The sequence below is a fragment of the Trachurus japonicus genome, chromosome 3 (assembly GCF_045865225.1).
Source record: "Trachurus japonicus isolate A0001 chromosome 3, Traja_1.0".
NCBI classification, from domain to species: Eukaryota; Metazoa; Chordata; class Actinopteri; order Carangiformes; family Carangidae; genus Trachurus; species Trachurus japonicus.
In genome coordinates, this window is record NC_140909.1 from 11599996 (window position 1) to 11655678 (window position 55683).

General features: G+C 40.6%; 3 protein-coding genes across 5 annotated transcripts in view; 1 reads left to right on the top strand and 2 right to left on the bottom strand.

The window, feature by feature from the left end:
* Positions 1-772: 772 nt before the first annotated feature.
* Positions 773-3246, top strand: marveld3 (MARVEL domain containing 3). 2 transcript variants are annotated; one of them, XM_085761554.1, is made up of 4 exons: positions 773-789; positions 1330-1593; positions 1815-1912; positions 2494-3246. In XM_085761554.1, the coding sequence occupies exons 2-4, from the start codon at positions 1337-1339 to the stop codon at positions 3102-3104; spliced, it is 966 nt and encodes a 321-aa protein (XP_085617680.1). In that variant the 5' UTR covers positions 773-789; positions 1330-1336; the 3' UTR covers positions 3105-3246. The 2 variants fall into 2 exon arrangements, with proteins under 2 accessions (XP_085617680.1, XP_085617673.1); XM_085761547.1 differs by lacking the exon at positions 773-789 and adding an exon at positions 849-866.
* A 2977-nt stretch (positions 3247-6223) lies between these two features.
* Positions 6224-41812, bottom strand: phlpp2 (PH domain and leucine rich repeat protein phosphatase 2). Its single transcript, XM_085761567.1, has 19 exons — positions 41446-41812; positions 38844-39127; positions 34754-34887; positions 27041-27231; positions 25798-25923; positions 22782-22936; positions 20772-20918; positions 18619-18849; positions 16596-16798; positions 16359-16419; positions 15665-15760; positions 14807-14962; positions 13338-13538; positions 12924-13086; positions 12700-12830; positions 11288-11401; positions 10526-10720; positions 10184-10415; positions 6224-10067 (listed from the first exon to the last, which is right to left on the bottom strand). The coding sequence occupies exons 1-19, from the start codon at positions 41659-41661 to the stop codon at positions 8778-8780; spliced, it is 4326 nt and encodes a 1441-aa protein (XP_085617693.1). The 5' UTR covers positions 41662-41812; the 3' UTR covers positions 6224-8777.
* Positions 41813-44683: 2871 nt separating this feature from the next.
* The window catches only part of ap1g1 (adaptor related protein complex 1 subunit gamma 1), a 20073-nt gene continuing 9073 nt past the window's right edge, over positions 44684-55683 (bottom strand). Inside the window, exons 7-23 of one of the 2 annotated variants that reach the window (XM_085761460.1) lie at positions 55034-55129; positions 54527-54607; positions 54339-54437; positions 54200-54255; positions 53991-54104; positions 53731-53871; positions 53182-53236; positions 52858-52980; positions 52637-52726; positions 52386-52510; positions 52176-52280; positions 51945-52086; positions 51475-51601; positions 50859-50963; positions 50500-50660; positions 49413-49511; positions 44684-49256 (exon numbers count right to left, since the gene is read on the bottom strand). In XM_085761460.1, the coding sequence (XP_085617586.1) occupies positions 49155-49256; positions 49413-49511; positions 50500-50660; positions 50859-50963; positions 51475-51601; positions 51945-52086; positions 52176-52280; positions 52386-52510; positions 52637-52726; positions 52858-52980; positions 53182-53236; positions 53731-53871; positions 53991-54104; positions 54200-54255; positions 54339-54437; positions 54527-54607; positions 55034-55129 (1821 nt within the window). In that variant the 3' untranslated portion in view covers positions 44684-49154. The remainder of the gene's footprint in view (positions 49257-49412; positions 49512-50499; positions 50661-50858; positions 50964-51474; positions 51602-51944; positions 52087-52175; positions 52281-52385; positions 52511-52636; positions 52727-52857; positions 52981-53181; positions 53237-53730; positions 53872-53990; positions 54105-54199; positions 54256-54338; positions 54438-54526; positions 54608-55033; positions 55130-55683) is intronic. The other variant, XM_085761468.1, reaches the window with a different exon arrangement.

Here is a 55683-nt window from a genome sequence, read left to right on the forward strand (position 1 = left end):
CACAATGGTTGCAGAACCAGTGAGTAGCCTACTCAAATGTCAGGGGAAAAATCTGCCATATCCAGTCTTATTCTATGTTTATCCCTGGGTTTGTGCTATAGGTTATTGTAAAGAAAGTGGAGGGATCTACTTTCTCAAAGGGATCGAAGCCTAAGTCATTTAATGACTCTTGCTTGTTTCAGATAACCTGATGAATAAACATTAACAGGCATCTGTTTTATTTTTACAGCACGTGGGACTAAGCTTTCCATAACTGATATAGAGTAGTCGCACGACGTTTATTTTGAAATGACGTACGGCACCGGAAATGCAAAGTCTACTTTTGCTGGGAGTTTCTCGATTTTAAACGTGACCGCGTGCGCTCTCTGCGTTCACGTCCGGGTTGAGGCATGAATCGCAATTTTTTGTTTTTGGAACTTGATTACAACTGAAATCAACGATTTCTAGACAATTTTCTGTTTTTATTGAACTTGATTGAAGCTACCGGAATCTTGTAATATCCACCTTTAAACTGATCAGTGACTTAGACGTTGTTTTATGGTCTAAAATGTTATTAAACAACATGAAATAGGCTACAGGGCTTATAATGATGCAATAAATAATATACCATATCGTTGTGTACTATGTGTTACTATAATTTGAAGGGAAAAAAAGGAGTTGGATTAATTTTACATCTTTTGCTCATTTTACTGTAGGCTATTTTCCCAGAAACTGCCTCCAAACTAGTGGGCGTGGCACAGCACAGGTGTGGGACAGCAGAGGGGAACCTTAAACAGCAAGTTGGGGAAGGTAAGTTGTTGTTTCTCAGCACAAACGAAAAAAACAAACAAAAACGCGACAACAAGGACAGAATAAAAGTAGGAAAGGTTGGTATTGTCTTGTGTTAATCCAGAGCCTAGAAAACTATTTCACCTTTGCGTAAAGACGTCGAAACAAACGAATTAATTTCGTATCAGGTGAAGCAAAGGCGTTGTCGTGAGCTTAAGAAATGTAGCCTAATCCTTTTGACTTTCAGCTTGAAATGAAATAACATTCAAGCACGTAAAAGTCAATTTTTATTTCGCTGACGTTTAATTCTTGTTAATTGTAATCAAGTTACGTTATTAAACCGCCCCTCTTCTGCCATCACCATTTTTTATATGGTGTCACCTCATGAATGAAGAAACCTCTGTCTTTGGTCCTTTACCTCACCCAGGCATTAATCTCTGTTAAATAGTTCATGCAGCTTTACTGTGCATAGCTAGTTGCCCTAACAGAAACACCAGCCAACTATCCACTTAGTTTATTAGAGTCTCTAATAGGATTCATGCCCATAATCTTCTTTTGCAGGCAGAAGATGCCTGAGAGGGGACGACACCACCAGAGGAGTGATGTGTATGCAGACTACAGCAGCAGGGACTCAGACGTCTCATACAGTGGAGACCACTCTTCCTATGATGGCAGAGGCCGCAACCAGAAGCCAAGGGACGTGGGCGAGAGAGGCTCTGCTGGTGACAGGAGAGCCAAACAAGACAGACAGAGGGACGTGACAAGTGCCTCTCACCAGGAGCCACCTGCTTATAGAGACCACCACCATGAAGGACCCTCCGGACTGTAAGGCAGCTAATACTTTATACAGGCCTAAACAAGGTCCTGTATTCACTGTGATGTCTGTCCATACAACCTAAAGGCCACACTTGTCAGGGTTATGTTACATACAGTAATTTGTCTTATTTGTATGTTTATGTAAAAGTATATGTTTTTTTTTTATTTTTTTAGAAGAAACATATTATATCCTACCTCCATTAAAAAAAAAACGTTATTATGTCTTGTAGGTCCAGAGAGACATCACTGTATCACTCTGAAGGAGAGTATTATGAGCAACAACACAGACAGGCTCTGTACAATCTCAGATACATCGTAACCGCCAGAGGCAAGTACAGTTATTTCTGGGCCCTTCTGGGAAAACACATGCTTGTCGGTATTTTTAATAAATATATTGAACCACATAAAATTGAATATAGTTACTTATTGTTTTGTTTTTTTTAAATTGCGGTGGTGCAGTTTTTAGTTCACTTATGTTCTGTTTGCTTTACATCCTCAATCTGTTTTAAATACTGCTGGTTCCTTTGATTGGTAACTCCACAGAGTGCATGCTAAACATTTGCATTGTAAATGATAAGAAGCCACAACATTATACAGTGTACTAGGTTTAGTCAAAACAGGCACAGGGATTTGTTTTTAACTGGTAATTTACATTTAGTGCTATTGATACATTTTTGATCAAACAGTTAATCATTATATAACATGTCAGATTAACAGTGAAAATCAAATATTCATCAGATATATCCATATTTATTATAATAAGTAATAAATATAAGTAGCAAATGTAGGCTACTCATCAGAGAAACCAGTGTACTTGCTATAAATTAACTCATCATTCCAGCTTTAGTCTCACTGCTTCATGTTGTTGTACTTTCATGTCAGAGTTGTGTTTTATCACGTATCTCTCAGGTCTGTGCCAGTTTATGGAGCTGTGTGTGAATCTGCTCATCGTCATCTGTGCCGGAGTGCCATACAGCAACAACGGGGGTTACCGTGACCTGGCCAGCCTCGGCGGTATCTACTATTATCACTTTGGCGGAGCGCAGGCCTTCTCCGGAGCCGACGCAGACAGGGTGAAGGAGCTCGACCAGTTATTCCATCAGCTCAAGCGGCCTCCGTACGTCTTCACCATGGTCTGCGGTGGACTTTTAATGGTCTACGCTTGTGCCTTGCTCGCTCTGGGGATTTTCAGAGTCCCTTACCGCTGGCCGCCCGTGCTGCTGGGGGAGGCTGTGCTGAACTTCCTGATCAGCCTGGGTTACATCCCTGCCTTGGCCTTCTACTTCATTAAGCTGCAAGAAACCTACAATAATCCCATCTGTAAGGAGAGAGAGCAGATGTACCAGAGCAAAGGGCACAAGGGTTTTGACTGCCAGTTCCACGGCACAGACATTGCAGGGGGTCTCTTCGGGGTGGTGGGGGTGTTTGTTTTCATCTTTGGAGGAGTGTTAGCTATCAGAGCTTTCAGGTCAGTGCAGGAGCTAAAGAAGCAAAGAGCCAATGAGGACAATAATTTTTAAGCTGTCTTTTTTTACTCCTCAACATTGGGTAGAAATCCCTCTGAGGAGAAAACATGGAAAGTATTTAGCCTTTTTTTTTAATCACGTCTAACTGTCTATTAATCACTTTTAATGTGATTACATTTTTATACACTTTTTATGCTTTGAGAAAGTTTACATTTCATTTTAGAGAACACTTTTTTTAACTATTACCTCTTTTCTACTTATACCTGAGTATGGTGTCTGTTACATTTTGTATAAATGTGAAGTTTTAATAAACTAATCAAATGGCAAACTTTTACTTGACATTTGTGCACGAAAATAAAAAATAAAAATACTGACACTGATACTAATTGATTGTATTCATTCTAAATGAGTTGGTTGTGTAGTAATGTCAGCCTTTGCCCTTTTCTTTATGAATGACATTTCTCTGATATACTTCCATAGGTCTTGATCTCTTACTGTAGGTAAAAAAAATTTTTTAAAAAGCCACTCAACACATTAATTATTGGCTACCCCATAGATTTCAGTTGAGTCTTTTGATCATTAATCTTGGCAGTTTAATCTTAAATCATCCTCTGCTTTGAACGTTTGAATTTGGAAGTTTGTAGTTTGTCTTGTTTGCACTGAATTCCCGTAGAATAAATTACATGTCCATTGAATGTCAATATCTTATCATTTTTTACTTCAGTACTGCTTTACGATCTCCCATCTCACAAGAAAAAAAATATGGATACCCAGAGTCTTGTTACATTTAACAATTTAACCAACTATGATTGAGATGTTGTTCTAAACTCTACCAACAGATGGCAGATCTACAGTGTAGGGGGATTTACTCATGACTTCAACATGTGGATGAATGTACATTAGTATAGCATCAAGTGTTTCTTCTCATTTATCGTCTCAACATTAATGACAGCCGGTCAGTATTATATTTCATACTGACCCAAAAGAAGTAATTTTGATTATATTTATTGGCATGAAATCAAAATGAAAAGTATGAGCAAAATGGACACTTGACAAAAAATAATCACAGTAAAAAGTTTTATTGCTACTTGGCTTAAAGTTAATTTAAAAACAGCATGTCTGCTCAAAACTAATGATAGCAGCATTTCAAATAAAATAACAACTACCTTCCACTCTCAAAGTTCAGGGGAGTACAGTTCTGTCTGACAAACAGCAAAAGTGCTCATTGTTAGTCCTGTTCCTAAATCATAAATCGTCTTCTAATAATTAAACAGAAAACTTAATTTAAGCAGTAATCTGCATGCTAGAATACAAACCCAAAAATATTAGATATGCTCCTGTTTGTACAAATAAATCACATTTTGTATGCACTCTTATGTTTTTAAGTTGACTTATATTTAGGGCATGCTTTCAACATTAAATACAGTTATAATTAGTACCTTCAAATAAAGTACCATAATGAGAGACAGTATTCTGTAGAATCCCAATCACTTTAAATTCTGTAGTGGAGAGGGAAATATAGATTTGCATGAAACAATGAAGTACAAAAATAAACATCAGCTTCTTGGCATTGAGAAAAAAATATCCAAAGCATTTCTAGAAAACAATGTACAGAAAGGAACAAGTGGGATTAAACAATGGCTACTTTGGTCACATGTTAAACAACTGGAGCATCTTCGATCAGTTTCATTCACCATATTCACACAGAATTACAGTCAATCCATTGTTCACACGAGCATGCATACACTTGTGGTACATGTGCACTTAAGCTTCGTTTTAAACACACACACACACACACACACACAAACAGACATTTTGCAACATATTGTAGTTGAACAAGGAGCTTGTTACGTTGTGCAGAGAGGAAATAATCTTTTACAATTAATAAATGATCAGCTGTTAAAACAAAAACTCTGGCACTGTAGCCTACTCAAATGCACATACCCTCTATTTTGGTGCAGGAAAGGGGTTATGAGCATTCTTCTTCTGGACCCCCTCCACTAAAGAATTAAAGGGAATATTTTTAATTCAATGCACTGTACCCTGTGCTCCCTCTTCCTGTATCTACCCACACAGTTGGCATATGTACACGCACACTGATTAGTCTAATGGATCATTATTCAAATACGCTTAGTATTGGAAGAACAGGACAGTAGGTGATTATATGGCATCATGGAGACAGACAGAATTAATGTACAATGAGTGCATAAAACTACATGAAAAAAACTGATCCAGGTGGCTCTGGTGGCACTAGACATAGCACTGTAATGTAGTCGGAGCTGACTTGGCGAAACTTGGAACAGAATAATGTATTACACTGGAAATGAGAAAGGAAAAGACATACACAATAAAAGAGCAATGAAACTTACACACGCAGTTCCAGTACATACACCACACACACATACATCGAGAACATTAAGAAAAAGGATCATTGTAGTTAAGGTGATGGAAAAAGAAGCTCTGATATAAATGTATATATGTATATATAAACATATACATATATATATATATACACACACACACACATAGAACTGACACTTTGCATATTTGTATGAGGGAATTCCCGCCATCTGTTGCAAACACCACAACCACCTCAGAGTTAACTTAATGAAACTTTTCCTGAAGGAAAGTTCCTTTTCTCCTCTCCACACTCTCTGAAGAGATCGGATTCCCAACTTGTTTCAGATGTGTACTAATACTATTCACAATCATTTGTCTTACAGCTTTTCTAGCTCCTCCTGTGGCAGGTACGCCCTCAGTGGCCATCAGTGTTTCACCGTCATCGGGTCGGATGCCGGACACCATGTGCGGGTTACAGGCTACAGTCAGAACCACATGAGCCCCCAGTGTTTGGCATCTCAGACCCTGTACCATCTGATCAATAAAGTGACTGGAAATAAAATACAGTATTAGCCTCAGCAGTTTCCCATTGGTTATTTTAGAAATTCTTAAATTCAAAACTTATGTTGAAATCAGTAATTGAATTTTGAATGAGCATAATAAGGACAGTAGCAGTGGTTTGATGTAAACCTATTGTCTTAAGACTACAGTTTGTTGTGACATAAAACATTTTCTGGTAGGCCAGATGATTTTGTATCAGTTTGCAGAATGCTTCAACCAAATACCAAACTAGATATACATACAGTAATGTAAGTGTATATCCTACATTAAAGAGTGAGAGTAATATTGGCAAATAGTGTTAGAGTTACTAAGTACTAAGTGTGTTATGCTGTTTGTGGTGCTGACATAGGTAAATACATTCTGAAAAACTCAGATGTAGCTGAGAGCAAACAAACACATATCAGAAAGTGAATGTTGTAAATTAATTATAATGTCACTTTACATCATTGTCGCTTCCGTTGGCTATTCATTCTGAAACAGGAGGTGATATTCTGGTCTCAGGAAAGCCTCAATAATCCCAGCAAACTATTGTTGATCAACATCTCATATTAAACTCTAATATACATAACTTTGAAAATGTCTATCTTCTATATACAAAGTGCTTTTAACAGTGTTTCAAGAGACAAAACTTTTAAATAACAACAAAAGATTCAGACTCACACATGAATTAAGGCTTCATCAGCAACTGATCACTCATTTCCATGGAGCAAAGTAAGTTCAGAAGGGCTGTTTTCATGAACAACACCCCCAAGCTAAAGACCTCAGTCAAAAACAGAAAAGTAGTGGGACAAAACAATGGGCTCCACCTTTCAAAAATACTCAATAGTGTGACTTTAAGGCTAAAAGGGAACACTCAAAGGTCCAGCAAAACTATGGGATGCCAGAACTCCACCACTACCAACCTGGAGCATGAACTAAAAATATAAAATCTTATGTAGTAATCACTGACATGAGCAATTACCCAACTTTGGCCTTGTTGTAACCACGGCAGCCCCCGGCAGAGCTGCCTGTTCTTTTGGCACAAGGTGGGGAGGTTCAGGAACAGGCAAACTGAGGTTTTCCAGCGCTGCATGATATTTAACTGATCATTTGAATGATGATGTAGTTTTTGACAGCCTGGGTTCAGGTGAGATAGACCTATATATGACTGATGCAATGCCTTAAAAACACTCATTGTACTATGCAATTAAATTAGGTGAAAAAAAAAAATCATTATTAGCGTTACACCACCTCGTAGTGCTGCTGCACAGGTAATACTAAACCTGTGAGATGAATCCTGATGAACCACTGCCCCCCGATCTGGAATAAGGATAAATGCAATATGTGAGCTATATGAAATTATAGCAAGGCATGATCTGTTTCAATGTCACAACTTGTGCGCTTACTTGTAAAACAGTGGGTTCGGACCCAAACTTTGTGACACCTTCTGTACAAAGACCAGATCTTACAGAATACAAGATAAACAGGTTTCAGTTCTGTGTGTCACGGGACATAAAAGTATACTCTGCTTGTCTGGGTAGAGCTTTCGAGATCTACAGTAAGATGAAAAAATATTTGATATGAAAATTAAAAATGTCAATATCCTGCAGTACAAATTCTATATGTACCCTTCATCTCCTGACAGTGAACAGTGAAATAATTCACTTTTGTGCCTTCACTAGTTTGTTCAAATGACTGAAATTAAATTAAATGATGTTTAAAAACCCTGGGGTCTCCACTCCGCTATCCAGTGACAATAAAATAGATTAAATCCAAATTATCTTTATTTTCCGTAGATGTAGATTCAAAGGAGATCATTTGATCATGCACTGCGACAGATTATACTGGTAGAAGGATTTTTGAATTCTTAAACACATCAGCTCTGTACAGTTGAATGACTTTGATATTATAATTTTAGTCAGCTATTCAAAGTACATTGCTCTAAACAGCAATTCTTTTTGATCTTAATGTCAGCAGCTCAAACACACCACATCAGCTGGCTGCTAGTTGTGAGTGTGCAGTATACTTTATAGAATGAATTTACCCTATATAGAAGATTCTATACATTTGAGTGGGAATGGTGTAAATAAAACATAACCATAATATTTCTGGCCATGTAAATGCAGTTATTTTGTTTCCACATCTTCTCTAGTCCAATGTGCCGTACAAGCTTTAATTCTGTCTGATTTCTTTTGTAAGCCACAGGAGGAGGAGGAGAGCAAAAGCTGTGTCCGTGATGTTCTCGTGGACACACGGTCCCTCCTCCTAATTTAACTAACAAACTCACTTCCCCGAACACAGCCTGGGCTGGGGGAGCTCTAGGCTGAATCGTTCCACAGTAGGCACTTTTTCAAGTTGCAGTTAGAGGGTCTCTCTCCAGGACCTGAGAGACCACAAAGCCCCTCCGGAGAGGAGATTTGCCCTCACTGAACATCCTCCCATACACACCCTCCAGACTGCTCGACTTTCCAAGTAAAGGGAAAAGTTGCTGACATGTTTAAACACATGAGGTAACCCATTTCAGGTCAGGTTTGTTTTGCTTCATGATAGCCAGCCATCCTTCTCACAACATCATTGTTATGAACTGGGACCTTTGTCCCCCACCTATTTTCTCCAATACTCAAACTATGCACATAAACCTTTTTTCTTTTTCTTTTTTTTACCTTGAATTAATGGAGCAGGATCACTGCTGATGACTATCAAGGTCACACAGGTTTGTCTTATCCTCACAAAAGATCTCAATGGCAACTTGAGTTGGAAAATCCCACATGTATGAGAAAAACCTCTTCTCTGGAATGGCACAATCACATAATTGCAGCCACATGCCGCTCTGCTGTGTCCCCCCCTCTAGAGGGCGGTATCATAGACTTCTTGCTGTAGGATGGGAATTGGGCCTGGTCCTGGAACCAGGTTGGAGGCAAATGCAGGAGGGTGTGGATGATCCCACACAGGGTCTTTGAAGGAGGGGATTGCGGACGGTGCAGAGGAGCCTGAGATTAGAGGGCTCTGGCCTCTTAGCTGCTCCCTGACTTCCTGCTCCAGGCTCGGAGGCACGATCAGCTGATCCTCAGGGTCCGGCTGCGCTGGGGCAGTGAAGTAACCAGACTTCTTCTTAGGAGCCTCCAGGGCCACCTCAATAAGATTATGACTGTCCTCAGGGGCCACCACTGAGCCATTAGACAGCTTCTTCCCATTGGACAGGCTGGATGTGGAAGGAGACTTCTTAAGGTCAGCAATCTCTCTCCCGCATACAGCCAACAGGCAGCCGTTCGTCGCTGACACCACCACGCTGTTCTGTCTGCGCATTTTGCCATTTGGATAGTCAGAGCTTCGCTTTTCCAGTTCTAAGTCCTTGGGGCTGTCTGGGGCCCCCGAGCGCAGCTGGAAAGCACAGCAGTGAATGTCCACCTCTACTTCTAACTTGCTGCCGTTGGAGATAACACCCTCAAGTGGAGCTTCGTCGTCACTATCCAAGCCGTTGTCGGACTGGTTACTCGAGAAGGTAGCAGAGGAAGGTTGGCGCTGGAAGAGCCCCGGGTGTGGTACCGCACCAGCTGAGCCAGGCACCATGATCCCACACAGCGTGGTAGCGGGGTGCAAGCTGCAGCGTCTCTCTGGGCGAGAAGCAAGACCAGAGGACTGGTGCTCATCTGAGGCGGTGGAGCCTGCCTCACTGCCCACCTCCGAGGCTGACGTCTCACTGTTGAACTCAGACACAATACCACTGCTGGACGAAAGGGTGGCTGGGTCATTGGGTCCCGGGGTCACGGACACGGGTGCAGGGGCAGGAGGGGGACCTCGGGGTTCAGCGGTGGAGACGGGCGGCTCACAGGTGCAGCTGTCTTCACCGATATGCAGGGACACAACCACAGCCCCGATGTTGTCCTTGCAACCGTAACTCTGGGCCAGCGAACACAGCTTCTTGGCAGCGGCGCGAGGATCTCGCACGGCCTGCACGGTGCACACTGCCTCCTGGTAGGAGACCCGTTCAAACAGCGCTCGATTCCCCAGGATCAAGAACTCGTCCTGGGAGCAGAGAGGCTCAGTGTGCACCCAGGGCTTTGGAAGCACCCAAGGAGACAGGTAGGAGCAGCCCAGCAGGCGAGAGCAGCATGTTACTCCACTCACTTTGTTATCCTAAAAGACAGACATGCTATTAGAATTGCAATTGTAACATATAATACCCACCTCTGGGTACGAACCTGCACATTGACATTAGATCAAAGGTTCTACATGCAAGCTGTGTGCATCACCTCGGTAATAATGGCTTTGCTGAGTTTAACTCTCTCCATCTCCTCGGTGGAGTTCTCCAGGCTGTAAACCTTAGAGAGAGGCACAGGTCGGCCATCCCGGCACAGCACTGCCTGGCAGGTGCCCACGTTAGCCACAGTGAGGCTGAGGGAGCCTCCTGGATCTGAAGCTTCATGGTGGATATAACACAGCAAAGCAGAAGCACCAAGTTTCTGGCCGGCCATACCCAGTTTCCTGTAGAATTGGGGAAAAAAAACACAGCAATTAACAAACACTTTGTGGAGCAGGTTGCTACTGCTGAATAGGTTTTTAATAAAGACTAACAATTTATAAATTTGTCCTACCTGTGTGAGGTGAGGAAAGTGTTGCACATATAAACACTGTCGATACCGGAGTGCTGCAGCTCCTCGCACAGCACATCTCCCATGGTGCACTGCAGCAGCCGAGGCACTTCCTCATTGCGGTCTCCATCAAAGATACCGTAACACGCTTCTACGCTGTCTCCAAACTGGTCTACAGTCAGCACAGACACACATAACCTGTCCCCAACAATAGATCCGCATTAATAAAGTGATGACTCAGCGACTCGCATACAGAGGTCAACTTCATACACACATCAACAAGCAACACCAGCAGCTCCAGGTCAGGGAGCGATAAAAAACTGTGGTGTCTGGGGCTCCTGAAGAAGCAGCCAGTCTTATCATGCTCTCAACAGTGATGCACTTAACATTGTTACAAGCATTAAATCCAACAGAATTATTAGGCTCCACTGCACCAGCTAAAAAGATTCACGGACTGCCCTCATGTCAGTACTAGGCGCCTACCAGTGACTCAGATATTGACTCAGTGGTACTGTAGACACCTGCTCTGTGCTTTCTGTTTGAGTGTTGCTGTATAAGCACAGAACACAGCATGTGCATTGCATATACTGCATTGGAGACAGTATATCCAATGCACCACGTAGCGATGGCATAAATACTAAAGTGTCTTAACTTGGGTGATGCAGATTTGTTTACACACTGAGCACTCATGTAATCATTTCACGACAGTTTGGATAGATGTACGAAGATGTTCACAAACAAACAGGAACCCCAGGCAATACTCACTTGTTTCTTTGACCGCTCATTTCAGAGTAACCATGGTTCCATGGGGTGGAGACACTCTGTGAGTCTCCTGCTGTCGTAGTGGATTTCTGGTCTAATTTTAGGGTGGTGATGTGACTGAAAAAGGAGAAGAAAAAATACAGAAACAGGTATATAGTGGCATGCAAAAGTTTGGGCACCACTGGTCAAAATTTATGTGAATGTGAACAATTAAGCAAGTGGAAGATGAAATGATCTCCAAAAGGCATAAAGTTAAACATGAAACACTCTTTTGCAATATTTTAAGCAATATCAGTGTATCATTTTTGTTTTCTACAATTTTAGAGTGAGGAAGGGAAACAAAGCAGCAGCCTGCAAAAGAATGAGGAAAACCCAGGAGACTTGAGCTCTCAGATAACTTTGACCAATGTATCAGACAAGCTATGTACCATTTAGACGCTGTGAAAGTTTCCAAAGAGGGGGCTACTTGGTACTAGCTATGCAGGGTGCCACACCTTTGCTACGGGCCCTTTTCCTTTTCTGTCGTTTTTAAAATGTAAAATATGAAACAAAAAAAAAGGTATTGTTTAAAATGTAAAGGGAATGTGTCATCTGTAACTTCATACGTTTTGGAGATAATTTCATCATCCACTTGCTTAACTGTTCACATTAAAGCAGATATCATCGGCACGGCCGTTTCGGCTAATGCTGTGTTCAAGGCAGGCTTTTGAAACCGTAAGTTACAGCTTCAAGTCACAACTACGACTTGGTAGCGTTCCAGGTAACCCGTAGCTCGTGTTTTTACCGTCCTGTTGTCTGTGAAAGTTCCCTATAACGGCCACTCGTAACTTCCGACCCGTGAACTCGTACCAGATCGAACTGGTATGACTTCACAGGAAGGAAAAACACAAAGTACGAGTTTCCTTGAACGCACCATGAGTTAGCAGCCCCCGCCCTTGTCAGGCATCAATTGGTCCTCGTGCTACGTCACCACATTCACGCGCATCCCTTGGCTGCACACACAGCCCTTCATGCTCATTGGATAACACTTGTATCCCACAAGGAAAATTTTCTCCTCGGGTTACAGCAGAGCAGAGTGACGGAGAGACTCGTGTTTAGGCTGAAATACTTCATGTAAGTGATTGCTGACGGAAAATAGGACTATTTAGGACTTATATTAACAAAAACATTCCACTGATATCTGCTTTAACAGAAATTTTGACCAGGGGTGCCCAAACGTTTGCATGCCACTGTATTGTATGCACATGCACAATATATACACGCAATGCACAGTGTATATTAAGACTGAAGCTTTATCTCTTGAATATGTGTCCAGACACCTATAGAATCCGATATGCTGGTGCTTATGTTTGCTTGATACATTTTCCGTGAGATGCCTGCAGTCTTTTTAAATGTGACGGGGCTCTGTCACTCACCTGAAGAGGTTAAGGGTTTTGTGTTCCAGCATCAGGCTGCTGTTGCCTGTCAGGTCCAGTTCTTGCAGAGAAGCAGGCAACGAGTCGGGCAGCTGGATCTCCGTCAGCTCATTACAGCTTAGATCTACGAGCTACACACGTACAAAACACACACACGGGCTGATGCAGGTGCAGTACAATCACATATACAATGTTTGGGCAGATAAAATAAGAACATGTCTGACCTTGATCTCAGGCAGGTTGAGGATCTCTGGGAAGACAGTAATGTGGTTGGAGTGTGCTATGAGTGTGTGTAGTCTCTTACAGCTGGACACAGTGGACGGGATAGTCTTTAACTTGTTGCCACTTAGATTTAGCTCCTCCAGCAGCTCCAGCTTACTCAGCTTACTAAAGAAGAGCAAAAATATCAGTGAAAAACCCCAGGGCACAGAGAAAAGCCAAATAATCTGAAACCAATGATTCAATTTTTAAATCAAATTACTAATAATTCAAAATGAACTCTTGAAACAGGCCATGGATTTACACCAATCAGCCACAACATTAAAACCAGTCATCTGTGAGGAAGGAAAATGGTTGGTAATGATAAACAAAACAAATAAAACCTCTGTGTTCATAATAAAGAAAGCACAGGTAACAACCTGGCAGGGAAGGAAAGTAATTGGTTGTAGGCGAGGTGAAGGACGCGCAGGTTCTGGTGTCCAACCAGCAGAGCACCACAGTTGTCATTGAGGTTGTTCCTGGTCAGGTAGAGCTCCTGAAGTGTACTGAGGCTCTCCTCTGATTGGCTGCTGGGAGGAATACTTTCCAGGGCATTGGCTGACACATTTAAGTATTTTAGGCTGTAGGAGACAAATAATAACAAGAGACACATTAGTATGATTGCTCAGGATTGAACCAAAATAGTATACTGTATGCACCCATCCCTGTTTCTTTTACTTGGAGAAGCTGAAACTGTAGGTTCTCATTTCTCTTTGTGTATGGTGGATGAACAAAGACATTATTATATTTTATTATATAAGAGTGATCCAAATGTTGAGGAAATTATTTGCGACACGTTGTAGGTTCCATCATGTGAACAGACATTTTTGCCATTTTTATGATGCAGATCTGAACAGAATTTCCCCTTGTATGCATTATTTCTCTCTGCTTTTATCCACCCAAAAACAGTGTGTGTAAGCCGCAAATGTGTTTCATTAGACTTTTAATGTAAGTGAACCTGGCCTCACCTCTACAGTGAACAGGATAGAGGACGTAAATAATGTTTGTGCAGTAATACATAGGGTTATTTTAGGGTTATAGAGGTTTTGGGGATTTTTCTAGTTTCCATTCTGATTTCTGACACAGTTCATTTGTCTTTGCAAGTGGAGACTTCATTTACATGTTTTACAGCTTGCATATAGAGCAGCAGCAGCATTTGAGTGGTTCTTATGTACTTGGTTTTGTTAAGTTACTGTCTGTTCATATCAGATAATGAACAGTAATAAAAACCTGCCCCTCCCGTCCACAGAGCGTGTCATGCTGTTATTTAAAACAGTCGGACACTGAATTGTCTGTGCAATCTTAAGGCCATAAACATTACAAGACCACTGACATCTCACTGTGTCGACCTATGAACACATGAAAAAGTGCTGGTTATTGCCCTAGATTCTATAGTCAGAGAGCTATATTGTTTCCATCTGCCTTGAGTGTCACTGCCTTTCCTTTCCTACACAGCTCTTGAAAGCATATTAGGAAAACCATCATGCATAAAGCAGTTACTGCCATTATGCCTCAGCATTAGAGACAGTAAAGTACATTAGAGCATTTGAACTGCTAATGGGTGTTAAGTGATTTACCACACAGGAAATAGGAGGGCAAATGAAGCTCCAGTTACTATCTAGAATGCTCCAATGGTCTTGACCACAGTCCTTACACACAATCTATCCCTCGCCCAAAACAATCAGCTGCAGTGCGACAACTGTCGGCTGCAAAATAGCAGTGAACAGACTACAAGTAGAAGTTTAAAAACAGAGGAACCATTTGATGATAGACTCAGTTAAGAGTATAAATAGTCTTGAGGGCAAAACGACAAAGCAAACACGAAGAGGAAACGGATTGAAAGACTCACTTTAAGGCTTTGTAAAAGAGACTCTCCGGGAGCTCAGCTAGTTTGTTGTGCTGGAGGTCTAGGGCTTCCAGAGGGACATGGTCAAGTAGGTCAGGCACTCTCTGCAAACGATTGTTCCCCGCCAGCAGCTTTCTCAAACTCAAGCTGTTGAGCAGTCTGTCAGAGGCCAGAAGAGACATTAGAGAACAAGATTAGGCCAAGAAAAAAATGAACAGATGAACAAAAAACCAAGGAACCAAAGAACATCTTCTCCCCATGCAGACTTGACTATTGTGGAGCTCGGGGGAAAGTTGTTGGACATGGCAACCCATGCTAACTAATCCATCAATAACATTCCCAGCTTGGCTGCCCAAGAAAATCAGCAGAGCAGCTTTTTATTCTCTCCTGAAACTGTCACAAAAGTCATGAGTGGGTACAGTGGATAGAGGAATATTATCTCATTTACTTTTTGGATATCTAATTCAAATGCAAATGCAAGTATTGAGGGCTGGCAGTGAATGGTGGTAGCTACTGTATGAGCCAAGCACTATAGGATGGGCATGTTTTACTGTGGCAACCAAAAGACACAGATATTGCTTCTATAAAGAGCCTGATACCAGCTGTTTTTTGTGCCTTGTGTTTTTTTTTCCATGGTTCCACTACCATAACAAAATCTTCCAATCTAATGAAAAGCCATTTGGCATGAGTGAGCTGTTAAAAAGCACAACCATGTGTAATGACACACCTGATCTTCTACATCGGCATTGGACAGCCAGCTGTTTATATTACACAAGGCTGAATAAATTCATATTATGCAACAGAAAAAAAATAAGTCCCAGCAGAAACCGTTCAGGATTAGTGAATCAAAAAGCCAATAACCTGGAAGGAAGCTCAGACAGGAGGTTATGTGTGACGTCCAGCATCTCAATTTTTCTGCAGTCACACACCCAGTCCGGAAGGTACTCCAAAAGGTTCCTGTCTCAACACACACACACACAGTCACACACATAGAGAGACACACAGAAACACTCAAACTGAGCAGAGTTGTCATTTTGATTTTTAATTGAACAGATGAGCAAACTGTAAATTGGAAGCCAAATTAATATCTTCCAGGATCAGATAAGCATGCAAATTGTGTCTATCTGTATTTCAACAAAAAATAATACATTAACATCAGAGACTTGAAAGGAGACATTTTACAGATCTTTCCTACACCAGACATTTGGTCTGGAAACAGAACAACTGCTTAGGGCAAGCTTATACTGTCTATAATCTTGACAAGCAGCATTTTCTACCACAATCCAGTTATGAACACAAAAAAGACAAAACCTTAAATGCTATGGGTGAATACCAAGTGGTTAGGGTGAGTAGGGACAAGTCTAAATAGTTGGTTACAATGGACGACAGTATGAATACTGAGAATACTTTGAAACTTCACTATATCTGTTCATCTAAACATCTTTTATCCTACGTGCCTGATTTGATTAATTAAAATGCAATATAATTTATTTTCTTAAACTGAAAACATCTGTCAAAAATGAGAAACTATGACTGCTTCCCAGCCAGAACTCACTGTGATAGATCCATGTGTGTCAGTTGGTTAGGGACGGGATAGATGTTGACTGTTGTAAGGCCTGTGGGCAGATAAAAGCAGTAATCAGCAGCTGAACATCTGGACCATTCATATGTGTGTTTATAAGATGAACGTATCATGAGGGAGAAGGGCCTGAACACACACACACACACACACACACAGACAAACAGAGAGTCAGGCAACAATAGCAGCGACTTGACACTCGTTTTGACTCACGGTTGCTGCTGGCATGAAGCATGCGCAGTGTGAAACCGCTGAGTGTGAGTGTCCCCAGCTGGTTGCGCTGGCAGTGCAGAGTCTCCAGGTTGCAGATGGAGCTCAGGTCTAGAGAGTCCAAGCAGTTGTCCCGTAAGTCCAGCTGGGTCACTTGGCTCACAGCCTCCAGACTCTCACTCTTCACCGAGCGCAGCCCATTCAGTCTACATTTTACAGAGAGAGGACAAAGGACGTAATAAAACAGTTTTATGATATTTGTGATTGTAATATTAGGAGGTAGGGCAGTTTAGTTTAACAAAAGAAAGGCCAGCAGCACTCGTGTCCTTCTCATTGTCTTTTATTTCATACTGCGTCGGCGCTTAGCACAGACCGGTTTCGACAACGTCTTCCTCAGTGTGCTGGCCTTTCTTTTGTTTCTCTAAGTTGATCTTTTGGCCGTGCACCTCTTTAGTTTGTTCCTGAGAGTTTTGTTGGAGAGTGCGTGTTTTTCTTTGTCTTTGAGGGCAGTTTAGTTTACAATGATAGATCATCTGCATACACAACTGTGAAGCAATTGCATGTATGTATGCATGTACCTATTCAAAACTTGATTTAAAGCTATTTACAATCTGCATTCTTGGAGCTGCAATAGTAGCTAGAAGCAATGACATGCATCCCTTCCCTTAAATTCTTTCTTTCTTTCTTTCTTTCTTTCTTTCTTTCTTTCTTTCTTTCTTTCTTTCTTTCTTTCTTTCTTTCTTTCTTTCTTTCTTTCTTTCTTTCTTTTTATTTATTCCAGCCAAGGCAATTTCACAATTTGACAATATCAAAGCAAATCACAACATTTTCTTATTCCTTGGTTGGAAGGGAGCAGGGAGAAGATACTATATTGCCTGCCCCTCACTCAATATCGAATGAATTATTCTAGTAATCTGTCACTGAGCAAATTATTTGAAAATAAGATGATGTGTGTGTAGAGAAACCAAGCTCTCTACTTGTAGCCAATTAGTGTGAAGTGTGAAAATGCTGAAATTAAACAATTCTACATTCAACACAAGATACACAAGTTGCACACATCAGTCCCTCAGGCTTGAAAATCTATCAGTAGCATCCAAGATGTTGGATGACTCCATTGAATCTCCCTCCATCCCACAGGGAGAAGCTTCTGTTTACTTTATTCAAATTTATATAATTGGCAATCTCCTGTTTGTTTTAACAGTTTTCACATAGTAAACAAAAAATAGAGAAATTCTAAGTTCATGACTGTCAGGAAAGGCGCCGTGCTGAGGCCCCAGCCCTGCCTGGCTGCGTCTATCAGGTTAATAAACAACAACTTCTCTTTTATGAGAGCTGCCAGCCCAACTAATCCACCACAGATGCACCTTGCCCTCATAAACATAGTTTGCCACTGCCAAAACCACAACTTCACTCCCAAGGTTTGAATTATTAGCTTGGCTGTGGGTGGAGCAGCGGTCTCCGTTTTGATCGTCAGACTGGCGGGGAAATCAATGAGTAGACGTTTCTCCTCCCTCTATTACCTGCCAGAGAGGTTCCCCTGAGCAGGACACTTAGCCCCCAGCTGTTCCTGTGGAGCTGCTAAGAAGCTAACAACTACATACGACTGTAGTTTTGGGCAGCTCCCAACTGTGAGTGTAGGAGTGAAGGAGGGCAATGCAGGAAAAAAAATGTGGGCTCAGCAAACCTGGCATCTATAAATACATGTTGAATAAAAAGTTGAGGCTTAGAGAAGTGGTGGGGAATGGAGGCATGGCTGAAGTTCAGACCAGTTTTTTGTGTCAGGACATTTATCTTCCTGTCAATGCAGGAAAAATAGGAACATCATTGGAAGATGTAGGAAATTCCCATGTGTACTATTTATTTACTGAATGACACACACCCTCCACAAAATGATGGTGGATATATTGAGAGAGGAGGAAGAGAAAGATGAGAGGAACATAAAGGAAAGAGGCTACACAGAGACGCTGCTGGACTGTGCACTGTGCAGAGGCTGAGAGCTGTTTGTTCCCTGGCTGGCCTCTCTTACCGGAGGTCGATGTTTTTCAGGTGGCTCATTCTGGCCAGAGTACACAGCTCCAGACTCTCCACTCTGTTCCCGGCCATGGCCAGTTTGTCCACTGCGCTCAATCTCTCCAGCACAGCAGGGATGTGAGAGAAGTTGTTGAACGAGAACCCCAAGCTGTTTAGCTGGGACAGGCCACCCAGATCTTCAGGCAGGGAGCTGAGGTGGTTTCCGTCCAGAGACAGCGTCTGCAGGCTATAAGATGAAAGGTCGATTACAGTCATGTTTTGATTTCTTTTACTTCAAAGAGTGATCAAAACCTGCTTGTAGTTGGAATCATTATTGTCTGCTGAGAAACATCCCACATTAAACAGCAAACACAAGGTGAGTGATTAAGCTTCCTGACTTAATCTGATTGCGTAACAAAATTTCAACCTTTCAATTTCGTTGACTCCCTCAAAAAGCCTAAATCCAGAAGTTATGAGTACCTGCATTATATATAATTAACATAACATGAGATTAGTAACAAAAGTAAATCAATATATAACACAAAACACATACAAACTTTAAAAGCCAATCGAAATAGGTGGCAAAGGTCCAATATAATACAATTCTGTCAATCTTTAATAAATTGACATGAAACTTCTAAGTGCTTACAACAATGCACTTGACATAATGACACTGTGTTTCCATGGCAACTCCGACCTGCAGGGTGGCTTGTTGCTACTTGCAGCTATATTATTAGTTGTTTCATGCTTATATAAAACTCACACACAGGTGCCATTGTCTCCTTTGAAGGTGTTAGGAATTGCATTTCATGCGGGATTTCATGGATTTATGTCTTGTGCACTTTTTCCTTGTGTTGCTGTAATTGTCTAATTCTGATAGGGTGAATTCAGGTATATTGGGACATAGGTAATTTGGGACAGATAAGGAAAAACAGTGCTTCCACTTGCCTTGAATGGGATATGGCAAAGTTAAAGGTGCCGATACATTCCTTTGGATGTCTACATTAAAAGTCACATTAAATATTTTGGGTGACATCACACAGGGGGGTGGGGTCAGCATCAAACAGGACGCTGACCCCAAATATCAGGAGGTAAGCAAAACGGCATGTGCTTTTGTTGGAATTTAATATAAGGCTATTACATTTGTATGACTAATTTACTGTAGGTATGAAAGTTATATTAAGATGTGTGATGCATTGGTGTACTAAAATAAACAAACATTGGTTTGTGAGGATGTTTACATTTTCTTAATTTGGACATTTTCTTGCTGTCCCAAATTACCAATGGTGGTATGGTAATTTGGGACAGCACGTTCAGGTTATTTGGGACAGTGTTTCTGGGTTTATATTGAAATATTTCAATAGTGTAGTCATATCTTACATGCTTAAAAGTGAGAAATTCTTACACATATAGGGAAAACAAGTACCTTTGTACATTTCAGAATATCAAATCAGCGGTTAATGTTGAATATGTGAAGTGACGTTCAAAAATAGGTCAGATTGTTTTATCTCTTATTATGTCATGAGTTATCTTTATTTTATATATTTATATTTAACAAAATATAAAAATAAATGTATTTTTAAAAACATGCTTGCTTCTCCTGAGGTCAATAGTCTGCTCACAATATGTTTTAGGCTATTAAATCTGCTGTATGTTGAAATAATTCGTATATTTGGTTGATTTGGTTACAAATCACGAGATTATAAACAATACACAACATAAAAATAATAGGCTATAGGCCTAATATACATAAATAAGCAATCTATTCATGTCTTTTTTAATGTAATTGCAGCTCCATGCAAAATCCCATTGCACAAGCCTGTGTCCCAAATTACCAAACCTACTGTCCCAATTTACCAAACAAGTTGCGAAAAAATAGTTTTGTGTCAAAACCTTTAAAATAGAGTGCTGTGCTCTCACAAAAGAATTTTAGCACATAATTGTTTCACATAAAGAACGCAGACACCTAGAGGAATCCAGACATATCTCATTTGTTGGGTTATTTATTAATCTTGATGACAAAAAATGGCTCAGAAAATGAATTTACAAAAATTGTCCCAATATACCTGAATTCACCCTATAAAAAAGAGTGAAAACCTATATCCCTAATGTATGTATTCATATTCATAATATATGTATTCTATGTTTGTGTGTGCTACTGTGTCAAACCTTTGAAGGTTGCCTATCTGTGCAGGGACAGTGTGGAGATTATTACAGGAAAGGTTGAGCTCGGTCAGCGTGAGGATCTCACACACACATTCAGGGAAAACTCCCAGACGGTTGTGAGACAAGTTCAGGCTCTTCAGCTGGGAAAACCTAAACAAAGAGAGGACAGCTTAATGGACCTTCAGCACCTGTAGGGTGACAGCAAAACATCTGCATAAACAAACATCTTCCATCAATTAGTTTTGTTTATTGTGATTTTTTTCAGATGTATTTTAGTGGAACTAAATTGATCATAATATCTAATGTTCCTGGATCTTCCAATATCAATATCAGCGACCCAGATGATGATGTAGCACTGTCACTGTGCCAAAGAAAAGGTACATTGATTTCTTTAAATTTCTCTGTGGAATATTTAAGATAGATGAGCAGCAAGTATTTGCTTGGCTCTTCTAAAAAGCTATTTACCCAGGAGAGCAGAGTAAATAAGGGATGGGGGTTGGAAAAGAAGACATATAGTAAACTAACAGATGAGGCTGTTGTTGAAATCCAGGGTGAACACTGCAGAAATTAGATATTGAAGATTGATTCCCCACAGGTCCACTGTGGGAGTTTTGTGCTGTGAGTTATGCTTCAGACTAGTACCATGTTATTAAGCTAATTTAAAAAGCAGCTGAAGAAAACAGCCAGAAGCAGGCAAGGCAGTGTTCTCACTGAAAAAATATTCAGATCACCCTTGGTTTGGTTCCTGCATATTACGAGCCGCTGCCATAACCAGGTTTACATCAGCAAGTCATACACTGTTTCCCAACATTTGATGAAGATGATCTGAAACACACAACTGATGTGTGCTTTTTTTGTTCATAAATTGTGTTGTCACCTCCTACGGTCTCAGCTGGCTGTTTCAAATAGAAATACATCACAGGCATCAGTTCTGATGTGTGTGTGTGTGTACACATTTGTAAAACGTGTCCAAACGACTGGGCTGTGATAAATGAGGTGGTGCCATGCAGCCGCACAGTCAGATCTTCCATATTAACTCTTGTTCACTTGTTCCCTGAGGTGCTGTGAGCGGTGGAAGTGGCTGCCATGAATCACAGCACTGGTCAGAGTACAGCCCATTTGCTCTAATCCATGTGTCTTCTTACCAGCTATACCCATAAAATGGGGTGAGCACCAAAAACAGAGGGGTGCAAGACACTAAAGTGTAACTCCTCTTAGCTGGAAGCAGAATGGGCCTTTATATAGTGTTATATATTCAGTAATGCAATCACACACACACACAAAGAGGAAACCCATAATGCTGGATACAATGGCAACTAGAGGGTTCGGAGATGATTAACACTTAATAGCACTGCATCTCCCGATAAATCCATCTTGTTTAAATAAGCTCAATTTCTAAGGCAGAAGTGGACACAAAGCTAAATTCTCACATGGATCCCACTCTGTTTCCCTGCATTTGGCATAAATGAGAGGGGATCATAAGATAATAAGCTGTTTGATGAGCGAGAAATGTCATGGTTACATAAAGAGTTTCACAAAAATCATGTCACAATATAACACTGAAACAGCTGAGTCGCTGGAAAGTTGGCAGTCGTAATTGTGGACTTGTGGGGAGTGACATACTTAAATTTTACTGTAGCACACAGAGCTCAAGACCATATGTTTTTATTTTTTATTATTGCTGAAATTATATGACTCTCAAAAAACATGTGTGATATTGAATTTTCTTAATATACATATCCCATAATAATAACATAAAGTTTTAAATATTATATTTTATTTCTGTTTCTGTTTCTGCCCACTCTTGTACTTGTAAATAAGACCACGGCTGATCTTTCCCAAGACAAAGTGTAACGGCACCTTTCTATAACTTCAGTAAGGATTGTGCTGAGATATATTTCAGCAAGACAGACGCTTTCCATCATAAGGATGTGATCCTGTTCTCTCAGACTGAAGGACAATCTCCTTTGTTCCGTCTCTTTATAGCCGGGTATGAGGAGGATGTGTGATTACCTGGGTAGGTTGAGCAGGCCCCCAGGTCCCTGCAGGCTCATGAAGTTGTGTCGTAGGTTGAGGTGGGTGATGTCCTGACTATAAAACAGATATTCAGGCACTGTTTCCAGACTGTAGCAAGAGAGATCCACCATGCTGACTGTCTGAGACACCACCTATTCACACATAAAGACAAAACCCACAGAAATTAAAGGCCAGAAAACAAAAGGACAAAAGACATCAAAACATTTTAAACCCTAACCATGTGAAGTAACACTTTCTAAAGTATTAAGAGCTATGCCAGCTTTAGCAGCTTTAGCTTTAGCTACCACCTGCTGCTTTATTCAATACATTGTTATTATCACACTATATTTTCTTATTGAGGTAAACTGGTTTGATTTATAATTTATCCTTACACTGATATAGCTTTATAGTCTAGGACTAATAGATCTAATGATTTCCTTGTAAGGCTATAATAAGACAATAAAACAAGAATAGTAAGATTTTTTTTCTTTGATAACCACAATCAGGGAGCAACCTGCACATGCATTGTGGTGAACTTCTCTTAATACATCAGTAGGGTACACTCTTTGACTATTTGAGTCTTTACTTTACATAAATTCCAACAATGGTCAATGGAGGCAACTATATTGGACCCAGATTATGCAAGCATCCAAATGCCTTGCCAAGAAATCTCTCAGACAGAAAATGCCCCAGTTTCCAGAGCAATAAAGTTTTATCTTTAAGGGGAGACACACTGGTTTTAAATTAAATGGCTAACAGACTAACTCCGACATGAGCCAACTGCATTCAGACAGAGCTGCCAGTTTATCAGGTGCACCTACCTAGAATTAATGTAGTCTCATACAACAGTCCTGCAATAATTAAGTCTATAATGTTCAGTTTTTCTTGAAATTATTGATCCAAGACAGTCAGTCCCACTGTTGAATTGCATTGTGTTGGGCTAAGATACAACACTAGCCCCCAAGGAAATAATACTGGATTGTCAATGTTTTCACAAGCAGCAAAACTAACCTGCGTGAGTGTTAAGAAGTGTGTGACTGCATCTGTATGTGTGATACTGTGCTTGTTTTAGCATTGTTCAAATTTCCGTCTGCTCTCCCTCCATCATCTCAGAGATGATGTCTGAGGACAGGCTCCTCCATTAACTACAGGGCTGCACACTGTGCAGCAACCCAGAAAATGGGACGGCTGCTCAGCGGAGCGTGACATCGCGTCACTGCTTTTAGAGATGTCAAAGACAAAACAGTTCATCTCCCACGAAACAACTCATCGACCAACCACTTTCACAAGCATCTCCTCCTTAAAAAGAGTAATTAAGTGATAGGAGAGTGGGTGATGGACACAGATTGAAAGGCAAGAATTTAAGAGTGAGAAAGAAAGAAAACAGGTCAGATTTGTTGTTTTAGATGATTTGCATAGAAATGAAACCTTTGTGAAGAGACTACACTGAAAGGAGAGAAACTCACTGAAAATGACAGCTTTGTTAGAAAGGGAATAAAACCTCATAGCATAAATGGAGGTTCAGTGATTTTTACCAGGGACTGTGGTGAACAAATACACAACTATTCAGTGATTCATACATGGAACGGGATCATTTCCTGTAGAGCTGAGAAACCAGGACAGTCTCCTTTTGTGTGGGCTACAAACTTGCACAACTAGCACTTCTGACCACAGCTAAACTTATCACGTTTCTGAGTGTTCCTGTTTCTCTACTGGTGTGTATTTGTGATGAATATACTGTATGATGTCACAGTTTCACGTTTCATTGACAATCCTTAAAAAAAATTGTGAACAGCACATCTGAAAATCTGGTCAGATGCCTGCTTATGCCACTTCCTAGGGAATATTTAGTCCAGTTAGATGTTAGCTGTCACACTTCACATAATGGCACTGACAGTGGTTCCTCTGTCTTTTTATATACTGAGTGTTTAGTGATGGTAACTGAGTACTGAGTTACTGTATTATTTAACATAATTAGTATTCAGATGCTCTGTCTTACTATAAAATACAGATTCTGATATTCATTTCTAAAATATATCTCTACACTAGAGCACTCAGTCTTATCCTGCATGCTCATTTTGCAAGCACCAATGCACTTGCTGATTCACTGACTCTCTCTCTCTCTCTCTCTCACTCACTCTCTCCCTCACACACACACACACACACAATTTATGCAATCTAGCATAAACACTGGCCCAAATCCACCAAAAACCTTCATCAGTCATCATCCACAGTCTCCATAGAAACCTCTCATCTCATTCTCAGCCTAAACACAGTGCGCTAACAGGCAACTCTAACCCAGTAATCCCTACCACCATGGTAGAGAGAGATCCTGGACTTAGCATGAATCTGCAACTAATTGGATTTTCCTTTTTTTTTTCCTGTTGGCTTTCTCCTTCCATAGCTAATTGTATGTTGGCTCTGCCTCGGTGGAGACTCTCATAGAGGCCGTTCAGTTCCAGGAAGGAGCCGCAGCACAATAGCCATTAATTAGGATATTAGAGACAAAGCAAGCTGAGCAGAACAGAAACAATGAACTTTTTTGGAGAGCAGCCGAGAAAACCTAGCGTGATTCTCTGATAGACACACACAGTATATAACACAAACTCAAAAAAAATGTGTTCTGGTCATTTAGCATCCTCTAATAGACTGTGACTCATTTAACAAAAGCTCTACTGCTGATGACCTTTGTAAAACTCTGTTGTGCACCCAAAGAGAAGTCAACAAGATAAACCATGTGAGCAGAGATGTGTTGTTCAATCAACGCCAGACACTGCTGAGAGTCGGCCTCTGTGGAGCCAATCAGACACACTCAGACAGGCGGTTTCTGATTGGACAACTCAAAGGGGGGAAAGACAACTGTAGTCCCAACATCTAATCTCTGGTTTTAGTACAAGCCCAGAGGGACTAACTGGAAACAAACAAAGAGTTACTGAGAGAAAACACAGGAGACGGGTAGTGTGTCCTACTACACACACAATAACACACTTTTTTTTTTCTGTCTCTTGCTTACTTTTGATGCCTGCCGATACCATCGCTGGTAGTCCGCGAGTGTGTCGAAGTTGACAAAGTATGTCTGCGCCTGTGATCCGGCTGAGCTGAACATCAGACAGTGTTGCCTCCGCTTCACCTCCTCCACCTCAACACAAAGACAATGCACAGATATGATAAGGAGGAGCAGTGACAAAGACAAACACATTCAAACAAAAGAGGAAACTGATGATTATCATAAATCAGTATTACCATGACAAATTTAAATTTTGCCACATCATTTTTTATTCTTTTACCACAGATATAAATCAGACTGTGCTGTTTCTGTGTTCGTTTTGTGATGACGTGTGAGCTTTTTGATGGAGTACCTACATTTGCTAAAAGACTCCTGAGAGAACGTATCCACAACTGTACATTTCAGCGAGCGGTGTGAGCAAATGTTGAGTGGAGAGTGTGAGGTCAACAGTGAAATAACAGCAATTACTTTCTAGTTTTTTTGTCTCTTTTCCAGGAAAGTCGTTACCTCTTAATCAAACACAACCTGTGTCTTGTGGCTGAGGTGACTGAGTGGAGTGATTAAGCATAATGTATAAGTGAAAAATTATACCACCCCCTAAGTGTAGGCCATATCTCCTTTCATTATCATGACTTTGTCCAATTCATGAGGGATAGTTGAAGAAATAATGCAGAGGACCAACTATCCCTTTTTTTTTAATGCTGGAGCCACAAAAGACTTTATCCAGCTATTTCACACAAGCAGTATTGTTCACCAAAACCTATAAACGGGCTTTGATGTGTATAATTGGAGCCTTTAAGTGAAAGTTTTCACAATACAAAGCAAAGGGAAACAAACATAACCTTAGGGAGTTGTACTACCTACTAGACTATTAAGTTTTAGGGTGGACATTTTTCCCTTACGAGTAGGCTACAGCTTTGCTGGGTTTTGAGATCTAAGTTTTTCAGCTCTCTGAGACTGGACATTAGAGATTTTCATTATAATAAAAACTAACTTTATTAGTTTGTGGTTCAAGATAAATCAGCTGCTATATGTTCTGAGGTTGGAAAGACAACCTGTATTATGCTCTGCTGTCTCTGCATTACTTTGGATGACACAATTCTACATGTGCATCATCTCTTTGACTCAGTCCAGCTGTTCAACACAGCTGTGTTTTTGTAGAGTATCTATACTCGACCTGGAGCACAGCCTCTGCCCAGGGGAAAGTGTAACTCTGAGTTTGTCTGATCACCCAACACTGAACTCTCACCTTTCCCCCCACCAGGGGTAAGATGTGCATCTTCCCGGTCAGGCTGTCTTTCACAGAGGCCACGATTAGACAGGTGCCACAGAGGATGACCTGCCGTTCTGCCCACTTATGCAGCTGCGTCTTGCCCTTCCTGACGCTGAATACGCCTTTTAGCAAAGTACGCTCTTGCTGGTCTGCATTCACAGGGTGTTCTGGAAGAAGAAGAAAAACCCACACACATACACACAGAGGTTAGTGCAGATCCACAGACAACGATCTAATGCACAAGAAACCCCACCCCTCCGGTGATAAACAAATTCAGCTAATGAATAGCAAATGTTCTGCAGTTAAACATAACATGGAGGTTTCCAGAAAGTGAAGTCATATAGATACTTTCAGGTCACTATGATATCACCCAATGAAAAGTCAACTGCTCAGCATAGTAATTCCAGGAACTGGTCTGACATCAGCCCTTAGGATGAACACTGCCCCATTGTCACATATACCGTAGTCTACATCAGAATAGATCTCACTGCAAGACAATAAGCTTAACTTTACTGTAAGAGAAAGGAAAGGTATATCCATATAACCCCATTATTAAAAATCTATTAGATTAAACCTCAGAGTGCTGCTGTTCAACACATTTGGGCCATTTTGTTGCATAAAGCTTCAGGCTCAGGTTGGAGCCAGATTTGATTATTTCATATCTCATTTATTGAGAATCTTTCCTCTTTCTCTCTATTACTGTGCCAACCATTTGCCTCCAATGCCACACTATGCAAGAAGGTGCAAAAAGCGAGAAAAGAGAGTCTTATTTGGAAGTACCAGTCAGGTTCAGTGAGGCTAAGTCTTTAACACATGGCTCTGGGCCACATGACGGTGTCAAATGTCTGAGCCAGAACGCCTCAGTGGATTACTGCAATTAAAGATCCAAATGCTTTTTCTTCATTATAATCTCAAAAAAATTCCCTCTACTTCACAGGTCTTAACAGATGATACTGGGATTTGGAAAATCAACATGTCAGTCAACACCGCAGCCAATCTGTCCTCTGAATGCTGCGTGAAAAATATGTCTGTCTCTTCTCTGCTGCTGTAACCTAGAAGACGTATCAGCCATATTGATGCATGAGTCAGGGTTTTGTCACATTAAGCATCACTCTTTTCAATTAGATTATGCCAACTTGCACAGCAGGGAGTCTTGGCTGGTCCCTGCTAAAGAACACACCAGACAGGCTTCAAGTACACTCAGGTTAATGGCAGGTCAAATAAGCACAGAGGAGACACTGTCTCAGCCTCTTGTCCTCTGTTGTTAAATTTTCCTCAAACCGACTTATGCTGCCTCCCACACACTGGCAATCTGCTCTCTCTGTCTCTCTCTCTCTCTCCCTCTCTGTCTGTCTGACTCGCTCTTTCTCTCCACCTTCCCTTTCACTTCACAAGGGCATCCAAATGAAATGAAAGCCTCCTCATGTTTTTTCTTCGCCAGGGAAACTGATAATGAACAAGCCAAGTGCTTCTGACAACAAACTGGCTGGCTGGCGGGCAGATCAATAACAGTGGCTGATCCTTGGGTGTCCCCTCACTCTGAGAAAAAGCAGGAGATACAAACCTAAGGGATCAGTGCTGGGTAGTACTGTATAGAGTGATACGAGAAGAGGGAAACTTGGGATTGACCGATACAGTTCTTTCAGGTCCGATACCAATACCTATTATTCGTAAACAAGGAAACTGATAACTTATATTTAGAACTGATATTAATTTGCAGTAAAAATGGTGTCAACATTTAGAATAACACACCTGGGATTCGTCTGAATACAGTATGATTGTTTGTTTTTTGTGCAATGGGAAAATCTGTGATAAAAAAGACCTTATAATTTTGCAGCAAAGAGTGGTGACTTCGAGCAGAGAGACGGCTGCATCAGAGCCAAAGAAGTGCGTTTTAGAATAAATTGGTTAGGAAACATCTGGACTGTACGATGATTGCTTTTCTGGTACCAATGAAAGCATCTGAAAATTGTGAAGCACCAATGGCTGGCATCAAATGCTTGCTCATACTCTTGTGCTCATATGCTTGTATGGTTGCTCCTGTTATTCATCATTTGAGAGGATTTTGGAAAATAACATTTTTTATTTTCCTCCAAATGAGCTATCAAAATGATTTTTAGTTCTGATACCAAAACCCGAGGTATTTTATTGGCACTAGTACAAACAAATTTCAAACCATTTCAATGTCATGGCCTTTCCTGTGCTTTATTGTGGAGAATCACTATCATAATTACAATCATCCGTTCAAGGAATCCACATGAAAATCCTTTTTTTTCCATTATACAGCTGACAGCTGAAAGAGTAAGTAAGAATAAACTAAAGATAATATATTCATTAAAACAAGTAATTAAGCAAAACATTCGCCCACTGCAGTGTGCACATCAATAAACTCATCATCGTGCACCCACTCACTGCAAACTCACACAGGTTGTCAAGATGCTCTCACTGGTTATAGAGTGCATCACCAGCAACAAGCACACTTCACACTGTGCTTTGTTATGCTGTCACGGGGCCACATTCTTGAGGATACGACCTGAAGAAAGACAACACACAGTCTGGTTTGGTCTGGTTTGGTCTGGTTTGGTCTACTTTATCAATGTTCTGAACATCTGTACTGCAAGCATGAGAGCTTAGACAACACTAAAACCAGTGAGGGGTGGTTTGGTTGAAGAATTCATTAACCTTCTATTTTATCACAGGTAATATCTCATTCTACAAGCATCATTTGTCTTTCTAGAGCCTGTCTGGATTTGGATGATGTTGTTCATCAAAAAAAGACGGAAGAACATCAATTATTTGGTGAGACTGACAACTAGAGTGAAGCACACCGGGCTCACAAAGGAGTACTAAATAAAAACAGATACTAAAATCATCTCCAGTTTTCTGTTATTCAGATGGAACTGAAGCTTGTCAAGAAAATGCAGTTCATCTGCGCTGGCTCAACAGAGCAATGGACAACACATACAAACAGAAAATTAAGCAGAATAGTCGTACGTTCAATAGAACAGGTATGTGCTGACAATCAAAGCCTTCAATAAATTGTGGAAAACGTGAAATAGCACATTATGTCAAATTGTAAAATTGGATAATTTTTCTGTTTTTGTAACTCATCTAAAGTAGTTTTCTTCCAACTCAAATCACCACTGCACAGCGTATTTCCTCTTGCACTTCCATATCAATGCAATCATCCATCTGAAAGTCTTTGGCCTATTTATGCAAACAAATCCCAGCCATAAAGAGTCAGTCTCTAAAACAAACATGCACGCTATCCCTCAAGGTCTGTGGGGCTGTTAGTTGCTAAGGAAACAAGTTGCTCACAAAATCAAAGTCCAGTGTGAGTTGGTAAACTCCTATACGATCTCCACCAACCTCTGGCTGCTCTGCCGCAAAACAGATAAATCAGTCCCATCCCACATGATGACGAACAATGTTGACCATCCCCGGTGACTCCAGAGGGGTTTAGTGACATGGCCACAGATGTTGTGTAACTCTGATGGTTTTGTCTGAGCAATGGCCGGCCCAATGTGCAGGTCAAGAGGCTGAGCAGCCTCCAATGAACTTATCATCAACCAATCAGAGTGTTGAGTGCACGACTTGTTGTCTCTAGTCCGCTCATGTCAAGTGTGATTGCAGCTTTCACTCGCCTGCAAACACAGTGACATCTCACTTTATGCGACACGCTAGATGAGCAACGAGGGTGCAACAGATCGAATTCTGTTCCTTAACCACTGGGGGACAAAAACTGACAAATGAATAGATGAAAACATTGATAGGAGACCTCTGACATCATTACTTTGAGCTCTAGGAGATTGTTTCTGGTGCTTTATTGACCAATAACAATAAATCCAGAAAATAATCTGTACATAATCAACAATGAGAATGATATAATGATGGTGATATAGAGTAATTGTTAATTGCAGTCTTAATTTGAGGATTTAAATAAGAGAAGCTGTTGATTAACTGTATGACGTCATAAATATTGCATGCTTGCAAATTCACCATCATTCCCAAAGATTGTGTGTGCACTCACCCAATATCTGACTTCAAAGTAACTGAACAAAATAACGTAGAATGCTTCATTTAGAATAATTCGTCAATGTAGGAAGCTTAAGAAAAACTGCATTTTTCCAAAACAGATGAAATGGCCGTTCTTTTTTACATTTTAGTCCAAAGACTGGAGGGTGTTTACACATTATTTGATCTGTTTTTAATCACATATGGAATGATTTCAAGGCAACACTCAGCACTCATTTGGACACAGTATTCCCTGTATCCCAGAGCTTTTTTGTCTTGCTCAAGATTGCATAGATTGCGTTATCATGCAGTAGGGGGTCAGTGGAGGCGGAAACACAGTCTGATTTGACTCAGAACAGCAAGCTCTTTTTGGCAACAAATTCAAATTCAACCCACCACCCAGATGCCTCCTCTTGGTGATATGTGTTTACCTCTATTTCAACTTTCAACTTTGTGCATTTAAAAAAAAAATCTGATATCAAATACAGCAACTGTGCACTGTGCAGAACACAGATGGAAAACATATAAGTGAGCACTGCTTCTGAATACAGATGACATTTCAAGAGACCATTAAAATGGTGGATATTTTTCAGCAGCAGTAAGCTGTCTGACTTGAAAAGTGACCGTGAGTCTAGAGTGTCTGAAGGTTTTAAATGGCAAAGAGGAAATCCTCAGGAAAAACAGGAGTCCATCACAGAAACAGCATTTTACAAGGAGCTGGCAGGAAACCAGGGAGAGCCCACTCTCTGCAGAGCTCAGTTGCTCGGGGCAATTCTGTGGGAACCCAGAGATCTGAATAGAATTTCATTTTTCTCTTAAATCTCAGTCTGACTGCTTCTCTACTTTTTGTCCCTGTGAACGAATTCTCTCTCCCTTTCAAATGAAAAATGAAGAGGCTATTCACCGGGATGTTAGTCTTTCTCTTACTTCAGGACATGATTATTATGATAAATGACTGGGCCTCAGAGTTTCAGACATTAGTTCACAGTCCATGTCATAACAGCATAGGACATCCTTCATTTGGATTTCATTTCACTGGCAAATCAGCTCTAGCCAGATCAATAACTTATTAGGTGGGTTCACACTGACAGTAGATGACTTATTTCCTTCTGCTATGACCATGACTGTGCACGGCGGCTTCAGGTCACTGAGCTCTTAGACAGAGATGTAAGACAGAGATCATACAGGCAGAGATGGAGCAGGGCCCAGTGGACAAGTGCCAGAGCCTACGGCAGGCGTTGTCTGTGCTGCAGCTGAATGAGCCAACAGAGAAGCACTGCCCATCGGGTCTCTGCAGTTGTTTTCACTGGGAGCATTTTTCTATTAAGTCAGCATTTAGGACTGTTTACTCCCTTGTCTCTGTTTGTTTTCATCTCATCTGTGCACCACAGCAGGAGGGTGTGTGTGTGGGACGCAGGGTGGAGAAGTTTCAAGATGAGTTTCCTGAACAAACAAGGGGATGTGAAGTTTAATACATGAACACTTGGAAACACTTAATTGGCCTGAAAGAGAATACGGCTGAAACTGTGTTGTGGTTCAAAACTTACACTGGAATAAATGGGTACACACAGACAGATGGGTTAAATAAGCAAATGAGCACATTCAGATATACAGTACATTTAAAGCAAGTCCTTCTATTTGAATATGGACTTACTATAATAAAACTATTTTAAAAAACAATGTAACATTGCCTCTCAGTGTACTGTAAGCTGAATGAAACTTCAACTTTCCTCTTCAGATAGATACATTTCGAGAGCCCTAAGAGGTCAATCTTAAGGTCATTTCACAAGAAAAAGATGAGGGAAAGACTGAAAAAATAGTTCCAGCTCTAGAAGTTTAATTCATACTGTTTGCAAAAATATATAGTTTGGCAGAAAGAAACCCCCCCAAAAAATCTTCAGAATAACCAAAACACTGCATTGCGACTTTTTAAAATAAAAAAAGCCATTCACCTCCAGGTGTACCTCCAGGCACACCTAGACATCTTAATTAATATGTAATCCCATAGGTTATCTAATAATTACTACTATAGTCCTTACTCATGTACCAACGTTTTCCTCATCTGCTTACTCAGATCATTAGCCATAATAACATCTGTTAGACAACAAGCAAGCACCTGGAAGAAGGATCTCAGTGTAAGGCTGCTGTTGTGTGTTTTAACAAAACAGCCCACCTACAACACCACTGTGGGTGGGAATGAAAAAAACAGGGTCATCTTGGTGCCAACCAAAACATGAGATAGACTGGTGGATCTGTATGACGGCACCGGCACGGCAGGGACAGTGGGTGCACACAACCACAACAGCCTGTAAGTTATTCTACCAGGTACCTCTTTCCCAGTTCTATGGGAATAAAGTGGCTAAATCAAGTTGTCTTCTTGGCCTTAGTTGGGTATTACGAGTTCCTGAGTACCAGTCATGCCTGGTCCCTGGTCCTCTTTTCCCATGAGTGAACAAAAGAAGGCAGGAAGTCTCCAAGGGGCCTGGCTAGACTCCGGCCAGTGTGGCCTGACTACTGATAGTAGCCAAGATCCGATCGGTTCTTATGCTGGCAGGAGGCAAACAGACTAGAAGTAAGACTGAGGCCACAGCAAACTTGAGATCTCACAACTAAACAAACAAGCATCTGTTGTATTACCAAACAGATATAAAGACAGAGTTGTATTTATCCTTAAGAGGCTGGCTAAAATAATAATAATTAAAAAAAAAAAACACACACAACAGAAAAGGTATAAGCTATAATATAATAATGATCAGGACTGTATGGTGTAAGCATCAAAAATGTCAGGGCCCTCCTCCAGCAAGTTAAATTTTTACTACTGGGAAATCTGAGTGTGAACTTGTTGAGCCACATGCTTAATATTCATGAATGTCATGTTAACTAGAGAAGTTGAGATTTGTGTTGAGCATGTACTTTTATTCAGTGTGGCAGCATGTGATGGTAGGGAGGCGTGTGTATTTTTTGTGTGAGGAATAACATTTGAGCCCTTTAGACGCTGTGGTTTGCTCAGCCTTCCTCTTTCTCTGGCACCAAAGCATGTGAGCAGTTTTAACCCAGAACACAAGAAGTTCCACTGACTCAGCAGGAACATCAGTCGCTTAATTAAATGGAAACGCATTACAGAACATCGCTCACCATTTACCCGTAATGGTGAAATCCCTTAATTGCTGCTACTGTAAGAGTATCGTTAGACCAACAAACACACTCAAACAAGGACAGCTCGAGATGTCGAGGTTTCTCTGTTGTGCCACGTCCATTCTACTACCGGATTAATACATCACACTGACACAGGGACATTTAATCACTCCAGACTGGGGGTCATGGGAGCATGTTGGCAGCAGCAGGAGAAAGGCAGGCGACAAGGGAATACAGAAACACCACAGGATGAAGGATGGTAGGTCACTCATCATGGGGCCATGATGGGAGTGTGTTTGTGGCACCTCGGGAAGCACTCTCAGAGAGCCTCAAACAGAAACTGCCTCCACTTTCACATTACCCAGAGGAAAAACACACACAATGGTGTGACTGAACAGTTTGGTCTGCTGCACCATGTTTTTTTTGTTTTAGGGCCATCATGTCCAAAAACAGGGTGCAGCAGAGGAGGAAACTGCAGCTTCCACTGAGCAGCAGATTAGTGAAGATTGGTTAATATGGACCCTATGGATTTGCACTCACCACTGTAGAAACGGATCAAACAGCTGAGGTCCGAGTTGGCTGCTTCTTGCTGCACTCGTACAGGGTCTGCATAGCCCATAGCTGCCAGGTACTCATACAGAATCTGGAGTGGACGCTCAGAGGGGTCCAGCCTCCTGAAGGACAGAAGACAATGAGAAGTGGTGTGACAATGCCCACTACAAAATAGTAACACCAGTTTCTTACACAGTTAAAGCATACAATTAGGCATTAAAGGGGACATATTATGGAAATGTCACTTTTTGAAGGGTCTTTAACATATATTTGGGTGTTTGTCTTGCCTTTAGGCCCCCAAAATGTGAGAATTGACATTAGAAATCTGTAATGTTCAGGCTCTCTATAGGTTGAAATCCACGTGGTTTTAAGAGCTGTTCCCTCAGTTGTCTTCTAGTGATGTAACTAGGATTCGAATTTGCATAATACCACCCCTACCTGGTACCAGTAGAAGGGGCAGGGCGGGGCAGGGCAGGGCTAGCAGTGGCTCATTTGCATTTAAAGGGACAGGCTCTGAAACCAGCCGTTCTGAACAGGGCTGGTTTGAGAGTATGAAAAGAGAGCTGTGATGTTTGATCCTTGGGGTATTTGGACCAAAGCATGTCACAGACATGTCTTTAAGACACCTGGGAACTATTTTAATTTGTGGAAATGGGGCATAATATGTCTCCTTTAACATTAAACTTAAGATGGACACTGTCTTTATCTCCATTAAAAGCATCAAACAGTTTTTGAATGCAATAGTCCTACTGCCCAGAGAAAAACTCTTCTTGCTCAGTAGGTGCAATGCTATAGGATACAGCCCACAGCATGTCAAAGATGAATAAACTAAGCTTATCTATAGAAAAGGGTGAGAAGATTATTCTTTTAAAGTAATATATGCAAAGCAGATTATTCTTTTAAAGTAATAGGCTTCTAATATAATGTAACTTGTAAAATAAATCAAAGCAAATCGGACCAAATACTAGACAGTCAGTGACAAGCAAAAGAATTCCTCACTGGTTTCCCACCGTTGGACACTTCAGTCCCTGGCCAAGCACCACTAACAAGGACTGTACCCAAGTTACAGAGAGCTATTTTTTTTTGTTTGTGTTTAGAGTCTTGTTATGATTGACAGAGCTCAGGATGATCATTTGGAACCGCAAACTGACCAAACCAAAACATGGAAAAAATGCAGTTGTGCAAAATCCAAAACATGCTATTGGTTTTTCTCTGACTGTGGATTTGACTTAATCTGGGGAAAAATCATCTTGGTCCAATAATAATCACTTTAAGGACTCTTACTGCAGATACCTAACAGGATGAACGTCAACTCTGGAATCCTGTACCACTAGCCTGGTACAATCGGCCTGTCACATAAATCCTTACTGTATGGCTTCATGAAAGAAGGGTTAGAGCAACCAAAAGAGCATATGAAAATGGGTGTGCAGGGTATAAAGGAACTGACTTGCAAGTACAAAAGAAATTTGATTAGTGTGTTCAGTATTGTATGTATCATCAGGGTATATTTTACATTTTATTACTTGGCTGGATGTAATACCTCAGCGATCAAAGATCATTTAGCAAGGTTTCAGCTTCTTACTAAAGGGATCAAGTGCTGAGAGAAGGAAGCTGGTGTTAGCAAATCCAGCAGAAGAAAAGGAAGACTCTCAACTGTATAAAACTAATTAGTTGTTTTCCCTTTGCTGAACTGAAGTACCTTAACATAAATGTTAGAAGCACAAAAATGTCAATGTGGTATTTAAGTCAAAGTTTATAACTCAAAGCCAATATCTCTTTTTTGCCTTGTTAGTGGTGAGCACACAAGATAAGATGTCCATGCATCACTGATCTGAGCTGTACTTGACCAGGCCTTAAGGGGTCAACAGTCAAATAATCACCCGTAAATGCAAGCGATCTGTCCGTTGGTCTGGATCATCACCATGCAGAATGTACAGCAGAGGTGAGAGGATTAGATGGGATTTGGCTGCTAGTCTCACTTTACATTTCAGAGTGAGGAGCTCAGTGATTTGGGAGGCCTGTGGTAACAAGCCGCTAACTCCTCTGAGAGGAGGCCGTTGAGATGTCTGTGACCCTCCCTTTGGAAGTGCTCTGGGCAGGGCAAGCTGAAAGGAAACCCGAGGCATACCCAGAACATGGCGGAGGGATTTCACATTCCATCTATTCTGGAGGCAAATTTGGGGTCGTCATGGGAAGAGCATGTTGCAACCCCTACTACTCATCCTGTTGGCACTGTCACACTGACCAGGGTAAGTGGCTCAAGAATGGATGAATGGAAGGATGTACAGTATGTCCTCCATCAACCCCACTGCCACAGTGAATTTATCTTAAAAGGGAGTTTGAGTGACTGAAAATACAATGTTCCCTAAGCAGGAAAGAACCCAGACCAAGTCTCCCTGCAAGCAGCACATTACTACAAGCTATAAAAAGAAAAGCACTAAAAAAAGCTTCCATCCCTTCCATCATGCCTTTACTTACAAATCCTTCTTCAGTGCTTCTTTCACTTCTGTCAACAGCTTTGTATGCTTCAGATCCTCGTTTATACAGCACATGCATCTATTATCAATGAGCCTAATAAAACATTTCCCTAAAAAGAGTTTATATACAACTACAAGTTCCTTTAAGGTCAAAAATAAATCGGGTCCTCCGAACTCATGTATTTACCATGAACATTTAATGCAACTTTGGCTTATCTTTTACTATATTTGCTGTCTGAAGGAATTAGATCCCCCTTTGAATAAACAGAAATGATAGTTTTCTTAAGTCCCCAATACTCTGTTTTTGGATGGTGAAGTCTTTAATATTGAATTTAAATCCACCTGGTTATACCTGCTGGCAGACTGCAATTTAAGAGCTGCACTGCTGGAATAGAAACCGGACCAACACGGCCCAACCACAGGCTTACCGAAAGCCTTTCATTTATTACCATTCTACATTACTCTGCAATGCCTAGGGGCTTTTAATGAGCAAAGATATGATGATGTCTTATATGTTGTTGGTTGGTCATAGCACTGTCTACCATCCTGAGAAGTCATTAGTAATTCATTCCCTGTATGTGTCTAGTACAATATCTGCAGCACGTTCATGGCATAATCTTCCAACCTGTAACATTTACTAAGAGAACGATTTATAAGTCTCCAGTATAAGTGCACCTATTGGCATTTTTTGCCGGTACCTGACATCTTAAGAGATTTTAAGACTTTGCTCTGTGTCAACATCATTTAAAAACTAAGCAGACAGTAAGATTAGCATGGAATACACTATGAGCCACAGTGTTTTCAGCTATAACTGATTTCTTATTTCGGCTCTGCCTTCTGACAGGCTTTCCCATGAAAGCAACAGAGCAGCAGCGCAGATTCCTTCCTGGTCACAGATCAGTGAACCAGCTTTTCATCCTTTCACAGATAATCAAAGGGTCATTTGCTATTTCTGTCTACATGTGTCTTCTGGGGCTGAGAGAGGCATATAGTCATGTCCCTGAGGGTATCCTGGTGAAATCCTGTGGGAGTATAGACTGTTAAGAAAACCGCAGGAGGTCTTCAGCACCATGTCTGACCTTTGTGCATTAACCCAAGCTCAAGGTGATATTCTGCTTTTGGTTTTCATGGACAGGATATCAAGGATACTAAGTAAATGCCAGGGCCTGATATGGTTTTTTAATATTATACAAATAAGAGAGATCATTAATAGATGCTTCTAGATGGCTTATGTTAGATGTTACTGTTCTGTATTATCCCCATTTCAGTCTTGTTTATTTAAGTGTGTCGGATGGAAGAGATGTGCTTCCATTTCAACCGGTTCAGCAGCTGTCTAAACCTGCTGTGTAACATCTCATGCTTCGCTTGTACTATGCTGACATAACCAGAAACCAAAGCATATTCTTACGCTTCAAATCTTGTTTCTTTCACTTTTTTTTTTCATTTCCGTGTCAGTACATGATTGTACATAAACATGTGAAATGTCAGAAGTCTCACAGTGCACAGCAGTACTATTGGATGTAGGATGATCTCTGGACAGCAAGCCTTACTTCATAACATGTTCTACACCAAGTTGTTAGCTTAACTTTGTGTGTTTTTACCTGACTAGGTCTCCATGCAGCTGAACGTAGAGTCCCTGTCCATTCCTCTGAGCACACAGCTCCTCCACTGTGGTGCTGGTAGAACAGAGCACCAGCTGCAGGTCTGTCTGAGGGGTGGAGGAGGTCTGCGGGCCAGAGGCGGGTGGCTGAGGGTCAACCGTCCCCCCATACAGACACACACAGCCCCTCTGGGTGTCCCCCTTTAGCCAGTCCCGCTCTCGCGATCCAAATCTGGTCTTTCTCGTCACACAACCACGACTCCCATTCCGCTTTATGTTGCGCTGCTGACACAAAAAAGAATAATTTTAATACACAAATCAGATATCAGATATATACTTAGCATGTCTAACAGGCATTGGCTGCCAAAAGGGGCTTGGCTGTAGTTTCAAAATGTATTGTTGACCCTCCCAAAGATGCTGTGGCCTTACCACAACACAACATCTGCACTGGGAGTAGCTGCTCACCTTTTGAACTGAATGAATATATCCATGCTGGAAATTGGTGCAGTCATATTTGTTGAGAAGGAGCAACCCTTCCTACATGCTTTTGCACTTTGATAGAGAGCAGCAATTAAATGTTTTATAATCAATATTCAGTTATTAGTAACTCTGTAGCTAGACACTCCTGTCATTACACTGAACACAATTGCAATTGATTTCCTTTGTAGAATCAACCCTATTGAACTCTACATTTCCTGAGCAGCATGTGTCTATAGCAGGGGAGCAGACTGTAAGTCAAGAACAGTCTTTGATGTTTTCTTCATTCTGTTACCTTTCTCACTGAGGATGGACTACGGTGTGATGAGATTACTAATGGCGAGAACATCATGTTGTTTCTGTTCGATTCACTTGTGGTGATGTTTGCTGGATGTGTAAGTAGCTTGATGTATTTCCTTAAAATTATACAATGCTAGGTTATCTGACTTTGACGTAAATAGAGACAAATGCTACCAAAATGATAAAATGTCACTAACATTAGCCACTCATATCATTCACAGGCCCAGAAAAGGCATTACAGTATGTTACTTGGTTCTGCATTTAGGCTCTTCAACCCCCCACCCCCTTCTCTCTCTCCACTGCTGTTGGAGATTGTCAAGGATGCACCTTGAACCTACATCTATTCAGAATATTCATAAACAGGATATTAGGACACAAGTCTGGACAGAATTCAATGTAGTGGCTTAAAGAAACCAGCCATACCTTTTGTTAATGTTGCCTCATTCAGTTGTTACTGTAATAAGACCATGGACAATTTGCTACCAAAGTGCAACATATCAACATAAGGAAAATGAGTGTCAAAGTTGCAACTAATTACATTTTTTGTTGTCATTGTGTTTGGTTCTGCTTCACTTTAGTTAATGCATATTAAAAATCAGTAACATCCCTGATATAACCTTACATAATCCAAACTGGCAAAAATATTTATTGATTCAATTGCTTTTTAGAATGCCTATCAATTATTTTTATTTTGATTATTTTGATTAATTCTGTCAGACAGAAAGTTTATCTTTCATTTGAATTATTTCAAGTGAATTCAAATTACTAGTTTATATTCTTCTATTTCTATGTTTATTCCTAATGTTAGAAATAAGCTTTTTCTCAAATAAGTCAAAACTGGAGCAGCAATATTCCAGAGGTTTAAGTCTAACACTTGTTGAAAAATATGTGGCCACGTTTAAACACTGCCAGTCCTTTTCTTTTGTTAAACACTGAGCCATTGCTTGTGCAGTTGTCACTCCTGGTCAATTGCAGATGTAAAGCAGCTGTGTCCCAGACTGAGTGTATAGCAGGGTCGCACAGTGAATGACAGCATGTATGTTGAGTCAATAAGGAGTAGATGCTGTAATATGCTGTATATTTTCCGACCTCCTGGTGAAAGAAGGATCTATTTGTCAATGAATGACGGCTGACCTGGATCAGTTTTACATGTGGTTACTGAGGTAACTTGTAGACTCAATGATGATGCAGTATGTACAGTAATCGTGACACAATCCTTTCTGAAATAACATATGATCCTTCACCACGCGCCATGACTTAACTGTGGTTTCATAGACAATATGAGCAAGCATATAATACAGTAAAAAGGTGGGGGGAAATCACCACAACACTTGTGCTATTATTCACTAATCAACAGGGTGACCTATTTCACTTTATGATTTTGGTGTGCCCCCTTCCCTCAGATACAGTAACTCAAAAATGCATTAGATTATGTGTTTGGAGTTCCTATATCATTATGTCTTACCTTAATGTGTCATAAAAAAATGTTGAGTAGGGCCCTCCTATAAAAGCTCTAAAGAGTGTGTGTGTGGCTTGTGGCTGTTAATTGGCTCTGGTACATTCCTCACTGAATGGCAATCATCCACAGATCAATCATCAGCCATCAACAATATCAATCAACTGACATTAGAGCCATTACATAATATTGCATGGAAGCGTTTTAATATCTCATGCCTCATTTTCAATCACTCACTGCAACGGCAAGAAACCCCCATTGACATGTAACACAATATAAAGATATGTGTCCGGTTCACTTCTATGCCCCTGTCTGAATCACCTATACTGCATCACATGAACGCATACATCCTCCTCTCGTTATGACTTGCCTTGAGCACTCGGATCCCCGTTGCAGCGTGAGCTCCGGTACCAATGCGGCTGCCACGACCTGCAGTCTGATTCAGCCCCGTTTGGTGGACCACCGTGTCCGGCTGCCTGTCTATGCAAGACCCGTTATCTCCGACATCACCACCTCCTTTCTTGGTGTCCGTTTGGGTGTTAGTCGCAACGACCGCTGCGCTGTTGTCTTCGTCCTCCATCGCCATGGATGATCCCGGTTAATAACAGCGACAAAACCCAAGAAATGCCGCCCCGGTACGTGACTGGCAAATTCCCACGGAGAGTTGAAAATGCATCCTGTGTCGGTGCAGCGACGCCATATCCAGACTGAATTTGACTGCTGTCAGATAGGCCTGCCGGAGAGCTGATCAATAAACATTAAATGGGCGGGCTTAGAGTATTTATTATTCAACAGCCACTGCCCCTTTCTGAGGGGAGAGCCTTATTACATTAATCATAAGGAGAGTCTATGACAAGCATAATTCAGTGTGTTTAAGCTCCACAAAAGAGGTTTGGATGTGTGCTGTTTGGTTTTCTGCCCATGTGGGAATAGAGGGGAATGAGCATGTTGATATTAGCTAAGCAAGCACTAAAATCACATCAAATCCAGGTGAGCAGCAAAAGTGAAGGAAAGTCACTCATAAAGAGACATTTACACAAGTTGTGGCAAGAATATTGGGATTTTCAGGATACAGACAGACACCTAGAAACGTGTTGGGGAGGGAAGGAGGCTGGGAACTGGGTGGGTACTGACACAGTTTAGGACAGGCTGGTTCAAATGAAACATTGCATAAAATTGGTAAGCATTCAGATGGAAAGTGTGAGCATTGTGGTATGACTGAATCTGCCCAGCATGTGCTTTTGGAGTCTAGAAAATATGAGGAGGAAAGGAGGATACTGAAGGCAGCAGTGGAAAGGGCAAAAATAGGATTTAATCTGGGAAATTCAAAGGGTCAAGGGGAGAACTAAAGTAGGCTACCTATTTACATACCTTAATAAAGGGTTGATAGAAAGGATTTAATTTTCTTTCCTTCTTTATTATTATATACTATATTAATTTCATTTTCATTTTCGATCCATACTCCAGTTTAGTAGGTGGTGGTCTGTGACAACCATGGATGTATTATTATATTAATTCTTATAATAGATATAACGTGAACCAGTGAAAAATCAAGACATCTCCTTGTAGGGCTTTGATAAACCTCCTCCATGGTTGACCATTTATATTCAACGACTGGGCTGTAGGACCAGGACTGGGCTGCTGATAACCTCTGACACATTATTTATGACACTGTAAACATTTCTAACATCAGGGTTGTTTGGCATGGGCAAGGCATGGGCAAACTATTCCACAAAGGGCCGTGAGGCTGCAGATTTGTGTTCCAACCAATCAAGAACACACAGTTTGACCAATCAATTGTCTGAAGACTGAGATCAGTTGATTAAATGAGTCAAGTCTGATGTGCTGCTGCTTGGTTGGAAAGGAAACCAGCAGCCCACATGGCCCTTTGTGGAATAGTTTGCCCTTGCCTGGTTTAAGATATGAAAGCTATAATTCGTGACCTTCCAGACAACCTAAAGGTTACTATTAGCTACTAAAATGGGACTCATGAGTTTGCCTTGCCTAGAGGCAGAGAGCAGTTTCATAAACCCAGCTAAAATGCTACCCAGTCTTCAATATCCTGTTTAATCCAACAGGTCAGTCATTTGGGAGATGGACAACTGTTAAAACGTCCAGGCAGGTCATGTGGGACACCAGACACCTGTAAGGCTGGAAATGTGCACAGGAGGTCCCAAGGGATCATCACACACTTTTTTGTTTTGATAAAATGGTGCAAATTTCCTGAATAAATCAAGCACCAACATATGGAGATTTTGTGACTGTAAGATTTATGCAAAAATATTCAGTTTTCAAGCTGTCAGTGTAGGTTTCCTGCTTTTCTCGCTTTCTTATATTAAATATTTAAATGAATGTTGTTGGTCGGACAAAACGAGGCATTTGAAAACTGAAAATTAATAAGCAATACTATAAATAAGCATTACTCGTAGCCCTACTTGACATGTTTTACTTTTTTCTCAGAGTTGTGTCAGGTGCACATGAATGGTGGTTCAGGTGACAGTCAGATGGCCCCAAACACACACACACACCTGCTCATACTGCTTCAACTAGGAATTTCCAGCACAGTAAGGAACTTGTCACAGAGGAAAAATTGCAGTTCTTATAAATCACATTAAGGAAGTATTTAGTCATGACAGTGAACAAGCGCACCAGGACCCTGAAACTGAAGCAGCTAAAAGGAATTCCTCCTCCATCATTCATTTCAATTATTTTAATTTGTCTTAACCCTCAGGTCTTCACAGTGCCCCACTGCTCCTCTGTATTTCACATTATAAAGGTAAGAGAGGAGTTTGGAGCCATTGAAGTTACCTGAGGTTTTTGTCTATACTTTTGTGATGCTATACTAGCCATTTATTAAATTGAGCTATATGGCTGACCCTTTTGATTTAAAAAACAAAAACAAAACACAGGATGAGATGTAAACCACCCTTTAAGTGTGAGCACATTCATTTCACATTTTCAAATGTACGTACTAACCCCTTTTAATAAATTAGCGGCAATCATTAAGAAAATTACAGTACAAACTGATAGTTGTGCATATTTACACTGGAGAAATCAAGCTATAGTCGTAATTGAAAGAAAAAAACTACCAAGTCCATCGCAGACATTTGAGCATTCCTATTGAATAATATTGTTTTCTGTTGACAATGGTCTGTTGAACCAAAAAATGGTAGAGGGGATAACCACTTTGGTGTGAATGGTGTTGCAAAATCTCAGTCTACAAATTTATATTGTCTCAAGATATGTGTTCATATTACTCATCACTAAGAAAAACCCAAATAATCCCAACACTCATTTTGAATAGATCAGATTATTACACCATACCCTCAAAACAAGAAAACAAAGTACCATTGTTCAACTAGATTTTTATTTGACTTTTTATTCGCTTGATCATTTTCTCCAACCCAAAGACAAGAATACACAGCATAAATTGAAAATATCCCATTTAATAGTTTACAACTTCTCATCTTTAATCATCATTTCATACTTTCAGTCTGACATTCACACTCACCTTGAAGCCATGGAACTGGGGTTCAACATGTCAAATGTGACTGGAAAAAGTGAACCTCACGCCCCATCCTCCTCCCCCCAACAAATCAGATACCATATTGTTTGTTTTTTACAGTCAGGGCAGGCCTGGGGGTTATAAACAGATTTTGTTTTCAAAATACCATGGATGTGTTTTTTTGATTAAACAGGATAAATTAACATGGTGGTCATTCAGATACTCTTCCAAGTCTGAATTCACACCAACTAATAATAAAAATAATAAAAAAATCAACTATCCAATTAATCCAAATGATGGATGTGCACTTTCAACACCCTCTTAAAAACATTAACAGTATTGTGAGCACTATCTGAACAATGTCCTATTGTACATGTTAGTCCTGACTCATGAAGGTGGTGTGACAGATTTTATAATTTGAACTTTTCTTGCATTTCAAAAAGAATCTCAGGTCAAGAGTAGAAATGACATTATTTACACTGGTTTTCACATGCAGCTCAGAAGCTGAAAGTTGAAATTGCAGCCAAAAAACCATGTCCTATCTAGATAAAAGACATGTCACACACCATCTTTCAAGCATGATTATTTCTCTCTCTCTCGCTCTCGCTCTCTCTCACACACACACTCACACACACTAATATATCTTCAAACGCTGATCACACCGCCGATGGGTACTTGTTTCCGTTTCTTTTTGTCCTTTTAAGTTACACTGTCCAAAGCACTTATGTTGGGTTCATTTCCATTTGTACATTTAAAACTGCATGTATAGCGGTATCATTGAAAGAACTGATCGGATGTGATTAACAAGGGTACACACTGGTTGAATAGGACAATACAAACAACACCAACAAAACATTCAGGAATAGATGTATGAAACTTCCTTTCCCATCCCGTCAGCCTTCCGTTTTGCACAGCTCCCCCTTGTGGCTATTAGCTTGTAGCACAGGCTTGTCCCAGGTTTGTTTTGGGGATGGTGAAGCAGCACTCCATATCACACAAAAATCAAAAAGACCCTAACAGAGAAAGACTTTATTCATTGCCTTTCTTTCTGATTCTGCCTAACTAGTGGGGGCTCAGAGTAATCTTACATCATGTGTTAAAGCCCCACCTTTCATCAGGGGACTACACGGTGAAGCTGAAAGCTGTGCCATGCAGAGGCAAACATCAGTATCAGTAACATTAAATAAGGGACAAAAGTAAATAAAGCAAGCCAATAGAAAGCCCTGTACTGTTCAGACCCAGGGAAGGACACTGCTGCTCCAACATACACATCTAAAACCACTTAGGACACAAAAAACGCAGATCTTCTCTTGTCCTGATAAAACTGTGTTCCAATTTAAACCTACTGGCCATACGGGGATAAAGTAAAATCACGTTCGTGAGGTTTAAAACCTCCTTGTGTGGCATTAGAAGCGGCCTTGCTTAATTAAGACATGATGCTTTTTGAAAGGTGCTACATGGCAGACAAACCAATGAGAGCGAACGTGCCAAGATCAAGGGACATAGTTTCACGAATCAATTTGTAAGTACAAGGTTTAGGTGATGTGAATTGAACACTAAACCACACATAGAGGGCCAGAGGGAAGAGTTACATCTTGGCAAGAGACCTGCTCCTCTTCAAAGGAGGGCATGTATACATGAGATGTTTGAGGGCCACGGAAGCAGATGAAGTAAGGTGCCACTTCTGCCGCTGTGCAGCACTGTGCTTAGAGTTTCTCAGTAGTACAGTACATTATTCAGACAGCATCTATTAAGACGGGTTCGACCCTTTTCTAAACATCCTAAAGGAACCCCAACAAGTCGCCTACTGACTCACCGACTATCTTCTTAAAGAAGACGACACATCTGATCATGAATGAAGTATGAAGAATAGTAAATCAAATGCAGCTCAATTGCATCCTTTTAAGATTCTGTTTTGTACATATATGCATACAATTATACTTCCTAGCTAATCATTTAAGTCTTCATGTGGGTTTTATTTAATCTGATCAGCTTTTGTTTGTTTTACAACTATATACAATGTACAGGCAGCAGATCATATCTCTTTTACAATGAATGAGTGATGATACAGGGAAGTCTTAATAGACTGATATTGACTAGATCTATTTAGACAATATACAGTGTGAATAATTGGAATTTTAGAAAATGGTATCTAAAAAAAAGGATGAAAGATAGTACAAGAGACAAAATTGTAAAAGCCCTCAATATGTACAGAAAAAAAGCCAATATAGCATTTGTTAACAGAAAAGTTAAACTGAAATAATTTTCTCCATATACACATATCATAGCTCAAAAATATTTCCAAAGCTAATAGTCTCTCTGATTTGGTCACAGAAGTTAGAAGATAGTGAAGCATAGTGAAAAGAAGTATACAGCCTGATTGAACATCTGAGGATCTCAACACAGCATCGTAGGGCTGCTATAAGCTTGTTAAGTAATGAGATGCACAAACTACCATTAGTTTCTCTCATGCAGACGCTCCCCTTGATTGCAATTCATGACTAAAACAAAGCTGTCAATCTACTGCCACTGAAAAGTTAACAGAAAGAGAGAACATTTGTGAGGTAATAAGGTTACTGTCCCCAACAGCATGGTCAGACCTCTGATTTGGAGAAGACGAGAGCCAAGAAATCAACCTAACAGTCACCACAGAACAACCTGTCCCAGTACCTCACCAAGTGATCCAAACTCACACTTCAATATTTGTTGACGGGAGGGAAATCTTAATGACATTTCACTTCAGTAGAACATTTATACCTTTTTTTTAAAAACACTTTAAACCTTGATGCCAGCTTATGAAAAGTTTACATCTATTTAGCTGCCATATTCTTTGAGATTTGCTTTGTTTTTAGGACATGTCATTAGTAACATCCAACAGGCATTTTAATGGACAGTCTGCCACACAGAATAGGGGGAGGGGGGACGATCAGGATTGTGTAGCTATAATTTAACTTTTTGTCAAAACTAAGACAAAAAGACATAAGGGTAATTCGTTATTAAGTTTGTGACTACATGAGATACAGAATTGAAGAAAGTGAAACTTAGTGAATGAAGTGATATACCAATTCAAATCCATCAGGACCATTTCTCTCAGATCGAAAACACAATCAGCACACAAGCAGACTTACAAACAAAGCTCATACAGAACTCAATAGTTCAGGGGCTTTTATCTAGCTAAGTCAGAAAGGCACATCACTTTGATATCAGGCATAAATAATTAAGTCAAATTACTGCAGAAATAAAACATAGTTTCACAAAAATAGTGCCAATAAGATGAGTGTCCCCATCAAAGAAGACAGCCATGAAAAAGAAGACTTGAGGGAAAAAAAAAAAAAGCATTCAGTGCATGTAACTACATTCATAACAAGCTTCATTTACATGTATGTGCATGGTGACTAAGTTCAACCAGGTTAAACAAATCTGAAATGTATCTAAATAGCAAGCTAGACCGTGAGGACACAGATGCAGGATACGTTTAAACATAGATCCCCAACACAAATGCAATCAACTTGTCTCTTCAGATAAATTTCAGGCTTGGATTATATCCATCCTAACGAATGAACATCCTCAAGCTATGCAAAGCAATTAACCGTTGAATTTATTATACACATCTAAAACTAAAGCTACAGATGAGATGATTTTAGAAGAGCTGTGTGAGAGTCTGAGCATGTTCTCTGAAACTATCCACAGGTGATCAAACTGGGCATCTTGGATCTGTTCATGCTTGTATCACTGTGACAAAACAAATGTAGACTACTTCCTATAGAAACATAGGATAAAGAGATCTACTAACCAGAACCAGAAAATCCCCTCCGAGCTTGAGTCAAGGTGTGATTGTGATCTTAACAATGCTCAAACATGCTTTAAGCAAATTAATGTAATTCAAAATGAATACAACTCTCTTACAAGTTATATCACTCAAGATATGGAGGGTCAGAAAAGGGGTTATCCAAGAAGTTTATGACTGCACTAAATAGACCTTTCAAAGCTTTTTCTGCTGCCGTCATAGGACTGAAGGTTCATATAAAAAGTCTGAATGCAAAGCCAATCACGAATATCAATGGAGCAAAGTGTTTCAACTGCATCTTTAATAGATAGTAAATTAAAAAGTCAAACTATGGTTACTGCAGTGCTCACATTGGGCAACACTTTTTCTCTACAGTGATTTGAGTGGTAAAGTGTACCACGGTAAATGGTGTGCGTATGTGCTTTTGTGGGTGGTAATGGTGCTGGGTGGAGAGAGTGTATGTGGAAAACAGTACTACTAAGCAAAGAGATCATGGAAACCAATTAACAAAGAAAAAAAGAGAAAGTTCATTGATTGATATGTTTTCCCAATTATTCTGATGTTGTCAATAGTCAATAGGGTCTTCGTAACATCTGTATTTTGCTCCTGTGTTAGATGCTCTGCTGCTTCCCATGCAACTCGAGGGCAGCGGTCTGCAGTGACGTCACAGGGGGATCCGTTGGAAGAAAGGAGGGAGGTGAAAGGAAAATCGTTTTCATAGTTCCCTTGGTGGGGGAGGGGGGCAGGGGCGGGGGGGGCGGCGTTTAAGAGCAACAGAAGCAGCTCATCACTGCCAGGACTGAGGCGGGAAATTATTAACCTCAGCCAGGTCTTGCACAGGTGAACCTTTGTGGGTGTACGTCAGCTTGATCCTCATTCGTAGCTGTTGCTGAAATTTTATCAGGATTATGATTAAAATTTAAAAAATAAATAAATAAAAAGAGGAAAATCTTTCAAATCATTTAAGGCTGCACAGGTCTTTTTGTCCTTTGGGCTTCAAAGGACAAAAAACTATCAAAGGCAATTTTGTGAAAGAAAAACTCACCTTCTGTGGGTTGAGGACTCTGATGACCTGTGTGACCGTTCCCTGGTTGAGTGCTGGGACAACGTTACTGCTAGGGGAGAGGAGCTGCAGCTGGAATGTCTGAAAAACAAACAGCGGAGAGTACGCGAGATGAAAATGTATTGATACTAGCAGAGAAACTTGGTAATCACAACAGTATCAAACGGTGATGCTCTTCTTATCGATTGGTTGCTGACCACAGATAGTCAGCTCAAATTACTCCACTGCACTTCAAAAGTTTATTGATCAGATAAGGTGATTTTAAGATGGGTGATACGGCCTAATTTACATCAACAGCTTTGTTGCCAGATCCATAATGGCACCAGATCTTTAAGACATGTTGATGGCTCCTCTTTCTGTCAGACAGTAGGACATGTAATGCTGTCAGGCGAGCCATAATACTGAAGGCCTGTAATAGCCTACTGACACTTAATGGAGACGTTCCAAGATCGTTTTCTTTAAGAAATGTGTTGAGGCATTTAAGGTTTGATAATTTCATACCCTATGGGCACTTTCATACACTTAGGCACTAAGGAACTTATATAATTCTTGGAAACTTGGTTGGCTCAACAAAATTTCTCAATAAAAAATAGCCTATTACTCTACAGAGAATTTCTAATAATTTTGAGTAGCCGAGTCTAACTTTGAAAACAACACAGCTGACGAACATGAAAAGAAAACAGTAACTTTTAGAGAATCTCTTGTTGCAAAAGATTTCTGTAAAAGTCATTTACAAACAGAGAAAGAGAAGGAAATGAAACAACTGAATAACTGGACCAGTTAAAACTACTGTGGATAAAAGGAAATGGCATGCTGGTCTATTAATGGTTAATTTCCACTAGTACCAACCACTAGTTTCTGGGTAAGCACTACTGTCAGGAATGTTTCCAACATTCATGTGGGTTCTGCACACTTTATCTACATATTAGATGCATTGCATGCCATTAAGTCTGCTGTGTAAAACCAGTGGAAAATTATAAGCCATTGATATTGTAGAACTACAACAGTAACAAGAGACTTGTGTTGCAATTAAGCCACTTAAAACCAGTATCCAACTGTGCCTGCTCACCTTTGGTACTGCAGCCTGAAAAACAAACTCTGTCATATCTGCCTCTGTTGAGTTGGAAGCGTGGATGGTGATGACTGCGACGTTTGGATTGGGGTTAGCTCTCTCAAATGTGAAGTCTATTTTCAGACCATTCTTGTTGTATGCCGTCATGGGAGGGATACCTTCACAGAGAATTCAGAGCAACATACCATCAACAGATTTAGACATCAGCATGAGTTAATATCATTTAATAGATGTGTCATGGAAAATCCAGGAAAGACTGAAATAAACTGACAGAGTGCTCTGATACATGAGGCTACTACCACAAACTACTGCTTATCTGGCAGCAGATGGTCAAGGAGAGCAACAGACTCTCTCACCTGCAGCTGCAATGTCATTAAACAAGGGCTGTGAGGAGAGGCCATCCAAGAGGAAAGCAGGTTGGGAAGTGGGCACAGAGGGAGCAGGAGCAGGGGCTGGACCTCCTGGGGGAGGGGGGCAACACACCAGGGTTTAAGGACACGGATACAAACACTGTACAAATACACATACACATACAATACACAATGGGTCTTGGACTGACATTGCAGCATTCCTGACAAACTGCTACCAACTTATGTTGTTGCTGTCAGCATACTGTACACACAAGTGCAAACAAACATCTGTACAACACTTTGTAAAATCCCATGGGTTTAGCAAAACAGCTGTAATCACAGAAAAAAAAAAGGGCATTACAGTGTTGAGACTGTAGATTCGACATCATGAACAATGTGCAAGTGCAATTTCTGGTGTAGTGGCCCATAGTCACCACTAATATTAATAATCAAAATCAAGTAATCCCTCGGGAACGTGTGCTCCCTTTTTTTTTTTAATACCAAAACCAATTGTTTTAGTTTAAAAGTAGACACATTCACACTGGCAGCAGACAACAGTTAATCCCAGGTCCTTGGTTTGCTGTATGTGGGGTAATAGAGAGCTCCAAACAGAGCGTCCTACCACTTAGCGACAGGTCACCCAGCAGATCAAGCAGCTCTCCTCCAGCTGAAGCGGGCTTGGTGGGCATCGTGGTCTGGATTACTGGCACCACATCATTACCACCCAGCAGGTCTAATAAATCATTAGCCTGGGGGACAAGGACAACACAGACGAATGATAAAATACCTACAGTATATCTGTGTACACCATGTTTTATTATTCAATTAGTCAAAATAACTATAAAAAAATAAATGTGATAAATATGAACAGTAAACAGTAGATAGAAAGTAATATAAATTCTGATTAACCATCCATTTTAACCTCAGGTCTCCATCTTTAAAAATGATCCTAGACCATCACAGACAATTGTATCTGGTCACTGGTGATTTCAAATCTGATGCAGTGTAAAAGTATTCCGCCGACTCCTTTTCCACTTACTCAAGGACTGTATGTTTTATTTCTTCATAAAAATGAGTTACAACTGCCCTCACCTGGTTGGTGGGCTGGGTGACAGGTGGTGGATGTTTTGCTTCCACAACAGAGGGCTCTGCCTCCCCATTTGTCTGTACAATCTCTGTGGGGCCGTTCGTAGCAGTTTTCTCCATAATGGGCATTCGCTCGAGGAGAGCTGGCCTGTTGTCAAGAAACAAGCAGAAAATAAGGAGGAGGACAAAGATGGACCAAACTCACTTGTGATAGTAAAAATGAATGCGAATATTCACCTCATGTGGTCGTATTTCTTGAAAAGCGCATTGTACTCCACAGCTCTCTGCTGAAGCTCCACATCAATGCTGCTGCCGTATATTGAAACCACCTTCTTGATTCGGCTGGAGCAAATTAAGGGAGAGAGGAACGGCAGAATTGATTATAGCAAATGTATTCTGTCACCACCCAAATGTCTGCAAGGATAGATGTAAAAGACTACTACTTACTTAACACTGCTGAAACGAGTAGACAGCTTCATGATGGCCGTAAGTGAATAGCCTCGAGTCACGGGTGTGGACAGGTTGGACACCAGGAGGCCTTCCAGCACATCCAGAACTTCATCCTCAGTCACCTTAATTCAGAAGGAAAAGAAGAAAAAACACAACGCCTTCAGATTTAGTGTTCATCTAATGCCTGAGCTTGGTCTTTAGTTTATATGTAGGTGTGTAGTGTTTGGCTGAGACTCCTCTAGTTTTACCTGGATGGGTTCCTCCTCCTCACACTGTCCAGATACTAGCAGGTCCCCATACTCTCCTATGCACCACGATGCCACCTGCACTAGAGGTTGCTACAGAACATAGGGAAATAAGTCACACTCTGATGCAGCCAGTGCCTTAGGCCACATAATCAAAAAACATGACTGTGGGCTTCAGAGATGGGAGATGCACCAAATCTAATCCAAACCAAAACTGTTCTGACCTGCGAAATGTCATCCAGCAGTGCTTTGTAGAGTCTCTGTACTGTGTAGGCATGCATCTCCACACTGTTGGTGATGAGCTGGATGAGGTTGGGCACAGAATCGTCTCGCACATAGCTCCCTGCCTGCAAGGGTGAGCACAGATGCCGAGGAGAAGTGGAAATCAATCTTAAATATTTGCGGATTTGCAATAACAAAGAAGCAGAGGGTATTTTACAAGGTTCAGGGAGTACATTTGTCATATGGAACAGTTATTGTTATCATTATTGTTATGAGAACTGAGAAAAGGCATTAGAAGCACCGGAGTGTTTTGGTAATGTACGTACTGTTGTCAGGACTCTCATTATGGTGTCTATGTGCCATCTTTTCGAAGGGGCATACCTATAGCACAAAGAAAACATTAATTAGACCCAGAAAAGAGAAGAGTCAATGACATATTATCTAAACTATATAGCCAGGAGACAAATGCTGTCAGAAAAATTTATGGTGTCAACATAGTCTGTCAGACGATGGATCACTCTTTTTATCATCATACAGCATTTCAGCATAAGCCATCCCCTGCCGCTGTGATAGCACAGGGAAATGTTTGCATGAAGGTTTTATACTGTATTCTGTAAAGCAAGAAGTGGATTTCATTCCATCTCCAAAGAATTAACATGGTATGTAATCTACATGCATAGAATTCATACAGGTCTGATTACTTGTAACAGGTTGTATTGACATAGATCTGTGCTTACAGCAGTAAGATGGAAAATGAAAGTCCAAAAATGTCTTCCACAACATTGCACATGACAAGGTCACGCTGTCATCAAATTACTACAAAGCAGCCAAGTGCAGTTGCAATGTGTAGTGATGTCTGTGTGCCAGTGCCATACTTCTCTGCAGCTAGAAAGACCCCCGATGCACAGTCTGCTTTGAATTCTGGGTCACAGGAGTCCAGGAAGTAGAGCAGCTCTTTCATCATGCCTCGAATGTTGTTGCCGTTCACCAGGGCAAAGCTCAGTTCCATTGCACGTCTAGACAGCAATGGCAAAAAAAAAGGAATAGGCCAAGGTCAGAAACAGCCTGGCTGCATAATAAGAAATGTAAATTTCTGATTAAAGGTGTATGTGTGCAGTGGAAACACAAGAGTCACCTCTTAATGGACACATCCAGGTCTTTTAAACAATCCACGATGGTGCTCCGATGCCTCTGCACTGCATTGTGGTCTGTCTGTACCGTCTTTAGTAGAGATGTCAATGCCACGTATCTGGAGTAGAGATTTGAAATGTCAACACGAGTTCATAACAACATAGCAGATGAGTCAATTGTTGCAAGGTCAAGTGCGGTAGGTGAATTAATTACCTTATATTTTTGTCATTGTTAAGAAGGAAACGACCTAGTATGTTAATGGCCAAGACCTGAGAGGAGACAGAAAAGTCATTGAGGCAGGAAAACAATATTTTCACATTGCTAAGCTTTTCTTAAGAGTAAATTAACTCACCCTCAGTCCACTTTCAGACTTGATGTCCATTATTGTCAGTACGGTCTCGTACAGGATTGCATTTCCTACATTTTTACTTGTCTCTGTGTTTGTTGCAACCTGCAGGTATTCACACGTCAGAATTACAATAATACATGAACTGTGAAGTGAGAGTGAGAGAGACTGAAAGACTGAAATATAATTCTAACCTGTGCAAGAATGTCATTCATTGCTTCACTGGAGTCATCGTCACTCTTGCCTAAAATCCGCAGTAGTCTCAATATCCGCACCTAAGGAAAGAGAAACAGTCCAGTCCTGTCAGTTTATTTGACAAATATGACTCACTTCATGGGTCCCCACAGGGAAATTGTCAACTTTGGGTTTGTTGCCATTTGAATTTTTGTTTTTTTTCCCCACTGGGACGACATATTGAATAGGTAGCCTGCTCTAGCTTTCTGTATTGGTGCCAACTTATCCTTCAAATATTTGAATCTGGCTGTTATCTCACTGTTTAATAGAAATTCACTGACACCATTTATAGCTTTTTTTTAATGACACAACAACTTCAAACATGCTGCGTCAAGAGATAAATAGTTATTTATAGTGTTTATTCTATCACCATTGGTCTTACTGCTCATGTTATGGTACAAGTACTAGATCAAATCAACATCAATCTTCAGTGCAGAGGAACTGCATCAAGAAAGAGGGAGGTTTACCTGCAGGAAAGGGTCACTTATGCCTGACACATCATGCTCAGGAGAGTATCCAGACATGATTAGGTTCTTCAGGATTCTCACCAACTGTGGAACCAGCTACAAAAACAACAACAGAAGACAAAGGAAAAGGAGTCAAAATATTTGTGTGGATCTCACAAATGTTCTACTTTTCCTAATCAGCATTTGTATAACATGGTTCTGTGTTGGTTTTTAAAGCTAATCATTTCTCATTTACAGTGGCAGCTAGCGGCACTCATCAAAAGCAAAGGTGTTGGGATTTGTATCTAATGCAATAATAGAGCAATATGGTTACAACTCAGGTGATTCAATTGTAAAATTGCTGAGGTCGTGAAATCAAACTCTTGATTGTACAAAAATATTAGGTCAGTACATTTAGCTTTGAGCAAAAGTAAAATCTGCATTCATACTTCTGCACATGGCTAAATAAACTCATGTGCATTTCAGACTAAAATTGGATTCACTAACAAAAAATTGATTTCATTAGGATAAGAAACTTGTCATTGCAATCATTTTCTAATCTAGTCCATTCAGATCTCTCTGTGTCTCCAAAAACAATTTATCAATATGTAACCTTGGAATAACACTCCAATATTTTGGTGAACAGCTTGCTGCCTTACCCAGCATTTAGA

What these genes read in the sequence shown, in the direction of transcription:
- marveld3 (XM_085761554.1), top strand. Translation starts at nt 1,337, where the DNA reads ATGCCTGAGAGGGGACGACACCACCAGAGGAGTGATGTGTATGCAGAC. An exon ending in CATGAAGGACCCTCCGGACT is followed by an intron (nt 1,594 to 1,814) that starts GTAAGGCAGCTA and finishes TATGTCTTGTAG; the next exon opens with GTCCAGAGAGACATCACTGT. An exon ending in ATACATCGTAACCGCCAGAG is followed by an intron (nt 1,913 to 2,493) that starts GCAAGTACAGTT and finishes CGTATCTCTCAG; the next exon opens with GTCTGTGCCAGTTTATGGAG.
- phlpp2 (XM_085761567.1), bottom strand. Translation starts at nt 41,661, where the DNA reads ATGGCGATGGAGGACGAAGACAACAGCGCAGCGGTCGTTGCGACTAAC. An exon ending in TACCCCTGGTGGGGGGAAAG is followed by an intron (nt 25,924 to 27,040) that starts GTGAGAGTTCAG and finishes CTTTGTGTTGAG; the next exon opens with GTGGAGGAGGTGAAGCGGAG. An exon ending in AAAACCCTTAACCTCTTCAG is followed by an intron (nt 11,402 to 12,699) that starts GTGAGTGACAGA and finishes CTCCTTTTTCAG; the next exon opens with TCACATCACCACCCTAAAAT.